General features: G+C 36.1%; 1 protein-coding gene and 1 long non-coding RNA gene across 4 annotated transcripts in view; both read left to right on the top strand.

Annotated features, from left to right (window-relative positions):
* Positions 1–33419: 33419 nt before the first annotated feature.
* Positions 33420–61253, top strand: LOC114313704 (ubiquitin-like domain-containing protein CIP73). 3 transcript variants are annotated; one of them, XM_082894575.1, is made up of 3 exons: positions 33420–34756; positions 34864–34947; positions 38830–39229. In XM_082894575.1, the coding sequence occupies exons 1-3, from the start codon at positions 34382–34384 to the stop codon at positions 38923–38925; spliced, it is 555 nt and encodes a 184-aa protein (XP_082750701.1). In that variant the 5' UTR covers positions 33420–34381; the 3' UTR covers positions 38926–39229. The 3 variants fall into 3 exon arrangements, with proteins under 3 accessions (XP_082750701.1, XP_082750702.1, XP_082750703.1); XM_082894576.1 differs by lacking the exon at positions 38830–39229 and adding an exon at positions 36557–38701 and having other exon boundaries at positions 33421–34756; XM_082894577.1 differs by lacking the exon at positions 38830–39229 and adding an exon at positions 60822–61253 and having other exon boundaries at positions 33423–34756.
* Positions 61254–65473: 4220 nt separating this feature from the next.
* The window catches only part of LOC145802097 (uncharacterized), an 11165-nt gene continuing 4549 nt past the window's right edge, over positions 65474–72089 (top strand). The window contains exon 1 of the long non-coding RNA XR_014344379.1: positions 65474–72089. This exon is cut by the window's right edge and continues 2305 nt beyond it. This is a non-coding gene — a long non-coding RNA (uncharacterized LOC145802097).

The following is a 72089-nucleotide window of genomic DNA, read 5'->3' as shown; positions in this document are numbered from 1 at the left end:
TTTTGCTCGGCCATGCGGTTAATGCTGTTGGTGAGCTCGATGATGTATTGTGGTGGATTGGTTGGGTGGGAGGGGTCTGTTTGGTGACCGGAGGCGTTGTGGTGAGAAGCCATGGACCTAGTCTTGACCATATACCTAGATGGGCAAAAAGGGAAGGTGATAGTGAGAAGGGAGGGCTCCGGCGGTAGTGAACACAACTACCGCGCGAATAAACCAGTAATTTCCCACAGACGGCGCCAACTGATAAGGTATTGATTCCCGGGTAGATGGGTCGAACCGGTCCAGGCTCTTCAGGCTCCGGCTCAAGAAGGAGACTCCGTCAGGTGACCTGCATGCAAGTTCAGGGGGGAACGGGGTAGTCCCCCAGTGAACCCTTCGGTGCGAGAATTAGTAGAGTAGAGTATGGAAAAACTGTATATAGAGAGATCGAGAGAGAGATAGCTTAACCTTCTTCTTCCCCTCTTATCCTTGCTTATATCCTTTAGTAATCATTTTTCCTGTCTCTTGTGACGTGCTTTTTTCCGCCGAAAGCCTGTGCCATAGCTCATCTTGTTTAGGGTGATGGAGGCTCTGTTCCGGCGGGGAGTGCTGTCGTAATAAATGCTGTGATGGGTTGCATTAATGGTGATGTGTTGTGATAATAACTCTGCAGATCTTTGTCTGCTGATGTGGCCCGTGTCCCACCTGCCGTGTGCCTAAATGCCATTGGCCCTTCATGTCTAGGTGGCCTCCAGCTGTTCTAGGCCTTGCCAACCGGGTTATGCCATTGGCCCCAAGCGATGGGTTCGGGGTGGTTTACTGTGGGCCGTATGCCTTGTGGGCCTATCCATGCCATAAGCTAATAAGATAAACAACAATGATTTAGACAACTAAAAAATACATCACTAATAGCACTAATGCATTGGAAATGGTAAAAAAAAGAAAAAAAAAAAAGAAACAAGGCATAGAAAGTGGGCAGGGCCCACTGCCACATCATTAGTGCTCCTTCTAGTGCTCTCAAGCATTTTTCTAAGATAAAATGCCATATCTAAATCATAATTATTACATTTTTTCTCTCACAAAAGTTAAAAAAACCAAAAACAAGAATAAAAAAAAGCTAAAATAGCTAAAAAAAACTAAAAAGTCATGCTATTTTATCTCTTTCCAAACAAAGACTAAATATTGTGGTTTCCTTCAAACCTACCTCGAATGTGGAAAAGAAGTTTTTAATTAAAGAGAGAAAAAATCATATAATACCAAACTTGATAATTTTCCATGGAAGGGAGAAAGCCATCCCAAAAAGAAAAAAGTCTTGCAAATTATAGCTATTGTTGGAAGAGTTTTAGAATTATGGTTTGATAATAGAATTATATTTTGAGTTTGTGAATTTTGAAGTTATAATTTGAAAAGAGAAAATTTGTTTGGTTATGAGTTTTGAAAATAATTTTGAATTGAGTTTTGAATTTTTGACGTGACATATGAAATGAGAAAAGTTGTTTCGTTATAAGTTTTGAAAAGAATTTTCAAAACTTAAAAGAAAAACTTATAACTTATAGCCAAACGCACAACTCAAAACTCTATTGAAAATTATATTCAAAACTCATAACCAAACCCTTTTTAAAATTCAATTCAAAAAAATATTTGTCATTTTGGTTTAAAACAATAATTTCTATATTTAAAAAATATTAAAAACAAATATTTTTTTCCCCAAGTAACAAGTGGCGATTGGCAATTGCAACAAAAATAAATAAATAAATAAATAAAAAAAACGAGTAGATAAAAAATTCAAAAATTGTCTGGTTTGCCAAACATGTTTTCAAAATATATTTGAAATTGATTTGGAATCATAATTTGAAAATTAAAACCAAACATAGCATTCAAATATAAGGGTGAAAAATTGATTAGAAACTCACACCAAGCACATAGGGAATCCTATGTGGATCTCCTTTGTCCGGTTATTTTAAATCATCTCTTTATTTTACAATCAGACTACAAAAACTCATCATTTTGTGGTGTATTATGTCCCTTTGGGTTCGTTTGGAAAGTGAGTTGGTTTTTTTATTTTTTTGGCTATTTTAACTTGGAATTAAAAAACCTAGTTTGGGATAATCTTTTAGTTTTTTTACTTTTTGGTGAGGTGTCCACATGTGAAATTACCCAACTGCCCTTGGGGTGAAAGTTGGCCACTGCTGGGCGGCTAAGCCTGACACGCCAGCCTAGTGTTTTCTTTCTTTTTTTTTCTTTTAAATTTTTTTTATTGTTTTCAATTTTTTTTTTTTTTTTGGGGGAAAAGGCTTTTGTGATGGCTTTTTTTTTTTAAATGACTTGGAAAATGAAAATTTCGGTTTTTTTTTTGGAAAAGGCTTTTTTATGTTTTTTAAATGACGTGGAAAATGCTAATTTTGGTTTTATTTTAATGTCTTTTTTTTTTGTTGTCTTTTTTTTTTGGGGGAGGGGGGGTTGGAAAAGGCATTTTTATGTTTTTTTTTTTTTTCCAAATGATGTGGAAAATGATAATTTCGGTTTTTTTTTTTCTTTCGAAAAGGCTTTTTTATGTTTTTTTTAAATGACGTGGAAAATGGTAATTTCGGTTTTTTTATTGTCTTTTTAAAATTTTTTTTTTTTTATTGGAAAAGGCTTTTTCATGTTTTTTTATTTTTATTTTAAATGACGTGAAAAATGGTAATTTCGGTTTCATTTTTGTCCCTTTTTTTTTTGGAAAAGGCTTTTTGATGTTTTTGGTTTAAAATGACGTGGAAAATGATAATTTTGGTTTTTTCTTTGGAAAAGGCTTTTTTATGTTTTGTTTTTTTAAATGACGTGAAAAATGATATTTTCGGTTTCATTTGTGTTTTTTTAAGAAAAATGCAAACATTTGAAAATATTTATGTCATCAATTGTAACCGTTTGTTGAAATTTTTTTAAAATTTTTGATAATAGGAATTATTTCTCGTGTAAACACATACATATTGTACATGACAATATACTTACATACAACCTCTTCTGCGTGGGTTACCCATGTTACAAGCCTACGAACATTAGGTGGACTATTATATATTTCTTAACATTCTGTTATTACGCATGTACACTAACTTGTCCCGTATGCGAAGTCGCACCAATGCTATATGCGGGTCCTTATCCCCAACCATTAAACCATCTTCGTCATGTTCAACTTATGGTATGGCATTTACTATTGCCATAGCCTCTTCCTCGTTCAAGATGGGGTTAATAGTTATTGGATTGCCTGTATTTCGACGTATATAATTATGTAACACCATTGACGCACCTACTAACTGAACTTGCACGTTTGCAAAATCATATCGAGGCATGTCTCTAATAAACCCCTATCGATTTTTTCAGGCGTCGAAAGTGCGTTCCACCACACTGCGTAATGATGAGTGAACTTTGTTAAATAATTCCCTGAGAGTGTTTGCTGTCCTTTGCCCTTCACTAATGTGGAATTGTTGTTGGTAGTAACGGCTGCCTTTGAAAGGTGCTAGGTAACGTACCCCGTTTGAATAGCCAACATCGATAAGATAATATTTGCCTGCAGACAGTACCAGAATTTCAAACAAACCACCAAATTGTGTTTAATTTTTAATTACGATGTTTTCCCAAATATTATGTACCCAACTATTTTCAATGCAATGTGTTACCTTCTTTAGAATGTGGAAATGGGACATTGTCATTTGTTAGTATCTTATTGAAGATGCGACTTGCAACGCCCCGAAAATAATTCAACATGAACCCCCAAATGAACAAACATTCACTATACAATGACAATAACTCTTCCATCTTCATATATATAATAAATGGGTTTAATACAAAATTCCACATGCAGTATACATTCACAACACAAAAGAATAAATGAATCTATAGCATGTGAAGCACCTAATCTCAAAATAATAAAATGCCCTTAAGGGCTTACATCTTTCAAGGCAATAGCCCGGTTACACAAAAGTGGTCTTTCGGACCCATACATGTTAGCCCTTGGTTTTACAAAAAGAAATCATAACAAAAGAAGAGCCATGTGCTCTTTACAATTATCCGCGCCCTCAACTTGGCGAGATCACCACATCCTTACCTGCACCAAAATCCCATAGGGGTGAGCAGAAAGCCCAGTAGAGAAACACCAAACAAAGTATATACATTTATGTTAGATGGCCAAAATTGAATGCAAGTGCAAATGCAATGCAATACTCTTTCAAAATATTATTCTTGTCTTTCTTGGGAAGCACCATGCATTTCATTTACAATTACAATCTCATCAATTTCCAAATTTAAACTTTTTAATCACAAGTGGCGGTAAATACGACACTAGTAATCCCTAGCCTGGTGTCTGCAAGTAGACTCTACGAGTATTACCAAACTGTCATTTTTACCGGTATTAATCGGAAGGCTCGACACCTATTCGCGTGGTTTTCTGGTCTTTCACCATGGACACTCAGGCCAACTTATCAAATTCATCTACACCCCCTAACCGGGCTTGCCACTGTATTTACCCCATGCACAGCTTCATAGTTCTCATTATAGTGTAATCCTTCTCAAAATAAATATGATGAGAATGTGCAATAATAATGATAAATCAAACGAGGACATGATGCAATACAAAATATCTCAAAACGTCTTTCCATTTCAAAACATTTCTACAACAAAATCAATTCACTACATTATTCATTACTTCCCCTCAACACTATTTCACAATGGCCATGCCATCAATTCATAGCAACAACAATCCCCCAACATGTTCAATTTATAACAAGGTATTCCCTTCAAGGTCACAAGTGATGCTTTTCAAACATCAACCCCCATGTTTCTTGATCTTTCACAAAACCAAGATGCATAACCATAATGTTAAGATCACATTTCATTTCTCAAGTATCATGTAAATTGCCATTTTGCAAAACATATGGTGAAAGTTTATTCTCTTATTATAGAACAACAAGATACCTCTAAGCATATTCACATCTTTCAAAATTTCCCAAAATTTCTAGGGTCTTTTTGTCAACAACAAAACAAACATCTCCATCTTTTGAAAAGGTTTTCTCTCATGACATCACCCCTCTCATTATGTGAGTTATACTTCTCATGAAAATAGTTAGAAAGAGAGAGAAGCCAAACCCACCTTTGAAACTCTAGCATTTATGAGACAAGACCAAACTCCCAACATCATTTATGAAAAACTCTTAAACCAACCAAACCAAACATATATATATATATATATAACTCATGGAAATTTTCCTACCTCAAGTTTGGTGGTGAAATGGAGTAGAAACCCTAAGATTCAAGAATGAGAGAGAGAGAGAGAGCTTTGATCTCCACCACCACAAGTGAATGTGTTGCTTTAGATCTTCAAGGTTGTGAGAGATGATGATTATCTAACCCAATGATGCAAGAATCAAAGATTTTTTGTGCTTTGGTTAGGGTTTTTAGAGAGAATGATGAGAAAAATGTCTTTTAGAGTGAGAGAGAGGGGTTAGAAAATGAGATATTTTTGGCCTAAAAATGATAAAAAATAGAGTTTTCAGACTGCTAGAGTGCTGCACGTGCGACACCCATCCCCGCACGTGCGGAGCGCCCCTTCCCGCACTTGCAGCCTTTATCCCTGCATGTGCAGGGGTCCTCGCGCACCTCAGCCCGCACCTGCTATTTAAGCAGTGTGCTCCCCAACCAAACACTCCTCTTCCTGCACGTGCGGCTTGGCCTCCTCCACGTGCGGCCCAACCCCGCACGTGCGGCCCTGGGCCCTCGCACGTGCAGCCCTGGCCCTGCAGCACAGAAAATTTTTGCTTCACTCCCGAGCACTTTGAACCTGACCCCACGCTCTCTAGAACTGATGAAAATCGACACTAAACAAAACACGAATAGGGACTCTATTTAGAGAACCATTTCCGGTCATTTCAATTCCAACGAAGATCAAAGGAGAAGGAAAGGAAAAGGGAAAAAGAACCCGGTCGTCACACGACTATCGTGCATACTTCCTTCCCATTCAAGCGAAATGAAAATGAAACACATGTCAAAACCGCACGCGGCCATGATAATTTGCATGTGACAATATTTCCTACCGAAATATGTTGCGGCATCTGGCCCCGTAACCTGTGTACTAACATGTGTTCTATCTATGGCTCCAATATAGTCCTGCCAACAATCCAATTGTTTTGTTACTCCTAGGGGTACATGTAATGGTTATTTTTCATACGCTGCATCCAATAAAATGTAATAATAAGAAGGCAAACATACTTAACTGAGTGAGGTTTTAAAATAGTACCTTGAACGGTAGGTATTTTCGTTTAGACCGCACGTATGGATGTATACGATACTGACTATATGTGGGCCTGCAATATACAACAGTGAACTCCTTCATCACCGTTAATATATTAAGCATGTGTCGGGACACAGTCTCCCCCGAATGTTGGAACCATTCTTGGATTTCCCGATTTTGCAACCCTCTCAATACATGGATAAACATTGCAACGCTTTCTTCAACAGTTAAGCCATGTGGACGTTGTGGTACTTGTAACCCCAAATTAGTTACTAATGTGTGACACAAAGCAGCAAAAACTTCCTTCAGCATGCACATATTTTCCTCAAATCGACCCACATGGCCTGCATATAGTTTGGTTATCCATGCATGCCCGGTCAAAATTGAAGTGCGACATGGTGTTTTAGACATGTGTTTTTTGTACCACTCTTGCACATACCGACATGCTTCTACAATTGTCCAATTGTTTCGTTGTTGCAGTTGTATGGCCATTTGGTTAAGCATTTCCGTTAAATCCTGATGGTTGCTTCCATCGCCAGGATTCATCACGTCGATTCAAGCAAAACCTACAATAGTGGGACGATTTCAATCAGTTTACATGTGATGCAATGGCTTAAAGGTAATAACAGTTTGAGCATAACATATTGCCCACATCGTTGGAAATATTTATGTTACATCACCATGGAATAGATGACGCTTATGTAGACACCTCATTTTTGACCGCCCTTAAGACTTGGGCGCTACTGATGGTTTACTTGGTGGTGAAAGATGTGCAGAGCAAAAGTTCGATTTCTTCGGCAAGAGGAGAGTCAAATCCCAACCTCACACCTCATTTTGGACCAAATCTATTTTGAATGGTTTTTAGACCTCAAAACCCTCTCTTTCAAAATATTTTTGAAATAAAGTTTCTACGATGCTCTGAGGCTCGCATTTTGTTAAATGATGCGCTTTTCGGTAAACCAAGCAAGGACAAAGTGGAAAATGAATGAAAGAGAGATGAAATCTTTGAAAAATCTTTCAAAACACCTTGTTTAGGGGTTTGGAGTTGAAGAAAAGAAGAGGAGAGGGAAGAAACCAAGTTGGGGGAAAAGTCGGGCATGGGTTGTTAAGAGAGAGACGAGCAGTCCTCGCTAAATCAGGCCTATCCTTTTGAATACTTGGATTTCAGATATGAGGCCACCACCGTTGGAAATCTTACTTTCGTGGCTTCATTTTTCACTTAATAATCTCCTAAAGCCGAGTCCGGATGGGGGAGATATGATTGGTTGAAGTTGGGCATCATTTTGGTTGGACCGAAACTGAGCAATCTTCACTAAAAGAGGGATATCTCTTAGCACACTTGTAATTTTGTAGTGAAGCTATCAAATTTGGAAAGAAGACTTCTGGGGCTACCGTTTAGGCTCAAGAATGACCTGAAAAGGAGTCCAGATGAAGGAATTAGGCTTGTTTCAAGTCAGGGACCAGGACTGATTTTTTCCATCGGCCTCTATGGAAGTGCATCGGCCACAATTGGACCTCATCGGCCATAGGTTGGCCAAAAGTGAACCTTATCGGCCACAAATGTTGGCCGATCGGCCAAAAATGTCTAGAAAGCCCAGAATTGACAGATATTTCTCCTCCAGCTGTTTCCAGCTTGTGCCACCTGTCCCAAATTAGATATTTCGACCAAACTTGATATTTTGCTATATATGAGAGCCTTATATATCATATTCAAGGGGTTAGAAAATTTCTAAAAAAGGCTTAGAAATTTGAGAGCTTCTCACTCTAGAATCCTCTCTCTATAGAAGTTTTGTGAGCAAAACTCTCTCCCTCCCTAGAACTCTCTCATTCTTCTCTTGTTTTAGGCTTAGAAGTGAGAATTTCCTACACTTTTGCAAAGAGACCCTTAACCAAAGTTGATCATCTTTGGGTTGAGGTAGCTTGGGACTTTGTTTGAGCTCCCAAAGGTTGATTTTGGCTCACATTTTGGCTGGTTTTGCTGTTGTGCTTCAAGGTGCTTCAAGGGTAAGGACTTCTCATTTTCAAGCTTGTTTTTGCACATTTGCTTTACCCTCATTTTTCCATTGTTTTGGACTATTTTGAGCCTGGTTTTGGACTGTCAAAAACTCTATTTTTAAGGTGTAAAAATGGTAGTTTAAGGCTTGGTGAGTTTGGGGGTTTTTCTCCCTTTTTGTTCCTTGGCTTGTGAGGCCTTTTGTGCAACTTCTCACCACCTTAAAATCCAATTTTTTTGGCCTTTTCACCACTGAAAATCAGAGGTATTTTAGTGTTGGAAACCATGTTTTGAGGCCCAAAATAGGAGGGGGTGGCCTCCCCTCCTTGCTTCTTGGTTGCATGCCTTGTTAACCTAATTATTGAGCATATTTTTCTAGAATGTGTTGGCTCATTCTTAGCTTATTTTTGGGCTTATTTTAGCATGGAATAACTCTTTTTTGGCCTGGTTTGGTCACCTCTTGTATGCTCCGTACACTTGTAGTGTAAACCTTGCTCACTAGCTTTGTATGCTTGCTATTTTAGCCTATAATTCTAGCATGATTTGGCTCTACTCCATACATGTTTTAGCATTATTTTGACATGCTTTAAGACTGTTTTGGGCTGCCTTGGTCATATGACTCATGTTTTGTATAGCTATAGTGCAAATGCCATGACTAGTCTTGAGTTTTGAGACCACTAGCATGCTATATTTGTGATGTATGCATGATATGGAAACATTTTGTATGAAATTTCAGAGCTTATATCTTTTCCATGCTTCCACTTAAATCACTCTTTAAGTGCTTTTGGGAGTTATGCCTTATATCGTTCTTGTGAGCCAATTTGTGCGCATGTTTGTCTGGCCTTTTGAGCTTCAATTCCAGCATGTTTAGGCCATTATTTTGATGTGATTAAGCTTTGTCTAGAGCTAGTTTAGTCCATTGAGCCTTGTATTGCATGGTTCTAGTGTTGTGTTCTTCACTAGTTTCAGTGTTTAAGCCTACTAGCATGTTGTACTTGAAGTGTTTGCATGTTAGAGTCTTGTTTATCATGCCATTTTAGCACTGAAAAATCTGCCAGCTCCCTCATTTCTTCATTTTTGATTTTTTTTGAGGATTGGTTAGTCTTGAGGTTCTGTTTAATGCTTGGGATTGAGGCTTATGCTTAAATGGCTTCAACCCTCTTTTGAGGGTTACTCTTAGTCAAAGGCATTGGTCTCTCCCATGCCCTAAACCATTCTCTTTGATAGACCTCTCTCTCATTAGAGGATTCTCATAGTTGGACAAGTTGATTAATGAATGGATTGGTAATGATAAAATGTGAAAACAAAATCAATCAAGCAAAATGTGCCAAGATAAGCATGTTGCATGTGTGCGTTGCATTGTGTTCAACTGGACGTTATGTTGAACACAAAGTGAATTGGTCTATTTCATACTTGAAGTGATGAAAATGGGCCAATCCCCTTTGTCTCCATTGCCTTTGATTATCCATGATAAGGTGATGGTCCAAGTGTCTTGTTTGTCATGCATTTATTGAGTTTGTGCAAGCTTGACTCTTTGGCCATCATGCATTGAGATGCATGATTGATGGCTCGAGAGTCGAGTACCACACTCCCTTGAGCTTGAGAAACGATAGGGAGGGTGGTTGTGCATACATACCTTGCAAATACATTGCCATGCCCTTGTTTGTGCTCTGTTGTAGCAAAAAGGAGAAATTGCAGGAATCAGTGGCCGACCGGCCATCAAATCTGCAGACCGGCCATCAAAAGCTGCCGATCGGCTATCAAAATTGGCCGATAGACATAAACTCTGGCCGATGGCCATTCCTCTTGGCCGACCACCCCTCAGTATGTTCATAAGGTAGGTCAGAAGCATCATTGAAGTTGGCATAATTTTCAGAGGTGCAGAAGTGTGCAAACAGAGGCAACATGAGGCATGGTAACGGATTTCCGAGCGAGGTGATCGAGCATGCATCTTCGAACTCTTAGAACTGAGCTAAGGCTTTGTAATTTGTAATTAGCTTTACTTGTTAGTTAACTTTTGAATTTGTAATTAAACTAGCTAATTTGTTAATTAGTTAACGTGTTGTAATAATTAGCTTAGTGTTAGCTAGTTATTTAATTAGTCTAATTAGATTATTAGATTAGTTAGAATAGTTTAGCATAGCTAGCTTAGCTGTCACGACCCAAATCCGCCCCTATAGGTTTAGCATCGTAACCGGCCAGTAATCCTTGGATTACCGAAGGCCTCTGAACAGATTAACAAGGTTAAGGGGCTAACGGAAGCAAATACATAAATATAGTTATCCAATGAGCTGTGCTGACTTATATGAAACAGAATATTTAAACTTTATATACATAACCGATAGTCAACCATACATTATACCCACACACATTACAGTATTTTAAGTACAACCAACAGAACAAATGAGTCTTATATATACAGAAACAACAGAACTAAAACACTGGACACTTCGGGAACCTCCACATGAGGCATAATGGTTGGTTGACAACAGAACACAGATCCAGACAAAAGCCTTCAGGCTCGGGCTCCAGAATGCTCACCTATACATATATATACACACAATGAGCTAAAGCCCAATGAATAATATTAAGGTAAATGGGTTAGTGAACGAAATCTGAATATATCATAAGCAAAAAACAGAACAGAGCATAATCATTTTCATATCAGAACATAATAATGGTACATCCCATAGAACACATCACAAAACGTCTTCCGACTAGAGTAATCGGTTCTGGATACCGATTAAACACATATCACCACAATGAAGTGGCTAACGAGATCTCGTAATTACTTGTATGTCATGGACCCGCATTTTCATGCCGTCCCCCATGACTTGGGACTATCTATGGATGCCATAATAGATTTCAAACTTGGGATGTTCGTTCACGTAAACAGATATCATTTCAGAAATCATAGCTTATCTATAGCGACCCCGGTCTTTTCCCATTTGATTATTGTATCCGGACTTAGGTTCCGTAGATTCTGTCATTGTATAATTGTTGTTGTCATTCATCATTTTCTTATTTTGAGTCTTGGGTTGTGTTGGGAAGATTTGGAGCAGGTTGGTTGAACTTAGGAACCAAGTCTAGTTGCCCAGATTTTGGCTTGTCCGCTCGAGCGGGGGGGTTTGGGCGCTCGAGCGGGGAATACACCCATCCAGTATGTCCTGTGTATTGTTGGTCGCTCGAGCGGGGAGTTGGGCGCTCGAGCGGGGACCTGTCTGCAAAAACTTCTGGGAGTGTGCATTCTACGCTCGAGCGGGAGTTTGGCCGCTCGAGCGGGAGTCTGTGAGTGGCGCTCGAGCGGGGGTTTCCACGCTCGAGCGGGGCGACTGGTATAAAAATCCGAGATCCGACTTTCTGGATGATTTTTCATCTCCTTTTTGATTTTAAAACCCTAGAACCGTCTTCTCCCTCTCCCTACACACCTTCTCACTTAGGTTTGATCTACTTAGAGTGTATTTCTACCCTAAGTTCTTTGTTAAAAAGATAGAGTGGGTCGAGGGCTTCCATTTAATCTGAACATTTAGTGATTTGGAGCACATTGGAATTTGGGTATTCATCTCCATCTTCTCTTTTGGGGCTATTTCTTCGAGGTAGGGATTTCCTACTCCATTTTATAAGTTTTGTTCTAAGTTTTGGTATTTTAATATGTTGGGGTTACTTTGATAATTTTGAGAAAAACCCTAGTTGTATTAATTAATTAATTTGTATAATTAATTTAAGGGAATTGGGTTAAATTCATGAAATTGGGGAATTTATTGATTAAATGGTGTAGTTGGATATTTTAAATCACTCACCTATTGAATAGTTGATATATTTATTTCCAAGTCTAGAAATATCTGTTTTGGGCTATCGGTGGAGGATAGTCGTGATTGTTGTAGACAATGCATGTGGATTAGGTATAACTGAAACTAATCACATTGATTAAGTCATCAATTTTGACTGTTGAATTAATACAGACATTATGTGTATTGGTTGAGTGTTGTATGTGTTATGTGTTTACATACATTGTTTTGTGTGGGAGGAGATAGGGGATGTACTCCACGGTTTAGGGGAAGATAGGGGATGGACCTCTAAACCGGATTTTGTTTGGGAGGAGATAGGGGATGGACTCCATTAGCATCACTTTTATGTGTGCTTATTTATATAGAAGTGTTTTTATTGATACAGCACTAAAATGTGTATCAATCTAGAAGTATGAAGTGTTTTGATTTGAGCTTGAGTCTCATTGTTTGTTGACATTGGAAGAATGTGAATATGATATATATAATTCACTGTTGTAAGTTTGGCCAGGTTCTGAGCCATATTGATAAAGTTGGAAAGTAAAACGTGTCTTAGACAATAGTGTCATGAGACTGTAAAATGAAGTAATTGATTATCTTGGTTAACCATCTGTTGAATACTATTGCTTTATTCATTGCTTATATGTGGTTTAGTATATTTCTACTGGGCTGTGGCTCACCCTTTATGGGAACATCATTTTCAGGTCCAGGTGATAAGCTACCTCCAAGGACATAGCTTGGAAGGACTTGGATTTTGAAGATCATTTTCAGTTATTTGCTTATATTTGTTAGTATATGTAAACACGCAAGCCTAGGGCTTATTCGTATTTGAGCTAGAACTCATACTTTTGTGTCCAAGTGTTGGCTTGGAAAGATGTAAGCCTGTAGGGCATTTAATTTGATGTTACATGTAATGCTTTGTTTAGTAAGACTCTGATGAATATTGTAATGAACTGTTTCCTTTTTAACATTGCATGTTGATGTTATATATATCTAATGGGTTTAATTTTCGAGGGCGTTACAACTTGGTATCAGAGCCTACCGGGTTTGAATACTTTGGGTACATGGGAAGTGATTAGTATCACATTGGGTTCGTCTCGTTTGATAGAGACTTAATGTAATGTTATATGCTTATGTGATAACATGTTTATGTGATTATGTGGGTATGGAATGTAGTTTCTAGGATGTTGATTGGACCTTTGAGTTTCTTGTAGTCTTGTTGGAAAGGCACTTGATCACTGCTGCTTCCAACCGGAACTATAGTAACGCATTGGGACTATCGTTATCCGGGAATGAAATTCGTAGGTGCTTATGTGATTATGTGCTTACGTGGAATGAATTATTGTTGTCCCATGCATTAGGACGCGAGTGTTTAGTTTCGGCACATTTATTAATGTGCTAATGTCTTTGTTTCCTTCATTAGGATGCCAGGACGAGGACGAGGACGCGGTAGGCGCGGTAGGCCGGGTAGGCAGGAGGTGCCTGTGCTAGAGGAGATTCCGGCAGCTCAGGAGGGAATTGGCCAGGCCAATGTGGCCGAGCCAGTAGGCTAGCAGGCTATGGGCGCTCTAGCCCGAGAGATAGCAGGGGCATTCAGGGAGTCAGTAGGCATTCTTAGAGCTGAGAATCAAGCTCGGGATGTTGCTGCAGATGCAGGACCTTCCTTTCTGAGGAGGGAGTTCTTCCGGTCTAATCCGGATGAATTTGTGGGTGATCCTAAAGAGCCTCTTAAGGCAGATGAATGGCTCGAACAGACAACGAAGACGTTTGAGATGCTTGGCATCGAAGACGATGGGTTGAAAGTGACCTTGGCATCTTTCCAGCTGAAGGGGGATGCGGGTCAGTGGTGGAAGTTCACTAAGGCTCGTATTGGAGGTACATGGGAGGCATTTGTGAATGCTTTCCAGGAGAAGTTCTTATCTCCAGCAGTCTCAGGGTAGCTTTTCTAGATCGACTTTTCCTGTGCCGAGTGCTAGTTCGGGGAAAGGTAGTCAGGGAGACATTACCTGTTTCAAGTGTGGCCAGCTGGGTCACAAGTCTCCAGTTTGTCCTCAGCGGGGAGGAGTGCAGAGAGCAGCATCATCTTCGGTTCGATCTCAGAGCCAGAGTCAGGGTAGAGGTCAGCCATTCAAACTCATAATCTTGAAGAAATTTCATGTTAAATGACTTAGTTACACAATCTAGAGGTTGTAATCTTACCTAGAGTCTTGAATTACTCTTGTTCTAGCACAATCTTGGTGAGTTCAAGTCAAAGCCTTCAATTTCTCCTTAATCTCTTCTTATCTCTCTCTAGAATTGCACTCTCTCTCTCTAAGATGAATTCTCAGATTTTTTCCACTCAAGGGAGATGAAAGAAATGAGCTCAAATGAGCTTAAGGGTTACATATAAGCTTATGGTGCTAAAACACATTAATTAAAATATTAGGCTAACCAAACATGACTTAATTACTCGTTCTGAATTAATTTTTAATAAAATATGCCATATGGGTCTAAAGATTTCAACTAACATATTGGTGTAGTCAATTTCGGTTTCGGATGCTGACAAGGCGTTCAATTTACATAATAAAGCGAAATTCTACACAGATATTTCTTAAGTAACATATAGTAAGCCAAATATCATGCAAATCACATAATAAACCCATAATTTATTTTATTCACTCATTAACATCCTTAATTACTGATTAGTGGCTAATTGTGGATCGGGGTTATTACATTAGCATACTCATTCGGACCCTCCGTCGAGAGGGCGCATTGTTGTAATAAACGTGCGTGTGTGTGATGCATGTCTTCCAACCCCCATTTCTTTCTCCCTTTTACTTATCTGCTTTTAGTGGTTAGTTTTAGGACATATTTCAATTAGCATCCTTATGCTTACATGTTTGCATCATTCATTTATCTTGCATGCACCGGGCTCGGCGCATCATACAAATTGCATTGTATTTCAATTCCTACTCGAATACATGTATCAACTGTTGCTTTCACATGACATCCTAGAATAGCCGAGCTTATCTTTGTTGCATTTTTGCATGTGTTGCATTAGGCATTCTTGACATAGCTAGGATCATGCATTGATTACTAACTAGCTTCTTTCTTTGGCTCGGAGTACACTGTGAGTGTTTATGCTTTAGCATCCTTGAATGCGTGTAAGTGTTGCCATGATTAGCATGCTTTCCATGAGGCTATTTGCTTAACTGATATAACTGCATGAATGCCTGTGGATGAAGGTTGGATTGCTTGAATTGGAACAATTCATCGAAATACGAGTTTTAAGCCCACTTGAGAGTGGCAAATCATGTTTTCTAAGCCCACTTGAGGGTGGTAAAATCTACGACTTAGCCTACTTGCTAGTGACAAACTTCAAACCATTTTCAAACAAGCAAGCATGAAATGTTTTGTTCCAACTTAGGCGATCTAGTTTATACTTGTATGCTGTGTGCATCGCATAGTAATTCTAGCTAATAACCGGAATAAGAACACATGTGTCTTCAAAAACAAAATACCATGTTAGTAAAGGCCGATCCTTTGATCAGGCGAGCGGGGGTGCTCATTGCATGACCTTCCCCTCTCGTACCCAAGTTCCCGAGCCGAGGCAACTTTGATGATGACGGACACGTGGCCTTAGGCACGAGTCAGGGTTTCCTAAATTTTCCAAAATAAAACATTTAGGTGGCGACTCTGTATCTGGAAAAACAGTCCATGTTTGGCACTTCTTTATTAAAAATCAATTTTCCAAAAACGATTTGTCGGATTTGGACTCTTTGGTGATTTATCAGTCTTGCATTGCACTTTGCGAGATTAGATTCAAAACCGTGACACGAGACCGAACTATAGTAGCTAAGAATAAAACGATTCGCGTCCTCGCGTGCGGAGAGCGGAGTTTCGGGCGATCTACAGCTTAACAATAAGGTACAATTACATGTAAAATGATATCAAATAAACAAACAGTGAACCTGATGGTAATTGGTAATACACAAACCAATAAAACATCAATTGCATTACCAACACAACCATAGAAACAAAAAAATAACATAACAATAAACCAAAAAAAAAAAAAAACAAGCAACACACGGCAGCCCGCTGTTGCGGATCTAAATCCCATAAAAAAATCAAACACAACCATCCTGTTCCACCAAAAAAAAAAACACGACCATCCTACGTAATCGTCGAAAAACCTACACAAACATGCAAATATTTCTTCACCAAACCCGAGAAAATATAAAATATATATATGAAAAATGCATGCATAACCATCCTGTTTATTACAAGTCTCACATGAACGTAAGTAAAAGTTTTTTAAACCAAGATAAGGGAACGCATCTTCAGCATCACACCGCTATATCAAATCCGGCGAGGCCCGAATAGGTTCGCAAACGGTGCTGTCACACTACATTGCAGCTGCTTTTGTGTGAGATAGCCTATAATGTGGTCGTTATCAGGCTGGCACATTATCACCTCCCGGTAATCTGCGTTATCCATCAATGTCGAGGCAAAATGGACTAGCAGCGTACTAAGAAGGGAATGAATGTTCCTCAGCCGTTGCATGCACTCTGAAATTGTATACAGTGATTCGTTACCTGTGAGGTGCCTGACTGTAACTTGTTGATTCTGCGTATGAACCATAATTGTCAGATTGTTCATGCTTTCTGCAATAATTGACGCTTCGCTTGTTGCCTTCTTCAACTTTCCACAACTTGTTGACGGAGTTTGTTTCCTTTTTTCATTAACAGGCAGAACTAGTTCGATTGAAGAATCCGAATCCACGTCCTGTGCTCGTGTGGGTATCAGATCAACAAATAGTTGCGCTTCGATATTGTCCACAGTATTGGATGAGACATCGGCAGCTTCAACAACTTTCTCTCTCGAGGTCCAATGGTGCTTACCAGTAGCTAATGCCCCTGTGAAGATCGTCTCCATCAACTCGCGATGTTCCAAAGTTTTTTTCCTAAACTTTGCACACGCCTTATTTGTCTGCAAAATTGGACATTGATAAAAAAAAGAAAACATTACATGCAATCTATGAAATTTTAACTAACAAAAAAAATGGGAAAATTAATTGCTAAAAGGCAAACATGAAATGAAACAAAGATACGGAAATTACATTGTACTTACTGATTCCATCTTGTCCCACCACTCATCAGACGCTTGAAACATACCAGTTTCGCTATCAAAGCCAATCCCTGACACTCCTCTGCTAGAATCCATCAATTTCCTCCCAGCATTCCATTCTTTTTTCAGACTCGTGTATTTATTCTTCAACTGTTTCAGGCCATGTTTTTTTCCTATTTTTTTTCCTCAAATTTCCTTGCCAACGACTTGTACCCAACTTGGCTTAGGACTAGGAATGGCTGATTTCCTTTTGTAATCTCATCGGCAATCAGCTATATGAATATTCGGATTGACTCACTATCCTAGGAGGCCTTGTGGTTTAACTGCTTGTGTGTCTTTTCCACACTGCTTGACTTCTCTGGAGCAATGTCTTTGTTTTTTGATTGGGTATGAGGAGAAGTACGTATCGAAGCCATTTGGACTAACCATGCTGCTAAGGCAACTAATTTACGGGTCAAATTATCACCATCACAAATTTGTTTGTCATATACATGCATATAAGACCATAGCAGAATAATTTGAATTGGTTGCCACATGAACAATGTACCATTGCAAAACAAACACGAAAATTGGATGTTAAATTTGACATTATATAACCATTGCACAATATGTAACATAGCAATACAAACACAACATTCATGCAGAATGAATATAAACATTGGAATAGAAACAGTACATGAAAGTAGTCATTAATGTGTATCCCCAACTAGTCATGGAACACAAGGCAAACTTAAAGTCATAACAGTCAACATCCTAACAGCATCCTCAGTTTCCTTACATACGCAACAACAAAATGACAACGACAATGCATAGCACATAGACAATGGTTTTAAGGTAAACGCAATGACTGTTGAATATGTATGACATCATCCCGCAATTGCATGACAATGTCATTTTCTAGATGAGGCATAGTCCGTGCTTTGTCGCCTTGGTTATTCGCACCAACCAATTAAATTGACACAGGGCTGACGAGTGAAAATGAAGAAGCTATTAGTCAATTGCTTCAGAATGAAATGTAGTTATAACCGTTAATGAATTGGGCACTCACCACAGGGCAGGGACATGCAAAGTATGCACGCCATGGATTTTTGGTTGACCTAGATATCTTCACAAGACATTGGCCATAGCCACAGGCACACATCCGATGTGGCCATGTACTGGAAGTTGCAGTAGAGGTATACGAATCCATGCTATGTTTTCTGACCGAGTTAAAGACTAATGATAACATGTATGTGCCACATTATTCATAGTTAAGGAAATTGTTATGTATAAATTGATGAATTTCCCCATTTGTTATTTAAAAATGGGGTTTTGCAACACGGAAAAGGTAAGATTTCATTTACAAATTGCTCCATACAATCATTTGAGCATTTTCCTATAAAACACAAATTGTGAAAATGATGACGTGTGAATTTGACTATTCCACACCCAAATGAATAAATAAAGTCTATCATTATTTTGAATTCGTAAAAGTATTTAAATCCTAATAAATTCAAGACATGTGTTTAACAGATACACACACACACACACACACATATATATGTCAAAGAAATTAGGTGGACCATATCTACTAACCCTTGAAATGAAAATAAAACTCGATTGCCAAAGCAAAATAAATAACAATGCACATCAATTTGAATCCAGTCTACAGAGATAGAGAGAGAGAGAGAGAGAGAGAGAGAGAGAGAGCATTCTTGTTGTAACGCCCTGAAATATCCCAACATAAATTAGATACATTAGCCAACATTCATTAAGGAACACGATAGATCTCCGACATTTTCATCATTAATCGATAAAGTGCGTACAAAAGTTCTACATGCAAATTATACATTCAACGGTATGAAAAACACATGAATCTATAGCATGTAGAGCATTACATCCCAAAAGTAAATAAAATGCCCCTAAGGGCTTACATATTCCAAGGCTTGAGCCCGGTTACACAAAAATTGTTTCACGAACCCATCTATTTAAGCCCTTGGCTAGCATATAATTTCACAACAAAAAATAGAGTCCTCTACTCTTGACAAAATATATCCATGCCCTCAACTCAGCGGGATCACCACATCTTTTCTTGCACCAAATCCCATAGGGGTGAGCATAAAGTCTAGTAGAGAATCCTTACAAAGTATATACAGTTATGCAAACTTCTAATGTTAAATGCAAATACAAATGCCATGCAATGCCATTTTAAAGAAAATTTCATTACATGCTCTTCTTGAAAATCACCATATTTCAATAATAGTTTGCAATCTCAACAATTTCTGAAACTTTCAATTTTAATCAATAGGGGCGGTAAATATGACTCAGGTAATCCCTAGGTTGGTGTCTGCAAGTAGGCTCAACAAGCACTACCAAAAACCACACTTTACCGGTTGCTAACCGGAAGGGAAGTGGTACCTCCTCCGCGCGTGTTTTCGGTCTCACCCCAGACACTCAGGCTAACTTATCAATTTATCTACACCTCCTAACCGGACTTACCAACGTATTTACCCCATAAACATTTCCATGATTTAGTTCCGCATCATTCATTTTTAATAAAATTTTCAATTCCTAATCCAATGTTTATGACATGCAGGATTTTAGAGAAGCCAATGCAGCCATTTAATGCTAGAAATGCCAATACTATCATGCCAAAAACTAAATACCAATCTTGTAATAATCAATTGAATGAGTATGCAATGCAATAATCATCATCATTATGTAACATTTCTCCATCATCGATCTTCCTCAACATTGATTTATTGTAATCAAACTTTCCACTCCACTTTCAACAATGGTCCCGTTTGGTGTAACTGTTAAAACAGCTTATAGATTATACCTTAACAGATTATAGATTATGACTTTAATCAGAAGTTGTTAATCTGTTTAGTGTAGCTGTTGGATTATAGATTTAAATTGCTGAGTAGTGTTTGTTAAATAAGCTGTGAAATAGCTTTTTTAATTAATTTTTATTTTTTGTTTGTCTACATTTCTCATAAAAAATAATAATAATCTATAGTCCATTTGAGTCTTTTTCTATTTTTAAAAAAATAAAAAATAAAAAAATTTAAGAGTATAACCATAAATTAACATGTCCACAGCAGAAGCTGATAATTAGAAGCATGGGGTGAGCAGCTTCTCAGAATCAGCCTTTTTGAGTTAAAATAAGCTGTTAGAATCAGAAGCTGTTTGAAATAAGTGTAACTAAATAGTCCAAAATAACTTTTTCAAAGCTAAAAGCCATAAGTTGGCTCTGAAAAACTGAAACAAACACCCCCAATATCAAGCATGATACTCACCATTTTGTTTTAATTCAACAGCACTAAATACTTTTCACATTTCACGAACTTCATCATTTCTACAATGGCAAAGATATATATATATATATATATATATTTCGTTCTTCCTTTATGACATATCAACAATTTTTACCTATTTCATAGGCTCTCATCTCATCTCAATAAAATTTTGGTCTTTAGCCAAGATTAGGCATCTCTTCACCTTTTTGAAGGAACTCACACACAAACGTCATTTCCCACATAATGGAGGTGAAACCCTCAAGGATCAACTTAGAAACATTTGACATTTTAAACCCTCTTTTGAAAAATCTCTACATTCTTGAGCCAAAATCAAAGTTTCAAAATAACTTCAAGAGAACTTTAAAATCAACATCAATCTTGCAAAACATGTATATATAACTCTAGGAAGTCCCTACCTCAAGTTTTGGAGAAGATGAGAGAAGAAACCCTAAAAATCAAAAGTTGTAGAAAGTTGATTTGCACCGTACAAAGTGAGGTTCTTGCTTTGCTCTCTAAGGTTTGTGAAAGATGATTGATCAAAACCCCATGGATTGTAAGAAATCAAGGTTCTTGGATGTTTGGTGGAGGTTTTTAGAGAGGAGTAACAAAATGCATTTTTAGAGTGAGAAGAAAATGTTAAAAAGTGATATATATTCAGCCCAAAAGAGGAAAAAAACAAAGGTTTTGGACTGCTCGCACCCCGCACATGCGGCCCTCAACCCCACATGTGCAGCCTTCCCATGTCGTACCTCCTCTAGCACCTGCATATATTGCAATGTGCTGCCCCAAACCTCCCCTGAATTCCGCACATGTAGCCCCTCTCCCGCATGTGCGGCCCTGGTTCTATAGCCCAGAATTTTCTCAACTCAATTCTAGGCACTTCGGACCCGACCTCGCACTCTTCAAAACAAGTGAAAATCAACACCGAACAAACAAGAATAAGAATTCATTTGAGAACAAAACTTCTAGACACTTCAAACCCAATGAAAACAAAAGGAGAACAGAGTGAATAATACACCCGATCATCACACTTGCTCTTCTCTAAAAATGGCCTTGAAGAAAAGTGATGTTACCGAAATTAATAGCATAGCCATGGTTTTTACAAATGCAGATCTTTCAGTTTGAATTGAAAGAAGTACATAGATAAACTTGTAATTGGTCATTTCATGTCAAAAACTCAATCTGAAAGGTAAACTTTGTTTAAAAGGCATGCGTTTCATGCGCAATTCCACGTAAAAACAGACAAAAGTGATTCTCTCAGCAATGAACAATCAGCGGTGCTTCAATTCAAGAATCAAGTAGCAAAAGGATGTCTTAACCTTTGTGAGCTAGCCTAAACTAATTTTTAAAATTCTCCAAGCTTACAAGTTGCAAATTGTAAAGGTAAAAATGAAGGACAAGAACAATCTTTTGCACAAATAGATGATCTAAAGAGTGTTTTACCAAACTCATTTGATTCTAAAATATATTTCCCAAACTCAAACATTTTTTTAAACTTAATTCACAAATTTAAACTAAAACAAATACATTTTGAAAATACAATTTCAATTAGGTGTTGTTTGGCAAGGCCTTTTGTGGCTATTTTAGCCACAAAAGACAAAACATGCTATTTTAACCACAACAAACAAAATATCACATCCAATCCATAATCATTACACTCTTCTCTCATAAAAAAAAGTCAAAAAAGTCCAAAAATCAAAAAATCATTCCCAAACCAAGCTTTTTAGCCCAGGCTAAAATAATCAAAAAAATAAAAAAGCCAAAAAACCAACCCGCTTCCCAAACGGAGACGTATATTGCAAAACTCTTCAAATTTACATCTTGAAAACACTTCAAGAAACACCCCAAGTATGACAAATAAGTTCAAAACAAGGCATGACTTTTTAAATCAAAAAGTTGGGTTCGTTAAATAACTCTCCTTTTATGTAGCCAATTTTTTTATCACATACCAACCAGCTTACTCCAGATTTGTTCAACCAAAGGAAAACACAATATGAAAGGATAACATTAATAAACACAATATGAAGGGAAAACACAATGTATCTAAGCCCAACTTCACCAAATTTACCATCCTAGGATAACATTCAATCAATAAGCTCCCTCTGTGCTCGTTGCTTATCAAGACCATCATTCCTGAGCTTTTTACCACACCCACATTATAGTCAAAAGAGTATCAGTTAATTCACACACACACACACACACACACACACATACACGCACAAAAAAACACAGGAATTGTAACATAGAGGAAGGAAACATGGAAGAAACACGAGACAACCTTTTTGTTCTTCTTCTGTATAGAGTAGAGCATAAAATTGTGTGGTAAACCTTTGAATAATGTCAACCCCAAACAATTTTTTATTTATTTATTTATTTTTTTTTATAACAAATGTTTGTTAAGGGTTGTTGCATTACATTAACAAAAAATTGTTAAGAACATTCATTTCAGTTTCTGTTAAGAACAATACAGTTTCTTAAATTATTTGTTTGGAGTTTATTACAGAAGAAAATATTTGGAGGCATGAAATCAGGGACTTCCTTTTCCTAGTTGTGTAGATTACTTTCCACAATAACTGAACGGCACTTCAAGATAATCAGGGCAAATCCCAAAATTGGTGCCAAGAATGAAAAGGATGAGGAAAATTTCAGATTTCTGGACAAAATATCAGATTCTTGAAGAAAATTTCAGAAATTTTTTTCCATCAGTAATCGTCCGACACTAATTTACGAAGAAAATCGAAAGTAATCGTTTACAAACAAAATTCTTTTTCCATCAATAATCATCCGAAACTACAATTTTGCATCAGTGAGCGTCCATCAGTTCATGTTTTTTGCGTCAGTTCCATCATACAACAGTGGGTTTCCCATATGCCAAACAAAAATTAACATAAACAAGTACAAAAAATTGAAGGAAAATTTTGAATCACCCAGAACAATGGCTTTCATAGATCAACCCACTAGATCGGGTTGAAGGACACAGTATTATGCGCGCGCGCGCACACACACACACAAAAAATTGAAAAACAACTAGTACTTGACGATCGGTCGTGTTTCAGACGCTGAGTTGCAGTGTCGCCGCAGATGTGCACTCCGGTGGCGTTGGCTTATGGCAAGCTTAGCTATTCTTCTTCCCTGTTCAGCAAATGGAATCGCCTCCTTCGCTTCACCGGCTATCGGTGCCCTAGGTGAGAAGAGTCTTGTGTGTGTGGTCAGAGGCGGTGCTGGTGTGAAACAGATTGACAGGGTAGTTTGGTAAATTCAGTCTGCCTTGAGTTGTTTGTAAGCACGTGAAGGCTTTTTGTCTGGCAGTGGCTAATTTAGCCTATTTTAAACGGTAGTGGCTAATTAAACCCCAAACTCGATTGCTAAACAGAGGCTTTGTATTAAAAGTTACGAACAATAAATTTATGAAGTATTTATCTAAATTGAAAGTTACAAATTATATTGTGATTATCTATTATTATTTTAAAAATTTAAAGAGCATATATGTTCTTTATTTTTTAGTATGTTAAAAATACCTTCTCAAATTTATTAAATATCACATCACAATATACATCTACCAAATAATCAAAGACCTTTCGGAATTCAAACACCTTTAAACATCATAATATGATTTTCTTTTTTAATAATTCCACTACTGTGCCTTGTTTAATATTTGTCTCCTCCACTACGTTTTCATAAACGGTGAGTGAGACATTTTGTGAGATTCGAATCAAGAAAAATCATGAAAATATATAAAGAAAATAAATATTTTTTTGATCTTCATTTAATTTTCAACGAAATCACCCTCTTATGATGATTTATAATTTTAAAATTTCCAGTCACATTAATATTGGTTGAGATTTTTTTGGCTATATATATATATATATATATATATTTATCAATCAAAGATGTATGCTATTGATAGTGAGTGAATCAATTGATTCTACTCTGAAATACGTTCTTAATGTTTCTTTTTTCTTCACACTAGTTTGCCTCCAAGGGATGCATCACTCCTTTAAGGGCAACACGACATTTTTTTCTGTCCTTTTTTATTTTATTTTATTTTTTCTTTCTTTTTATTAGCAAAAAAAGAACTTTTATTAATGAATCATTGTAGACACCCTATTTTGACCAGTCTTAAGACTTTGGCACTTTCTTCCGAACACCTGATAATGAAAATTGGAATGTGCTATATCATGAATTTCTCAACAGAAAGTAAGATTCAACTTTAATTCCAACCTGATACCCATTTTGTCCAAATTATTTTTGACTCGTTCGAAAACTTAATTTGTCCACCTATCTATTTTTCAAATATTTTTCTAGCCAAAAATCCATTGCATTGTTGAGGGAATTTTTTTTAAAGTCAAAAGTGGAGACATTATTTTTTATTTTCAAAAAAAGATGAAAACATTATTTCATCCTTGAAGGAATCTTGGCTTTTAAAAGATGAAGATATTTTGATTTATCTTGGATTTGTTTTCAAAAGAAGAAAAGGGGAGACAAAAACGTTGGAAGGAGATCTTTGATTTTTGTTTTCAAAAGAAGCAAATGGGAGACATAAACATTGGAAGGGACCTTTGATTTTCTTTTGGATTTTCAAAAGAAGAAAAGAGGAGACAAAAACATTGGAAGAGCATCTTTGATTTTTCTTTGAAGAAAATGGGAGATAAAAACATTGGAAGGGGATTTTCATTTTTCCTATAAATTCTCTCCATTCTCTTGAAGAAGAAGTTGGTTAGTTTTTGAAAAGAATGGTTAGTTTTTGAGAAGAGTGGGGGTTTTTTTTTTTTTTGAAAAAAGAGGGAATTTTCTTGAGAAAGAAAAGAGATTGTTTTTATATAATAATAAAAAAAAAAAACTCAATTGAAACAAAACAATTTGAGGGAAGAAATACCATCAAAACTCCATTGAAGCTAAGACTTGAAACTTTTCTTTGAGAATTCAAAGCAAACTCTAGAACCTTAAGGGTGCTGGGAAGAGAGTTTGGAAATTGAAGAATTGATCATTTCCTCCAAAAGAATTCCCAGATGAGTAAAACAGAGTAGTTCCCAAGCAATAAACAAGGCAATTTTTGACGGATGATTAAAGTTTCTTATTATTTTTTTTATTTTTATTTTATTATTGTTATTATTTTGTATATTCCCATGATTTGTTAGATTCAGTTTGTGTTATAATAATTTTCGACCTCATTTCTTTTATTTTTCTTTTATTTTTCTTTTATTCGGTGTTGTAATAATTCACTGCCCCTGCTTCTTTCTATCCCTTTCATTTACTAACTTTCCATATCTATAAATAGTATCATATTTTTTTTTCATCATATCCATGTTTTGCATTCATATTTCATGCATTAAAATTCGACTCATTTGTATCTGTGGGCTTAATCAATTTTTATGTGATTTTATGCGCTACCCCATATCTCGACATGATTTCCATGTCATGTATTAGTAGCCGAATATTTTAGTTTCATTTTTGTATATGTATTGCATTAAAATCTTGAATTTAGGATCATGCATATTTTACTAACTTTGTTTTGTAACTTTCCACAGGATATCAATAAATACTATGTGAGTGTTTATGCTTTAACATCCCACTTTTGTGTGTTTTTCTTATTATGTCTAGCATTTTACCATGCGGCTATTTGCTTTGTTGATATAACTCTATGATTGTCGGTGGATGAAAGTTGTGTTGCTTAATTTGGAACAATGCTGATTCCATGTTTGTGAACTTGATTCCCTTTGAGTTGCACATTTTCAAAAATCCTTTTTCAAAATACATGAGATCGTAACATTCCAAAATAACGTAGTCTATACTTGATTGCTTCACATAGGAATTTTTAGGATTATTTAATAATAAGAATATGACTATATATTGTCTATAAAATTCACATTCTGGTTTAGTAAAGGCTAATTTTTTGATCAGGTGAGTGGGAGTGCTCAATTAATGATCTTCCCTCCTCATACTTAAGGTTCCAAACCGAGACATCTCTGGTTACGACGAACCGTGGTCTTGGCATGAGTCACGGGTTTCCTAATTTTTTCAAAATATTAGGTGGCAGCTTTGAAATCTGGTGATACAGTCTATTTTTGGCAATGGTTTTGCACTCAAATGGATTTTCTATAAAAGTTGTCAAATTTGGACTCTCATTTATGTTTCACATTGCACTCGTGAAACTAGATCAAAGAAATCGAGGGTCCAAATTGTTTAACACGCTCGGGTAACCCTGAGCATGCGACAATCATCGAGACAATTACAACAACAATATATAACAATAAAGGAATCTAAATGCAAAAAGCATCATAGTGAAACATACCCATCCCAACTATGTTGGTATGAATTGAATGGCCAATCATATGCTAGCACAAAGTCTAGTTTGGTGAGAAACCAAACAAAAGACAATAGATAAGAGCCAACATAGCCTCCTAACAACAAAGAATACAACCAAGACACTCTAACACAATAGTAAATACACCAAAGTCAGTCCAACACCAAAGAGCAAATCAGTCAAACATTTTCTCCATCTTGGGTGACCAATGTAACAACAACATTGCTTGCCTCTAATTGTTTGTTCTCTCTCTCTCTCTCTCTCTCTCTCTCTCTCTCTCTCTCTCTCTCTCTCTCTCTCTCTCTCCAGCATTTCTCCTAAAATTTATCTATGCAGTTAGACTTGGATTTTATAAGCCTATGTTAGATTTCTTTTCAAAGAACACTGTACAAAAGAATAAACTATAATTTAATAAATTGTCAACCGATCCATTCTATGGACTCTTAAAGTAGACAACTCTTATTATAAGTTTGCATAGATCTTAGTCTATGGTTTAATTTTAACCATGCACTTCATAACAAATCATTTTGAATATGAGTTAAGAATATATGTTTGAAAATTTGTGTATGCCAATTTAAATTTAACAATTCAATGCAATTTTGTTTTTATTCATAATTTGTATTTTTAATTGTCTCTCAAGTATAAGATGTTTCTGCAATTTTTAATTTGTATTCATGAATCTTTTGGTAATATATATATATATATAGAGAATAAAAGACTGATTTAGTCCCTAAAGTATGCGTTCTTTTTCATTTTAGTTCCTTAAGTTTTAATTTTGTCGTTTTGGTCCTCAAAGTTGTCAATTTGAGTCAATTTGGTCCTAAATTTAACATCCGTTAACATAAATATGAATAAAAGATAGTTTTGGTCTCTAAAGTATGAATTTCTTGTCATTTTAGTCCCTCAAATTTTAAATTTTTTCATTTTGGTCCTCAAAATTGTTAAATTGAGCTAGGACCAAATGGACTCAAATTGATAACTTTGAGGACCAAAATGGCAAAATTTGAAACTTGAAAGACTAAAATGACAAGAAATGCATACTTTAGGAACCAAAACTGTCTTTTATTCATATTTCTATTAATAGACGTTAAACCTAGGATCAAATTGACTCAAATTGACAACTTTGATGACCAAAATAACAAATTTAAAACTTAAGGGGACTAAAATGACAAAGAGTACATACTTTAAGAATTAAAATTATCTTTTATCCTATATATATGATTTATTTGTTTTCCTGTTATATATTTGTATAATAGTTACTACTAACTATATATTACTGGAAGCACACCAAAACACCATAACCTTATGAATAAATAATAAAAAATGTTAGACATGTGAGAAGAGTATGAAAACTAAGCAAGTAAAAAGGTTAACAAATTTTTTTTTGATGATCGAGTGTCCGAATCAGCTTATGTGTATCTTGACTAATTTTGAGACTCACGCAAAGCGCCCCCTTCAAGTGAATAGGGCAAATTTCAGATAGAATTATAGAAATTATGTACACAGCTTTTACAAACCACATTTAGAAATTAAAACTACAATATCATTAAGTATATACATAAAAAGAAAATATGATGGAGAATGTAGCAACCATTATGGTTATCTCTCCAACCTTCTCATTCATATTGTAAGACAAAATATAAGAAGACCTTAGGCAATTGCTCAAGTAGTCATGGAGAGAGTATTTGAGTGAATGAGGTTTCAAGTTCAGGTCTATAGTAGTGTTTGGTAGATAAGCTGCAAAATAGCTTCTTTTTTTTTTTGTATAATTGTCCTTTTTGCCCTTATATGATATAAAAATGATTATTTTGTCATTTTTTTTTTCAATTAACATAATTAGTATCAATTTATATAAAAATTGATACATTTGATAAAAATGTAATGGCTTAATTAGTCTCAATTAATACTAAAATTATTAATTAGTATCAATTAATATTAATAATTTTTTTTCCTTGTTTCTTTTATTTATTTTTTCTTTTCTTAATTGATACATATTCTTTTTTTTTTCCCTTGCTTCTTTCTTCTCTTAATTAATATTAATAATTAGTATCAATTAATATTAATATTAATACTTATTATTTTTTTTTTCTTTTCTTAATTAGTCTCAATGATATAAAAATGTAATTTTTTTTTTCAATTAAAAATTGATACTTTTTTTTTTCTTTTATTATTAATGGCTTAATTTTTTTTCTTAATAATTTTCTTTTCTTAAAAATTGATACATTTCCTTGTTTCTTTTAATAATACTAAAAATGTAATGGCTTAATTAGTCTCAATTAATACTAAAATGTAATGGCTTAATTAGTTTCAAATTATATTCATTTTAGTTTATAAATACATGAATATTAATTGATATTTTTTTAATTTATTAAAAATTGTTACAAATAGCAATTAATATTTTTTTAATTTTTTATTACAAAATTGTTACAAAATATACCAATTTATTAATATTTTATAATTTAATTTATTATCAATTAATGGCTTAATTAGTATCAATTAATACTAAAATTATTAATTAGTATAAATTAATATAAAACTTATTTCATTAATGGCTTAATAAAAAAAACAATTTTTAGTATTAATTAATATAAAATTTATTATTATTATTATTATTAAAAAACACTGACAACCCTTCTTCTCCGGCAACCCCGACAGTGGGCACAGTGGCGACAGGGCGCTAGGGTTTGAGATCGCGACGGCAGAAGGGAGATCGCGATGGCATGGAAGGGATCTGCTGCGATCGATCATGACGGAGGACGGGGCGCTAGTGTTTCAGATCGCGACGCTGGAGAGACATCTACTGCGATCGCGATGGGTGTGGTTAGGGTTGTTGATCGCGAGCTCTGGTTCGTCACTGTTCGATCGTTACGTCGTCGATGGCGAGCTCTGGTTCATCAATGGCGAGCTAGGGATTTGCCCTTCTGGTTCGTGAGAGTGAAAGAGAGAGAGAGAACCAGAAATCACCCCGTCACTGGAAATCCCCTTCGCAGGAAATCGCCTCTTTGGCTCATGTGAGGGACAAAAAATGAGTGTGTTTTGGTTTATATACATAGCACACTTGTAATAATTTGAAATTGTGAGGGGCATTTTAGTCATTTTACCCCTCACATCTCAACTGCGCACTTAAGCTGATTTTTGACTTATAAATTAAGTTTCTCCTCCCCCACTCAAAGAATAAGTTGATTTTTGACTTACAAAAGGTATAATTCGTATTGTAAAGCTGAACCAAACACATCAAAATAACTTAAATTAAGCTAAAAGTTAACATAAGTTGGAAATAAGCCCTACTAAACAGGGCTTATGTAATAAGGTTAACTTGCATTATAATCTAATATACTAACCATTATTTTGTGTCCTAAAAAACAAATGAAACAAATTTTAAATCATTAAAATGTAAGTACCTCTAATTTCAATGACAATCATGTACTACTATCTGATTTTAATTCAAATTCAAATGGGAAAAAAACAGATGAAAAAATTTGAAATTTCTAACTTCAATAAAGAACATGTACTATTATTTAATTTTAATTCAAATTCAAATGAGAAAGAAATTTAAAATCATTGAAAATGTAATTATCTTTAACTTTAATGAGGAACATGCACTACTATCAATTTTTAATTTAAAGGTAAATTACAAATACACCCCCTGAGATTTGTTTAGAGTACAGATTGCTCCTTGTGGTTTGAAAAATTACAAATATCCCCTTATTAGAATTTTTTATTTAACAGAATTAACTAAAATAATGAAATTCATAATTTCTCTCCTATACAATAATAAAATTACTTAAATTATTAATTGAAACATATTTCTAACATTATTAAAAACGGTTAATTGACTTGATGATGTATTAATAAAATATGCGATTTGTTATAAAATTAGATATCTCAGGGGGTGGAATGTAGTTTCCAAAATCACAGGGAACGATTCGTATTTTAATCAAACCTTAAGGAGTGTATTTATAATTTACCCTTAATTTAAATTCAAATGGCTAGAACACAACATTCATATGCACCGCGCGTACCCATTTACTATTACTATTAAAATTATAATTATGTTATGAATGATGCGGTGTAAACATTACAAAATAATCAAAATGATGGCAAAAAATGATTTGATCCATTAAAACCTAAGAATTTTGGTGTGTTTGCAGAAAAGGAAAATGCTCCGTAGCTCGAGAAAGTGAGGCGCGAATGGCGCGAATGGTACGGAAAATATTATCTTATCGGTAAGAGAATCAAAAAACATCCTAAAACGACGTCGTTTTGGAATTTTGAGCCACTCGAGCCACGGAAAATTCAAGCTACGAATCGAAACCGTTGCAGAAAATCCTAGCTTCGATGTTAAGATTTGATTTGAAGAATTCCAAAACGAGGTAGTTTCGGGTCAATTTAAATAGATTATCACATACAAAATTCACAACTTTGTCAAAATCCAGATTTTAATAATGAATTTGGCTCTATATGTGGGTCAAATTGGTCAGGTTGGATTGGTTTTTACTAGTGAATCGATTGTTTGTACAATCCTAGTACTAGTAAAAGAGACCCGTGCAATGAATGCTTAGTTATTATTGTGGTAAATTTGGATTATAAGACTATGTTTGATTCATAAGATTAATAGTAAAAGTATTAATAATTTCATCAAATTAATGTGGTATTCACTATTCAATTGGATTAGTAGGATAAATTATTTCCTTATCTATTATTTGATTTTTGCATTGGATAAGAAAACATATGAATATAAGATTATAACTATATTTATCTTCTTTTCCAATCTTACCCTCCATCAATGTTTTTTCACAATCTTTATTTTATCAAAATTTCTTCATAAACGTGGTTTTGAAAAAAATTATAAATAAATAAATAAAAGCAAAATAAAAATACAAAATACAAAGGCCATGTTTGGTTTGTTTTTTAATTTTTTTTAAAAAATATAAACTAATTTGATAAAATAAATATCAAAAAATATTTTTAAATTTTTAAAAATTATTTTTAGCCTTCTAAAATATAAAATTATATAAAAATAATAAGTGCTTTAATTTTTAGTCAAGGGTAAAAGAGTCTTTTTATTTTATTTCTCAGCTCAGAATATATAATTCCATCTCTATCCTATTACTAATAATCCTACAAATTTGTTGGATTAATTATTTATTGGATTAATAATCCAGAAACAAAATTTTAAAACGAACACAAGATTATTGAGCTCATGGATTAATAATTTCATTCACATACTGTTATTCTGTCAATCAAATATACCCTAAAAGTATAATAATTTTGGAGCTGATGGTAATTTTTTTTGAGCTATCTAACATTTGTGATTATAAATTAATATTTTAACCTTGTTTTAATACACTTTTTTACATCAATTTTAATATTAAGCAATACTCAATAACACTATTTAACATTTACCTTTATATTATAGCTTTTAATAAGGGGGTGGCTTTTTTACATACGAGCACGATGGAAACTTTTAAGGGAAAACAAAGGATTTTAAAATATTTTTTTTAACAAAAATAGATTCTCTAAATGAAAATTAAGAATCCCTTCTAATCCGGTTTTAAAATCATAATCGTGAATCTGCAGTACAACAACAGAACATTGGACTTCCTGGTGCAGAACGTAACTCTGCACTTACTGTGAGTTCTATGATTTCTTTGATCTAGACGGTATCGTTGTTAGTTCGGAAAGTTTATTAATGTAGAAAAAACTTGGTAGGATTGTAAGACAGCTGATTGATGGTTCTCTTTCCATCACTGATTCACTGTTGAAGGGTTTTACTCTATATATGCTATGATCACTTCTTTGGTCCTAATCTGAAGTAACAATATTCCCTCCGTACTAATTAATTTGCTCCTGTTTTCTCTTTGGAATGTCCCAAACTAGTTGTTCAGCGTGAAAATTTGAGAAAAATTTGTAACTTCCCTGAATGATAGTTTAAAAATATCAATATCTGCATTTTAAAAGGGTAATATGTGAAAACTTGAAACTTCTATTTGAGTATGAATACATTAACGGTCCATTTGGTATATGACTGATGGAAAGGAGGGAAGTAAAAGAGGAGGGACAGAGAGTATGTCTCTTGTTGTTAACTAGGAAAAGGGAAAGGAGAAAGGGATACTCCTGTCGAGGCCTGCCTTATCCTTTTCATTCAAAAGTGTGTGAAAGGAGAAGCGAAAGGGCTCTTTTTTTCACTTTTATGAATTTATCCTTTGAACACCACCTTCCAATTTAATTTTAAGGGTACAATAGTAAAATCCAGCAATACCTTTTCATTTGTTTTTCATTTTCTTTCACGTTCAACCAAACAAGAGTAGGGAGAGGTAGATTCCTTTGCCTTGCATACCTTTTACATCCTTCCTATCTTCTCTTCCACTTTTCCATATTCATGCTGAACATTCATGTGTCATTTGGTGTGTCTGGACGCAAGACGTGTGTCCTTGATGTAGGACATGCATGTCCTTGACGTGTCCCCCAACGTGTGAAAAAATGACAATAAAAAATGTTATGCCACATGACATGTTGTTCGACACATATCCCAACGTGTCCAAGCACCAGTGTCTGACATGTGTCGGACATGGTGACTAAAATGGAGTGTTTGTGTGTCATAGGTAGTGACTAATTGAAACCACAAGCATCGCATAATTTAAGACATCAATATATATATATATATATATTTTGTTTTCTAAATTAGACTTTTGTGTTGCAAACAAAAGCGTTTTACAAATTTGTGGTTTCTTTTTAATATTGGTTCACCTTCACAATTCAAGCTTTTGTATTTCTTGTGGCCATGGGTTCTGACTTATGTGTGTGGGATATCATCACCCCATGTGAGGGGTGATTGTCCATGTGCTGCAAGAGTGCAAAGCCAACAAAGGTGAGCTGGCCATGTGAAGCCAACACACAAGAGAGCTGGCCATATGCAAGGCCAGCCTCTCCATCTCCATTGATTTGGTGTATAAATGGAGGCTAAGGGGAGAGAGTGCAAAGTGTAGAGCAAGCCACAGAGAGTGAAATATGTGAGGCGGAGAGACCGTCTCCCTCGGTGTGAGCGAGGGAGACGGGAGAGTGGGTGAGTGAGGAGAGTGTGAGCTCTTCCTCTATTGTAATCTTTCTGTAATATTTCCATTGTTATAGTGATAACCGGCTACTCTCCCGTGGACGTAGGCATTGAGGCCGAATCACGTTAAATCTTGTGTCTCGTTGAGTGTGGGTGTGTTTTTCTGCATGAAATATTTTCTATAAGGTCTTGGGCGGGATCCCAAATCCCAACAATGTGCATGGAAACCACTCCCTTCTCACCACATGGTTGTGTGCTTGCATGTGTGCATGCATTTAAATAGAGTAAATCATCATCTATATACATCTGCAATTCTCGCATAGTTCATCTACTCTGCATTTGATCTGTCTTCAGTTTCAAATTAAGTGTCTTTGATCAAGGAATCTCCATTTGAATGATTAACGGTCCATATTGTAATGTGTACTGATTTCTACATAGTATATGAAAATAATATTGTATATATGAAGATAATGTAGTAGATTGATCAATATCAAGCTTTTATTATTATATAGTGTAACTTTATACACTCTTCAGTTATACTCTTTAAAACTAATTGAGCATGTTACAAAGAAAGATTCATAAAAAATTAAAAATAAATAAATAAATAATTTGTTAAGCACATGAAACTTGTTTGTATTTCACGAAACATTCCATCAGGTGATGGGACAGAAATTGGTCAAGGGTTTTCTACGCAGATTCATGGCGGACTTGATCAGTTGCTGAGGTCTATATTCCCTGGAGAGCATATCCATGTTGGTGACATTAACTTCCATGGAATGGGTACAAGTTCTGCTGCAGTTCACGCAGGAGCAACTCAGAGTGCTGCCACTAAGATGGCTGCACCAAGAGAGGGTGATGAAGGACTGTTCTTGTCTAATTTACTTCGTCAGATCATGCCCATCATATCTGAAAGCACAGCAAGTGGGTCAAGTATTCCATCATCTGAGGGAGCAGGTGATATTGAGGATAGAACTACACAAGCATCCTCAACACAAGTGAGTTTCCTTTATTATCAAAGTTTCCCCAGTGTTAAAGATGAAATTTGCGATATTTATAAAATGGCTGTGTAGCCTTTCTAACTGAACATTTTACATATGTACAGGCTCAGGACAACTCAAACAGAGGGGCCTCATCAAGTAGTCGACATGGCAATCCACCATCCTCTCCAAGCTCCAAACGTCAAAGGGTAATTGCTTCTTTCTTTTAGTATGTCACACTGCGCACACATATTCAATTAGAGGTCCTGTGGTTTTCCCTCGATTCTCGCAGAAATGCCGACATTTGTTTGGTGCTTGCTTGTTTTTTTTCCCATACCAATATGACATGCTTACAACCTTAGGCACAAGTGGTAATTTTTCACATAGTTCAAAGTCTTCCATGTTTGTTATCTGGACAAGTTTGTCTTATCATCCTTGCTCTCACAAAAATTTCTCTGCTAATAACCACCCATTCTAGAATTATTTAATAGCTATCTGCAACCCCCCTCTAATTATATGATTGAGCATATGCATTTATGTATGTGGATTACCTAAAAAATTTCTTAGAAAACGAAATCCTGGTCTTGCCTGAGTGAAGTTATTTTGGGGGCAGCCAGCAAAGTTTATTAGCAAAAAATGGACTAAGGCCTGTGATGTTGAATCTAATCCCTGCAGCAAAGGTTGATAACCAAAAATGGACCTCTATGCAAGTGTTAGAGTGGGGCATGGTTTGTTACTTCAACCCCTGTAAGCATGAATCTAATTTAAAATTTCCTAATGCTCTGTTTGTTTGTTGGAAACTCTGGAGGGAAATGGCAAAAGGTTATTCCAAGAGAATATAGTCAGGGGGAATAAAGATATTTTTCTGATAAGTTAATGGAGTGAAATAAAGATTTTTGGTATTTTCCTACTTTTGGGGATGCTTTAGTAAAAGTACTAGTATTGTTAATATTTCAATTGGGGAATAAAGATATTTTTCTGATAAGTTAACGGAGGGAAATAAAGATTTTTGGTATTTTCCTACTTTTGGGGATGCTTTGGTAAAACTACTAGTATTGTTAATATTTCAATTTCCTAAAATACTTATAATTAAACTAAAATTAGTTGAGTAAATTAAACAACTGAGCCTTGTCCCGACTATTTGTGGTTGACTACATGAATCTTATTCCATTTCAATCAATGAAGGGCAGAAATATTCTCTGGATTTATGATCATAAGGGTTCTATCAAAGTTTTTCACTGTTTGTCAGCTACCTAACCCAAACCTTCTCTATCTGGCCTTGGGACCAGCTACATAAAAATAAAACATTATACACACGCATGTAGACTTAGTTGGGTAAGTTAATTGTTGGAAAATCTCTTTTTCTTTGAGATTGTACAAATGGAAGTGGCTGGCATTGCACTAAAATTTTCAAAAGTTTTATTTCTCCTTGTCAATATCAAATATCAAATAAGGGAGGCATATGCTTGAAAGGGGCTGTGAATACGTTGATCAGTCATTTTTCTTAGTTTTGAGCTTGTTGATGTCTTGGAGAGAAGCTGGGGTGAGAATTTTTTGAAATGTTGTTTGGTGTTGGTCGGTTGGTGGAATTTTGAATCTGCTAAATTGGGGTAGGAGGATGGTTGGAAGTGGCTAGAGTTTCAAAGTTTTTTTGAAAGCTTTGCTGCTCGGTCAGGTTGTAGAGTCCTAGATCTTTCCTAGAGGTTGTGTTGTTGTAGCAGTGGCCAGATAACCCCTCAATAGTCATATAGACAGACTGGGGACTGTGACACTAAAAATCATCATGCGCTGAGGTGGCAACTTATTTGCAATGTGCAGAGGTGCAAGAGACGCAGGATGGCCAATCTTGGGTGAACAATTGGTGGTCCTCGTTTGGGTGTTGCTTTATGCCAACAGCTGGTCCCAAGGAGGTCTGATGCAGCTTTTAATGCCATAGGTGAGAGGTGTTGAGGTGGTCTTGCAATTAAATGATGATACAACGTCAAAGAGTTTTCTTATATTTGCAACCCTGTCAAACAACTTAGAATTACTATGCCCTTATTTTAACCTCTGCATTTTTTGCCTTTCGACTCCACAAAATTTTAGTAGTGGGATGTCTGGAGTCTTCTTGTAAGAACCCACATTTTATGTCTTAATCATGTTCATGAGCATCTGTATGATTATGGTTTGTTAAGCTTGCATGTGCGTGTTCGTGACTTGTCCTGCTTAAGTGGGTAAGATCCATGCCTTGATTTGATACCTTTGTGATTTGTCTAAGTGTTATGTGCTTGCCTAAGTTATGATTAGCCGACGTTATGCCAAGATCAATCCAAGCCGAGGTCATCCTCAGTCTAGAAGTATCTTGGAACCCCTTGTTGACCTCCGTTCTCGCCTTGCCGCATTAGCCGAGATGTTACCTTGCACCCAAGTGATCTCGCCCTGGAGTGGTATGACCTAGGCCGAGGTGTGGCGCATCTAGGCCAAGATGTGGCACAGCTTAGTCAAGTGTCGTCCTTCCTAGCCGGGTCATTGTCGCCTTAGTTGCCGAAGTCCTTTTGTTAGCCGATGTCACCCCTTGCCGGAGTGCCATTCCGTGTAGCTTGCTAGGTACGCCTTGTTATTAGCCGATGTCATTGCCTCGTCAGAGAGCCCATACCGCTTTACTTGATGAACACCCTTCCACCATGCTTTGTCTGGTCTGTCAGCCACCTTTTTCAGGGAAACCCAACCAGTCGCCGCCACGTGTCTTAGCAGAGGGTTAACCCCAAAACCAGATAAAGAAAACTATCATTTGGTATCATAACCTTGCCTTGTAGAGAGAGAAACTCTAGGAGGAAGAAGGAGTTTTAGAGTGAGAAAGTAAGTCTTCAAGCTTGATTCCTTGAGATCAAACCGTTAGATTCGTGTTCTAAGGTTAGATTCTTGATCTGCTCACGATGTTCTTTATGTTCATGTTATTGCATTGCATGATCGGATATGATTTGTAAGCCATGCATTGTTTTGAAATTCGGTTTTAGAAAGAGAAAACGACATTCATGTGTTCTTCAAGAGAAAGTCTTGTTTTGATCCGAAAGTTTGCATAAAGAATCATGTTTTTGTGTTTATTTCCGCAAGAGTTCCAAGTACGGGTACCCAGGCCCATGTTTTCAAACTCGTAGCATGAAAATCCCAGATTTGTGATAGCAGATTGTGATTGAACATTCATATTTTCATGTTTGCACACTCATGTTCTTCATGTTCATCAGCAGAGGGAAACCCAGAGTTTCCCGACCTCTTTTGCTTGCATGTGGCCCTCGGGAACACACCTCGGCAAGGAGGTGTGGAACCTCGGCCTAGACCTGGTTAGTGCCCAGCATGTTTTCCGAAATCATTTGCATATATAAGAGACTTGTTTGAAGGTGCATTCAATAGGCTTTGCCCTGTGATTGTAGGACTTGGACCTTGCTTGACCCCGACGTTTGAAGAATTATGTGAGTGGTATTTTTGATAAAGCTATGTTACACTTGTTTTGATAAATCTTGTTTTGCCTTGTCTTGAAAAGTATTTGATTTAGCATGAATGATTATCCCTATTTGTATACCAAACACTATCTTGTTTTGATGACATTTCTTGAAAGTCCTTAGCTGCAGGGGACTATAATGCAACTGCACTCTTGTCTTGACAGTCCTTAGTGCTAGAGGACTCTAAACTTTCGCAGCACAGCTTGTCTTGAAAGTCCTTAGTTGCAGGGGACTATAATGCAACTGCACTCTTGTCTTGACAGTCCCTAGTGCTAGAGGACTCTAAACTTTCGCAGCACAGCTTGTCTTGACAGTCCTTAGTGCTAGAGGACTCTAAACTTTCGCAGCACAGCTTGTCTTGAAAGTCCTTAGTTGCAGGGGACTATAATGCAACTGCACTCTTGTCTTGATATGTCATCACCCCTTGAAATAAGTAGATGTTATTAACATCCAAGGAACTTGAAAGCCGGCAAATGAACTTGGCTTTTCCCTTGATTGTATAGTATACTATGTATTGTTTGTAAGAAATCTTGGATATCAATCATGCAGAACCTTTATTTCTAATATCATTCACTGAGTATCCAAGCTCACCCTCTCTATATATATATGTAGGTGATGAACAAGAAGGCATTGAGGCCTAGGCATGATGCCGATGTGTTTTGGGCGCATTGCCGACATGTTTTGGATTTGCGTTTTGCATCGTCTTGAAGATTATGCTTCTCGGCTTATGTTTTCTCTTGTTTGTTTTGGAATATGTCGGCTTGAGAAGCCTTTTGGTCAGGATGTATTTTGTATCTCATTTTGTTGTATCTGTAATTGTAAGACTAGTAAAGATGTTTGATGTATGACATTCCATTGGACTTATGCACGGCTCTCATGGACAACTCGGTTTATATGTATAATTTTGCTTCCGCTCTTGTAAGCCCCATATTTCATACTCTGATTGTGTGTGATTTTTGTAAGACGGCCTTCGGTAACCTCGGGTTACTGGCCATCACGGCACCAAACTACTAGGGGCGGTTTGGGGGCGTGACAGAATGGTATCAGAGCACAAGATCCTTGTAGTACGTTAATCACACACCTTGAGTCCTAGAGAGCCTAGGATTTCCCTTAGAATGATGTTAGGAGTTGCATCATATTGCTTGCTACTTGACTATGTGTGCATCATTTTGGCATGGACGTCTGTTACTTATATATGTGTTATCTGTTTAGTTGTTTTAAAGTCTCATCTTGCATTCCCCCTAGCATCATGAGGAGAGGTAGACCCCCAGTTGGCCGAGATCGTTCAGAAGATAGATTGGAGAGATTGGAAAGGTTAGTCGAAGGCTTGGTTCGTGAGCAGAGACAACCTAGGCCACAGGATACTGGTACGACTTCCACGCAGGCCGAGCAGACGAATGGCCGTTGTACAGCTCCACCCCCTCCAGTGCCACCAGTGCCTCTACAGCAGGCTTTGTATGGGAACGACACGATAACCCTAATCAGAGAGTTCAAGAAAATGAAACCGCCGAGATTTCAAGGAGGCATAGAACCAATGAAAGCCGAGGCATGGGTTTTAGAGATGGAGAAGTTGTTTGAAGTTTTCCCCAGTACAGACGCTCAGAAGGTATCTCTGGCAGCATTCACGTTGGACGACGATGCTCGTAGGTGGTGGATGATGGTCCGAGAAAGCAATCCGGGTTTGACTTGGGCAAAATTTTTGGAGTTGTTCTACAACAAACATTTTCCCCTTAGCGTCCGAGACCGAAAGACCACGGAGTTCCAGAATCTGACACAGGGGAACAAGACAGTGGCAGAGTATGATCGTGCCTTTACTGAATTGGCGAGGTATGCGCCTCACATGGTGGATGACGACTACCGGAAAGCGAGAAAGTTCGAAAGTGGGTTGCGTGGACCGATACAAGATCGGGTCAATATGCTCAATATGCCGACATATGCCGGAGTACTAGACAAGGCTATCTTAGCTGAAGCTAACTTGAACCGATACCAGAGTTCGGGCGAGGGTCAGAGGAAGAGACAGAATTATGACAATCGCCGAGTTCCGTTCAATGCCAAGAAGAGGGTGAATGTGGACAGTTCCAGCAATTCAAATCAGGATGGTAATGCGCCGTTGTGTACGAGTTGTGGGAAGCTACATTTTGGGGTCTGCCGTTGGGCGACAGGGGCTTGCTATGAGTGTGGCGAGATAGGCCATCGCGTGAAAGACTGCCCGAAAGCAAGGACCGATGATGGGAAGAGGAATGGAAGCACCTCGGGCTCTGCACAGAAGAATAACATCGGGGGGATACAGGCGAGGCAGGGCAGAGTTTTCGCACTAGTGCCAGGAGACGCCCAGAATGCTGAAGTAGTGGTGTCAGGTACCATTTCAATTTGTACTCAAGATGCATACGTATTGATTGATTCGGGTTCTACGCATTCATTTGTATCTACCTTATTCGCCGAGAAGTTGGATAGGGAATTAGAACCCCTTGATTATGTATTATCTGTGTCTACTCCATCTGGGAGAAACATGATTGTTGCATCCATTTATAGGGCGTGTGTTGTTATGATTGAGGGTGTAGAGTTGTTAGTCGATTTGATGCCCTTGAGCATGACTCATTTCGATGTCATACTGGGGATGGATTGGTTAGTAGCGAATCATGCATCCACTAATTGTGTTACTAAGATCGTTATATTGAAGACCCCAGATCTAGCCGAGGTCATTTTCCAGGGTAAAGGAGTAGTACCCCCGCCTTACTTAATCTCATCCATGAAAGCCTACAAGTTGGTTCGGAAGGGATGTCAAGGTTATTTGTGCAGTATACTAAGTAATTTGAATGGAAGTGTTGAATTGACCGACATACCCGTTGCTGAAGAATTCCCCGACGTCTTTCCAAATGAGCTGCCTGGCCACCTTGTCGATAGAGAAATAGAGTTCACTGTGGACGTCTTGCCAGGAACACAACCTATCTCCAAAACGCCCTACAGAATGGCCCCAGCCGAACTTAGAGAGCTGAAATTGCAACTACAAGAATTGTTGGATAAGGGATTTGTCAGGCCGAGCACTTCACCATGGGGGGCACCCGTTCTGTTTGTGAAGAAAAAGGATGGCACACTTCGTCTTTGCATCGACTACAGAGAACTTAATAAGGTGACCATTAAGAACAAGTATCCCTTGCCAAGGATTGATGACTTGCTTGATCAACTACGAGGAGCACGAGTCTTTTCCAAGATTGACCTCAGATCGGGCTACCACCAGTTGAAGGTTAAAGCCGAGGATATCGAGAAGACTGCTTTTCGGACAAGATATGGCCACTACGAATTTTTGGTGATGCCCTTTGGAGTGACCAATGCCCCAGCAGCATTCATGGACTTGATGAACAGAGTCTTTAAGCCGTATCTAGACGAGTTCGTAGTTGTTTTCATCGACGACATACTGATCTATTCCAAGAGTACGAGTGAACACGAGAATCATCTGAGGCTTGCCCTGCAAATCTTGAGAGATAAGAAGTTGTACGCCAAGTTGAGTAAATGTGAGTTTTGGCTTTCCAGCATTTCATTCTTAGGGCATGTGATCAATGAAGATGGTATATCAGTTGACCCCAGTAAGATTGAAGCCATTGTGAATTGGCCAGCGCCGACCAACGTGACCGAGGTTCGTAGTTTTCTTGGTTTGGCAGGGTATTACAGAAAGTTTGTGAAGGACTTCTCGAGGATTGCAGTACCACTGACACAACTAACTAAGAAGGGAGCAGCTTACGAATGGACTAATGATAGAGAATCAGCCTTTCAGGAGTTGAAGGCGAGGTTAGTTACAGCGCCAGTCCTCGTACTACCATCAACTAATGAGGAATTCCAGATCTACAGTGATGCTTCACATAAGGGTTTGGGTTGCGTGTTAATGCAGGAAGGTAAAGTCATAGCATACGCGTCTCGTCAGTTGAAGCCCAATGAAGAGAATTATCCTACCCACGATTTGGAGTTAGCTGCCGTAGTCTTTGCTTTGAAGATATGGCGTCATTACTTGTATGGAACATCTTGTCAAGTTTTCACCGACCACAAGAGTCTGAAGTATTTGTTCACACAGAAAGAGCTAAATATGAGGCAGAGAAGATGGCTCGAACTGTTGAAGGACTATGACATGAAGATTCAGTACCACCCAGGTAAGGCAAATTCCGTAGCCGACGCATTAAGCAGGAAACTAGTTGGAAGTTTGGCGTGTCTGGCAACGATCTCAGCGGAACCGACCATCGTTCAGGAGGTGAAGACCAGGCAGATGGAAGATAAGTCCCTAAAAAGGATAATTGATGAATTCGTCTCCAAGCCGAGGCCAGGGTACACAGTGGAAAACCAGGTGCTTAAGTTTGAAGGAAGATTGTGTGTAGCCGACCTGCCAGAGTTGAAAAGGAAGATTTTACAAGAGGCCCACAGCTCCAAGTTTGCCATTCATCCAGGGAGCACCAAGATGTATCAAGACGTAAAACGGACCTTTTGGTGGCCAAACATGAAAAGAGAGATAGCAGAGTTTGTATATCAGTGTCTGTGTTGTCAGCAAGTGAAGACAGAGCACCAGAGACCGGCAGGACTTCTTCAACCTTTGTCAATTCCTGAGTGGAAATGGGAACACATCTCCATGGATTTCGTAGTAGGTTTGCCGAGGACGCAAAAAGGTATGAACTCGATTTGGGTTATAGTTGACAGATTCACTAAGTCAGCACACTTTTTACCTGTCAAGACTACGTTCAATGCCGACCGACTTGCCGAACTGTACATAAATGAAATCGTTAAGCTTCATGGCGTGCCGATGTCCATTGTTTCAGACCGAGATCCGAAGTTCGTTTCTAGATTTTGGCAAAGTCTACAAGGGGCCCTGGGAACCGAGTTGAGATTTAGTACAGCCTTTCATCCCCAGACCGACGGACAAACGGAAAGAATGATCCAGACACTCGAGGACATGCTCAGACTATGCGTGTTGGACTTCCAGGGGAGTTGGGAATCGCACCTGCCATTAGTGGAGTTCGCGTACAACAACAGTTATCAAGCCAGCATAGGCATGGCGCCGTATGAAGCTTTGTATGGAAGGAAGTGTAGATCGCCGATATGTTGGACTGAAGTAGGAGACAAAGCTCTAATTGGCCCTGAGATGGTTCAAATGACAACTGAAAAGATTAAACTCATTCAGCAGAGGATTAAAACCGCACAAAGTCGACAGAAGAGTTATGCCGACCAGAGAAGGAGGGAGTTAGAATTTGAAGTTGGGAATCATGTATTTTTGAAGGTCTCGCCGATGACAGGAGTCTCGAGATTTGGGAGGAAGGGTAAACTTCCACCCCGATACATTGGGCCATTTGAAATTCTCGAGAGAGTTAACACCGTTGCTTACAGACTTGCTTTGCCACCAGATTTGAGTCAAGTCCACAGCGTGTTCCATGTTTCGATGTTGAGGAAATATATCCGAGACCCACTGCATGTAATAGATTATTCCGGGATTGCAGTTAATGAAGATCTAGGCTACGAAGAGAAACTGATGAGGATTATTGGCAGACAAGTGAGACAGTTGAGAAACAAGTCGATATCGATGGTAAAGGTCGAATGGGTGAAGCATTATGGCAAGGAGGCCACGTGGGAAAAAGAAGAAGAAATGAAAATTTGTTATCCGGAGTTATTCGTAGGACAAGGTAACCTAAGTTTGGGGACCAAACTTCTTTAAGGAGGGTAGACTGTAAGAACCCACATTTTATGTCTTAATCATGTTCATGAGCATCTGTATGATTATGGTTTGTTAAGCTTGCATGTGCGTGTTCGTGACTTGTCCTGCTTAAGTGGGTAAGATCCATGCCTTGATTTGATACCTTTGTGATTTGTCTAAGTGTTATGTGCTTGCCTAAGTTATGATTAGCCGACGTTATGCCAAGATCAATCCAAGCCGAGGTCATCCTCAGTCTAGAAGTATCTTGGAACCCCTTGTTGACCTCCGTTCTCGCCTTGCCGCATTAGCCGAGATGTTACCTTGCACCCAAGTGATCTCGCCCTGGAGTGGTATGACCTAGGCCGAGGTGTGGCGCATCTAGGCCAAGATGTGGCACAGCTTAGTCAAGTGTCGTCCTTCCTAGCCGGGTCATTGTCGCCTTAGTTGCCGAAGTCCTTTTGTTAGCCGATGTCACCCCTTGCCGGAGTGCCATTCCGTGTAGCTTGCTAGGTACGCCTTGTTATTAGCCGATGTCATTGCCTCGTCAGAGAGCCCATACCGCTTTACTTGATGAACACCCTTCCACCATGCTTTGTCTGGTCTGTCAGCCACCTTTTTCAGGGAAACCCAACCAGTCGCCGCCACGTGTCTTAGCAGAGGGTTAACCCCAAAACCAGATAAAGAAAACTATCATTTGGTATCATAACCTTGCCTTGTAGAGAGAGAAACTCTAGGAGGAAGAAGGAGTTTTAGAGTGAGAAAGTAAGTCTTCAAGCTTGATTCCTTGAGATCAAACCGTTAGATTCGTGTTCTAAGGTTAGATTCTTGATCTGCTCACGATGTTCTTTATGTTCATGTTATTGCATTGCATGATCGGATATGATTTGTAAGCCATGCATTGTTTTGAAATTCGGTTTTAGAAAGAGAAAACGACATTCATGTGTTCTTCAAGAGAAAGTCTTGTTTTGATCCGAAAGTTTGCATAAAGAATCATGTTTTTGTGTTTATTTCCGCAAGAGTTCCAAGTACGGGTACCCAGGCCCATGTTTTCAAACTCGTAGCATGAAAATCCCAGATTTGTGATAGCAGATTGTGATTGAACATTCATATTTTCATGTTTGCACACTCATGTTCTTCATGTTCATCAGCAGAGGGAAACCCAGAGTTTCCCGACCTCTTTTGCTTGCATGTGGCTCTCGGGAACACACCTCGGCAAGGAGGTGTGGAACCTCGGCCTAGACCTGGTTAGTGCCCAGCATGTTTTCCGAAATCATTTGCATATATAAGAGACTTGTTTGAAGGTGCATTCAATAGGCTTTGCCCTGTGATTGTAGGACTTGGACCTTGCTTGACCCCGACGTTTGAAGAATTATGTGAGTGGTATTTTTGATAAAGCTATGTTACACTTGTTTTGATAAATCTTGTTTTGCCTTGTCTTGAAAAGTATTTGATTTAGCATGAATGATTATCCCTATTTGTATACCAAACACTATCTTGTTTTGATGACATTTCTTGAAAGTCCTTAGCTGCAGGGGACTATAATGCAACTGCACTCTTGTCTTGACAGTCCTTAGTGCTAGAGGACTCTAAACTTTCGCAGCACAGCTTGTCTTGAAAGTCCTTAGTTGCAGGGGACTATAATGCAACTGCACTCTTGTCTTGACAGTCCCTAGTGCTAGAGGACTCTAAACTTTCGCAGCACAGCTTGTCTTGACAGTCCTTAGTGCTAGAGGACTCTAAACTTTCGCAGCACAACTTGTCTTGAAAGTCCTTAGTTGCAGGGGACTATAATGCAACTGCACTCTTGTCTTGATATGTCATCACCCCTTGAAATAAGTAGATGTTATTAACATCCAAGGAACTTGAAAGCCGGCAAATGAACTTGGCTTTTCCCTTGATTGTATAGTATACTATGTATTGTTTGTAAGAAATCTTGGATATCAATCATGCAGAACCTTTATTTCTAATATCATTCACTGAGTATCCAAGCTCACCCTCTCTATATATATATGTAGGTGATGAACAAGAAGGCATTGAGGCCTAGGCGTAATGCCGATGTGTTTTGGGCGCATTGCCGACATGTTTTGGATTTGTGTTTTGCATCGTCTTGAAGATTATGCTTCTCGGCTTATGTTTTCTCTTGTTTGTTTTGGAATATGTCGGCTTGAGAAGCCTTTTGGTCAGGATGTATTTTGTATCTCATTTTGTTGTATCTGTAATTGTAAGACTAGTAAAGATGTTTGATGTATGACATTCCATTGGACTTATGCACGGCTCTCATGGACAACTCGGTTTATATGTATAATTTTGCTTCCGCTCTTGTAAGCCCCATATTTCATACTCTGATTGTGTGTGATTTTTGTAAGACGGCCTTCGGTAACCTCGGGTTACTGGCCATCACGGCACCAAACTACTAGGGGCAGTTTGGGGGCGTGACACTTCTGGTGGATAGAGCTAAAACGGTGGGAATAGCGGGTGGTTTTGTGGTGGGTAAGGATTGTGTTTCTTTATATTATTTATAGTTTACAAATGATACCATGTTTTTCTCTTTTGGTGACGAGTCTAAAATGGTAAATTTGATTTATTTGTTAGGAGTGTTTGTGTTGGTTTCTGGGTGGAAGATAAATATAAATAAGAGTTCCATTTAGAATTTAATTTCGCAACGTAAAGATTACAAAGTCTGGATAGGCTTTTTGGTTGTGCCTGGATCCAATGAAGTATCTAGTGCTTCCTTTGGGAGGTAATTCAAAGTCAAATTTTTATGGCTCTTGTTTTGGATCAAAGATATTTTTTTTTTGATCGGCAAAAAGAAAAACTTTATTGATGATAGAACCATACAAAGTGTGAAAGATACATCAATAAAGAGGAGCTTGGAGCTAAACAAAGCTCCAACCTCCTAGTTGGTGAGAAACCAACAAAGAAAACAAAACCAGAAGGAGTAACAAGATCTAAACAAAATATAATGCACCAATCCCCAGCAGTCCAGCAGCTTTAGCAATGGAAAGCAGCTAACCCCATCACAAGTTATACCCCAACAGAAGATGATGCACCTGAACCAAACAACAATATACCAGAGAGGCAGCACACCAACAATATATACAGATGATGCTCCAGAAAGAGTAGAGAAGCTCCAAAAAACCCCAACAGTGTAGGCTTCCCAAACAGATCATGATGCACAAGAACAGAACAACACTCTAAACCAAATGCACCAGAACAGAACAACAATCAAAACCAGAGAGGCAGCACAACAACATCTCATTCGCATCAGCAAAAAACAGCAGCAGTTCACAGTTATAACCCTCAGTGCATGATGCAGAATTTCACATTTTGCAAATTAAACACCAAATCATCAATTGAATAACAAAAAGGACTATAGGCTCTGAACCACAATGCAATCCGTGTTTTGATAAGTTCACACAACTTTTCGAAGTCCAACTGTGAATCATTAAAAATGATTTCATTCCTCTGCTTCCATAAAGACCAAAGCACTGCCAGTGGAATTATCCTCCAGAGTACCTTCAATCTGTTATTGCATCTAAAACCAGTCCACCATTGAATAAGACCAAACACTGACCCCAGCTGCACCCAAGATACACCCCACCACCCAATAATATTAGACCAAACTCTCCAACTAAACGGACAGCACAGCAGCACATGAAAGGCAGTTTCCCTTTCATTCCTGCAAAATATACAATTAGCATCAGAATTGGCACTTAGGACTCCAATTCTTTGCAAATAAGTAGAAGTCTTGATCCTTCCTTTCCACGCTAGCCAAGCAAAAAATGGCACTTTCGGAGGTGCAGCATTCTTCCAGATGAGATCCACCACTTTTGCAGGCATAGTAGATGGTAGCTCACTCCACTTGTAGGCAGAAGAAACAGTAAAGGTACCAGACTTGTCTGCAGCCCAATACAACCCATCTAACACACCATTCCTGAGCTCTGGGGCAGTTTGTAGCAACTCCTTCATCCTCCTCAACTCTTCAAGTTCCCATTGAAACAATGCTCTTCTGAAAACCAAATCCCACTCCTCATTTCCATTGCTCCTGCTCTTAACCACTGCCACTGATACACCTTTATGCATAGACACGGAGAATAATCTAGGAAATAAATTCTTTAAACAGGCACTACCAACCCACAGATCCAGCCAAAATCTTATGAGCCTCCCATCCCCAATATTGATCTTTGAGTTGGCTTTAAAAAACTCCAGCAACTCTGGGCACTTAACAGCAACCCTCAAAATATCCCTCCATACCATAGAATACCTGGAATTTGCATCTTGATCTGGCCACCGAGACCTACCATACTGTGGGTACTTGCTAAGAATTACTTGTTTCCAAATAGAGCCAGATTCACTCCCAAATCTCCACTACCATTTGAGAAGAAGACATTCATTCATGATTCTCACCTTTCCAGTACCAAGACCCCCGTTACTTTTGCGTTGAGTGATTTCCTCCCACTTTACCATGTGAATTTTCCTTCTAAGTTCATCACCCCCCCTCCCCAAAAAAAGAAAAAGAAATCTGGATTGGATTCTATCAATCTCTTTGGCTACCCCTTCAAGCATTCTAAACAAAGATAAGTAAAAAACTGATAGTGAAGATAGCACAGACTTGATCATTGTCAACCGACCAGCGAAGGAAAGGAACCTTCGCTTCCAAGAAGCAAGTTTTGATTTGAAATTATCAATGATAGGTTGCCAAGACCTTCTTCTCCTTGGATTATCCCCCAATGGCATCCCTAAATACTTCAAAGGTAACCTATGATGCAAGCAGTTCAATATGGCAACAAAATCTTTGGTAAGCTCTTCATTAATTCCAACACCACACACTACACTCTTATGATAATTTATCTTCAACCCAGACAAAATTTCAAAACACCTCAATATTCTTTTGATATTAAGCACCTCCTCCCTTCTTGCCTCACAAAACAAAATTGTGTCATCAGCAAATTATAGGTGAGTAATAGTAAGATCATTTGAACCAACTGATGCACCCTTGATCAATCCAGCTTGGACAGCTCTATGTAACAGAATATTAAGGCCCTCAGCTACAATGTTAAAGAGAAAAAGGGATAAGGGATCACCTTGTCTAAGTCCCCTTTGAGGACTAAACTTAGCTGTAGGTGACCCATTCACCAGAATAGAGACTTTGGCAGTTGAGACACATTCCTTCATCCATTTGATCCAAATCCAAAGTTTGATAACATGGAGAAGAGGAACTCCCAATTAATTGAATCATATGGTTTCTCGAAATCGAGCTTTAAGATAAGACCTTTCTTTTCCTTCTTCTTCCAATCACCAACAATCTCATTAGCAACCAAGATGCCATCAAGAATACTTCTACCCCTTATAAAAGCTGATTGAGAATCACTAATGATCTTGGGTAAAACAACTTTGAGTCTGCTGGATAAAGCTTTGGATAACACTTTGTACAATGATCCAATAAGACTGATAGGCCTAAAATCACTGAGAGAAGAAGAATTTTCATTCTTAGGAAGCAAGGCTACAAAGGAGCTATTAATACCAAGGACCAACTTTGAGTTGGTATGGAACTCACTCATGAATTGCATCACATCCCCTTTAATTATTTGCCAACACTTCTGGAGCATCATAAGGTTAAAACCATCAGGGCCAGGGGCCTTGTTCCCATCACAATTATTAAGAGCTGCCACAACTTCAGATTTTGTGAACTCAGCTTCGAAAGCAACTCGCGCCTCTTTATCCCCAATAGATTTAAAAGGACCAAATAAGCTTGGCCTATTAAACCATGATTCTATAAACTGCCTCTGAAAGCGGTTAATCACTTCGGTTCTATTTTGGATAAAAGATATGATTGATGAAAAAAGCTTTGATTTTGAAAGGACATAGATCCGTTTAGGTTTAATCAGTTTTGGCAAGCATTCTCATTTATTATTTATCTTTGTTTAAAGTTTCAGTGATTGTGGAGAATAGCTTGAAAGAAAAAAATAGTGCTAAGGGAGTTTTTATGCGATTAAACACTTGATTAGTTGGGATGGTTTTCCATGGAAACGCGATTCCCTATGGCATGTTGTCATTAAGAGTATGGGCTTCAAGTTAATGGTTGAGAACTCTTGGGTGGGTTGTTTGGGGAATTACTGATCTCTGTGGAACTGCATTTCTCAAAATTTTGCATGTTTTTCCCAATACACTCGACTTGATGTGGGAAATGGAGAGTGTTCATTTGCTAATTTGGGTCCTTGTTTGTATTGTTTATCTCAATTCTATGATGCCTCGATTGCTTCTGTGGTTTTATCTCCTTCTTTGATATAGTGGAATTTTCGTTTCTTAAGGAATCTTAAAGACCGTGAGGCTAACGAATTTGCTTCTCTAGTTGAAAGTACGACACGTGAAATGGCATGAGCACATGGAAATACCAATGCGGCAATTTAAACAAACAAACAAAAAAAAAAAATACAGCACATGATGCGTGCATGACACACTAAATATAGGGTTTTGTATTTTTATTAAATATCATATATATGAATATTATGTTCAAAGTTAATTAACATAACCAATTTTTAAAGTTTAAAGAATGATGGATTAATAGTTAGAAATCTACTTTATTTTTCTTTTTTCATTAGATTCTGAAGTTTTTTTTTTTTTTTTTTTTTTTTTTTTTGAACTTGTAATGAGTTCCATGTGTGTTTAAGGATGGACACGTGTGTCCAAGTACAAAAAATTTAGAAAAAATAAAACGACACGTTTAGACATGTGTTCAACAAATGACAATCAATGTCCAATTGATTGTCGGGAAGTGTCAGATACCTTAATAGTGTCTGTGCTTCTTAACTTATTTAATATCTATTTGTGAGGGGGTTTTTTGGTTACTCAAGTTAGTGATAAAGGGTGTGGTCTCTTCATTTGGGTTCTCTCTTCCCTTTTTTTTCTTTTTTTTTTTGTGTGGTAAATCTTGTGGTAATTCAGATGTTCTCATCTTTGTCTCTCATAACTTGATTTGGAAAGCAAATATGCCACTTAAGGTTAAAGTATTTGCTTGGACTATGGCTCATAAGAAACTTAATACTAATGACATGATTCAAAAGGAGGCCGAATTGTTGTTTACATTTGCATCCTCAATTGTGTGTATGTAAGACGGAGAGGAAAATAGTTATTATTTTTACGTTGTTCAGTGGCTTTGGCCCAATGGTGGAGGAGGGTATATTTATGCAGCAAAGGTGGAATGGGTGATACATTCTTCTTGTATTGATTTGCTTTGTATTGAATTAATGGGTTTTGGTTCTAATCCTAAAGCTTAGGTTCTTTGGTGCTGTGTAATTTGTGATTATATGGTTAATTTTGGTTGCAAAGCAACTCAAAGAGTGTTTGAAGACAAATTGGAAGACATAGGGGGCTTATTGGGTAAAATTTGCTACTTTTTGGAGTTTTGTGTAATATATAATTTTGTAGTTTTTTTTTTAATTATTTTTTTAATTTTTTTATTTCTCTTACTTGGTAGATTTCTCGGATGCCTTGTCTTTTTCATCTCTTTTTCACCCTAATCTTTTTAATAAAAAAAATTCTTTGTTACTAATAAAAAAAAGAGGTGCCACATGATGTTCAGACAAGCCAGAAGCATATGGTTGTGGAACTAAAGGATACCTTGGTGGAGGGGTATCTAGAAGTAGGATGGATTGTATCAAATTCAATTTTAATATGGGGTATAGCTTGGGCAATACGAGATTTGTGATGGGAGGAGGGATACATGGTAAGGGTCCATCGGATTGGGTCTCTAATGGGGTGGGTAGAAGTTTGGGTGTAGAGGGTACTTAGGGAAGCCTGTGATTGAGAAAGGAAAGAGGCACATTGATGATATTGAAGGCACCAAAATCATATATGGGCATTGAACAAGGTTGGAAACATGTGGTTGGGACAGCCCAAGACGAAGTGTTGTCACACCCCAAATCCGGGCATGACTGGCAGTGGCCCACAGGGACTTAGCCCAAGGCACACGTAAGCCTAAACATGAACCCAAAACCACAAAGAATAAATGTGATGATAGCCCAGAAATAAATAAATCAACACTCAATCCAGTAACATACCACAAGTGAAAAACAAGTCATAAGCAACTTCCTAAAAATATATATATATATATATATATATATACTAAATGGGACACAAACCGCCCACAAAATAAAATAATTCTAAATAAAATCCAACCACAATGTATGCACAAAACTCGACAAAGCAACCTAAAACAAATTAAATAAATGCCCTAAAGGTCCATGCAATTGAGTCCCCGCTACGCCATGAGTCTACTCTAAGTCCTTCTAACAGCTGGAAATGGTAAACAACTAAGTCAGCTGATAGCTCAGTGAGTAGCAACATGGATAGTAAATACAATTTTGAAAATACGGTTCAATTCCAAAATAAGATATATATCACAGAAACTAGATTGGCATACAATTTGGTAAATACAATATGTTTAAAAAAGAAGGTTCCACAGTTCAACACTTAAAATACTCATGTCTCGCAAGAACATGATAAACGACATTTTTCACTTAAAATAGATTATAACATGAACACCAATAATTTTCTAGGTACCAATAAAAACAAATAATATGCCACACAATTCTCAAGGCTATAAGCTCCATTGGATCCAATACCGAACTAAGAGTCATTCTCAAGGTGGCACCTGGGCCTTTTCTCAAAGACGATCCGATTAAAGGTCACCTAGCTTTTTTTTAAGGTCTTTTCCTTACAATCGTTGAGCACTAGAGTCATCACGACCTAACCCAGATCTGTTCCCTAGTGGCCAGAGTCACCACATACAGTGGAATAATTTCCCTGGACTAAATACACATATGGTCCCAATAATCAATACACACCAGTTTCGCAAAACATGGTAGTTCATCATTATAAACATGAGACCAAAACAAATAGTTTACAGTATGCGAAGTTCACACATGTTTCAGAAATAATTTGATTCAATTGATAATATAATAATTTATCAAAACAGTTTAGTCATGAAACAACAATTTAATTTTCCAACAGTTCAGGGTAGGGGAACATTTATAAAAATATGTAGCATGATACTATTCACCTGAAAACGAAATAATATAATTCTCAAATAGAGTATGAAAGTCCAACTAGTGCCTTGAATAAAGTATTAAAACTATACGTCACTATTAATTCAAACATACTAAAAGGAATAATAAACTAAGTACCCCCAAACTAAAACGCACTAACACGACTCAACCCAACTCACCATTACTCTTAAATATTACCTAAGTTTATGTTCTTCAAGGTATAAAATCACCCAAGACATGGGTTCCGATCGAAACTTAACTAAAAATAACTTTAAGATAAAACAGAGTTTTAAACAAGTTTTCTCAATCTATTCGCTAACTTTGAAAATTACAAAACCCACTCCACGCTATTCAAAAAATTCTAAAACCCTCCAGATAGCAACTAATATATCCTAAGTTTCAAACCCAATTGGTTTCACTTGATTTGCTTATCAAAATAATTATCTACAATTTATTATATCCAAACAGGTTGTTTTCTGCAGCACTTTAAAGAAATTGACGGTTCTCTTAATATACACGAGCAATCAATGCAAGGACAAAAATGTACGAAACTAGACTCGTAACCGGTTCTAATGACATTAATTTGATAATTTTGGATTTATACCCAAAGAGAACAACACTCCCGAATTTACTGTTTCGGACTGGTTTCCTGGACAGATTTAAACACATCAGTTTATATGGATTTTGACACCCAAAAATTATGAAAAAATTTAGATATGCAATTCAATATGTAATTAATCTACTGTAAAAATTTTAGATTAAAATTCATCCGTTTGATATGTTTTCTTGATTTTTAAAATTTGTGATTCTGTGCAGAATTTTTGGACTAAAAATTACACCTAATCTTTACACAAATTTAGCTCCTCAAGTTTCTTAATAGGATATCTATATACACAATACATAAACCTACAACCTCTCCATCAATGAACTAAATAATCATAGAGTAAGGATAAAGAACAAAACCTTAAGGAGGAAGAAAGATAAAGACCTAGTACACACCAAAAAATCCATCCTTCTATGCAACCCCTTTTTTTTTTCCTTCTTCTTTTCTCTCAATCTCTCTCTCTCCCCGTGGCTGCCTTCTGCTGCTACTATAGAATATATTAGGCAACCTAGGGTTATGTATCTAAACAAAAGGCTCTAGTTTATTATCTCTTTATATTATTTTATTTTCTAACCCATTAATTTAAATAAAATATAACTAGTAATATAACAAAATATACTTACAAACTTACCCTCTATTTTTTTTTAAAAAAATAATAAATCTTGCCTCTAAATTAAATACTTTCACCATAAATTTATTTTAGGTTTAAAAATTAATTAAAAGACCTTCCAAATATTTAATTTGCACTTTAGGATTTACCACCAAAATATTTGAGATTGTAATATTATTATTATTATTTAATTATTTACTTGATTTGTATATTCGGGTTCTCACAGTTTTGTGCTAAGGGTAAGGAGCACACACTTGTACAAAGGTATGTATTCATGTCAGGCATTGGCATTCGTTAGACACTGCATGACCCATTCAGTTGTGTCCTATTAGTTATAAACTAAGAAGCACAAATACAAACGACATTTTCTTAAAATTAAGATATACGGGCGTGATGAGAATATGACAAAAAAATATATTTATACATATGTTTTAATTGTTAATTGGTATTCACAAACAACTAAAATTAATGAAAAATTAAAACTCTTGAAGTGTCCATAGTAGAACTTAAATGCTTTTTCATGTAGAATGAGTTTTAATTTTTCATTGTTTTTAAAGTTATACTATGGACACTTCATGTAAGTTGATGTATACATGTTTGACACTATTGGACATAGACACGCCCCGAACACACCAAGATGTGTCAGATGCCATGTAGAGTGTCAAATTTAGTTATTTCTTTTTTGTTTGGATACACCGAAGGATGTAAATGTTAAAGAGTCTAGCCATGATCAAGCTTAGTCATGATCATTCCTCCTCATCATCAGCACCTGCAACTGCTACATCTACATCATTGCTTCAGTTAAACAGTTACAGATCAGTTAGATAATTAACAGAGTAGTTAGTTAGTTACAGAATAAACTAGAGGTATTTAGTTTGTTATGCATTGGTTAGCTTGAACCAGAGTTAGTTTGTGTAGTTTATAAATATCTTCATTTCTGTAAACTGTATATTCATTCATTCTGAAAATAACAAATATTTTTACTTTCTGCAAAATATCTGTTATGGTATTAGAGCCACTTATCTCTTGCGAGCATTAGTTCTTGAGGATTCATCAATGGCATCTTCCCTGCCGTCTCTGAATCTGTCCTCTTCTGCTGTATCTTCTTCCTCATCTTCCATACCTCCAAATCTTGCACTACTCATTACAAATCTGAATGCCTTCGTCACTGTCAAACTTGATGCCACAAACTTTATTATCTGGAAGAATCAAGTTCACAATATTCTGAAAGCTACTCAGCTTCTCAGTTTTGTTGATGGTACACAGGTATGTCCATCATCCACTATTGTTGATGCACACAATCATGAGGTTCAGAATCCAGATTAAACAAATTGGATGTTGATAGACTATCATCTTCTCAGTTGCTTAACTGCAACTCTCTCACCATCTATCTTCACATCTGTGTTACATTGTTCCACAAGTCATGAAGTATGGAGTGTTCTTCTCAAACGTTTCACCTCTTTGTCGCGATCACATATTCACCAGTTGAAGAATAAACTTAGTCAAATTGTAAAGAAAGGCCACACAATGGATACTTATTTGACTCAGATCAAGTCCATTGCTGATCAATTGGCTTTAGCTGCATCACCTGTTGATGATGAAGATCTGATTCTCCTAATTCTTAATGGATTGCCTGATGAATATAATGCATTCAAAACAGCAATCAGAACTAGAGTTGAAACTATTTCCATTGGAGAGCTCTGTTCCCTATTAAATTCTGAGTCCATTCATGTTGAAGCTGCATCTAAGCAAGCTCTTGCTTCAGAACTACCTTTTGCTTATCATGTTTCAAGCACTTCTTCTAGAGGTGGCTTTAGAGGTGGTTCTTACAGAGGTCGAGGAGGAGGAAGATCTGGTAGCAGGTTCTTTAAAGGAACTTCTAGTTCTAGCAATGCTATACTTCGAGGAAAAGGCAGATCTTCAACTTCAGGCCAAGGTCACACAGGCCAAGGTTACACAGGATCTCAAGGTCACACAGGATCTCAGTTCTATCATTCAAATTCTACTGCACCCTCTGCTGCTTCTCATCCTCATTCTTCTCAAGTGATTTGTCAGATCTGTGGAAAATTGAATCACTCAGCATTAGAGTGTTGGTACAGATTGGACACATCTTCTTTCCACTCTTCAAGGCCTCAAACTCATCAAGCCTATATTACCAATACAAATCAGTTTGCTACTAGTTCTCCTGCTAACAGTTCTTCCACCACTACCAACTGGTTTCTTGATTCAGCAGCTACTAGTCATATCACAAATGACTTAAACAATGGCCCTGTTTGGTAGAGCTGTGGAAAAGTGCTTATAACTTATGCCTAAACAGTTTATAGCTTATAACTTTCAGCTTAAGCTGATTTCCAGCTTATTCTTAAAGCATCTCCTGCCCCATTCAAAGAATAAGCTGTTTTCTGACTTCCACAAAGCTATAAGTTATAAGCTATAAGCTAAACTAAACACATCAAAATAGCTTAAATTAAGCTGAAAGCTGAAATAAGCTGAAATTAAGCTGTACCAAACAGGGCCAATCTCTCTTCCTATCAACCATATCATGGCCATGATCAGGTTACTGTTGGTGATGGAACTGTCTTACCTATTCATCACACTGGTCAAGGTCTTCTCCCTACTCCTTTTCCTTTCCATCTCTCAAACATGCTTCATGTACCTTCCATTTCTTCCAACTTAATTTCTGTTCATCAGCTTATTTCTGATAATCATTGCACTATTACTTTTGACAAAGATATGTTCATTATACAGGACAAGAGTACCAAGAAGTTGCTATATAAAGGCTTTCATTCCCATGGTCTTTATCATCTCCCTAGTGCTGCTCCATCTTCTGCATCTGCATCACCAGCTTGTTTCCAGTCCATTGTTAATTCTTCTCATTGGCATTTTAGATTAGGCCATCCTTCTTCAAGGAAACTTTAGCACATTATTACACATCATTTGTTCCCTTCTTCATCTGTAAATGTTCCATCTAATATTGATAATAAAATGTGCTCTCATTGTTGTGTTTCCAAAAGTCATAGACTCCCTTTTAGCTTGTCTAATTCTACAGTTAATAAGCCATTAGCTCTTATTCACTCTGATGTATGGGGACCATTTACTTCATCTGTTTCTTCCTACAAATATTATGTGTTATTCATTGATGACTATAGCAAGTTCACATGGTTGTTTCCTCTCAATTATAAAAGTGAAGTTTTTCATAAGTTTTTGGAATTTAAAGCATTTGTTGAAACACAATTCTCTACTCAATTACAAGTGTTAAGAAGTGACAATGGTGGTGAATATCTTAGCACTAAGTTTCATGATTTCTTAAAGCATCATGGTATCCAACATCAGTTAAGTTGTCCTCACACACCTGCTCAAAATGGAGTAGCAGAAAGGAAGCATAGACATCTCATAGAGACTACTATTGCCCTTATGCATCACTTTGCCTTGCCTCTTGCTTATTGGTTTGATGCCCTTGCCACATCTGTTTATCTCATTAATAGACTTCCTACAGCTAAGATCAATTTTCTTACTCCTTTTGAAAGGTTGTACCATCATGCTCCTGATTACACATTGCTCAGAACTTTTGGTTGCAGATGTTATCCATGGCTTAAACCTTATGTTTCCAATAAACTTCAACCTAGGTCTGTGCCTTGTGTGTTTCTTGGTTACATTCCATCTACCAAGGGCTATAGATGTCTTGATCCTACTACTGGACAGGTTCATGTTTCCAGACATGTTGTTTTTGATGAAGATGTTTTTCCTTTTGCCTCTTCTCCATCAGTTAAGCCTGCTTCTCCATCTTTGCACCAGCTGACCTCATTTTTCTGGTCTGCTCCATCTACAGTTTTTCTTGTTTCAAATCAGTCACAGTCTCACACTTCAGCACAGTCCCAAATACCAAGTCCTGCTTCAACTCAGTCCCCACAGTCACCAAATTCACCACAGTCTCAGATCTCACCACATTTACCAAGTCCAATTGTTTTTGGTCAATTTGACTCTGTTCCAGCCACTGCTGCTCCTCTTGGCAGTATGCCTACTGTTTCTGCTCCAACTGCTGGTTTGTCACAGTCTGCTGATGCTGGTTTGTCTAAATCTGCTGCTATTCTGTCTCAGTCTACTGGTTTGCTTCCTTCTTCTTCTATCTCTAAGCCTCAAATTCCCATCTCTTCCTTATCTGTTCTTTTACCTCCTATTTCTTCCTCTCATACTATCCACTCCAATTCTCCTCCTAACATTCATCCCATGATCACTAGATCTAAATCTCTGCACCAGTGCTTTCTCACCTCTTCTGAGTATATTGAGCCTCAATCCTATCAGGAGGCCTCTCAATCCAGTGCATGGACTACGACCATGAAGGAGGAATACACTGCCTTGATCAAACAAGGTACTTGGACTTTGGTCCATCTTCCTCCCAACAAAAAGGCTATTGGGTGTAAATGGGTTTTTCGCCTTAAGAAAAATTCTAATGGGACTATTGCTCGGCATAAAGCCCGATTGGTTGCAAAAGGCTTTCTTCAAACTGAGGGTATTGATTACTTTGACACATTTAGTCCCGTTGCCAAGCAACCTACTATCCGCATTCTCCTCTGTTTGGCTCTTCATTTTCAATGGTCTATTAAACAGCTGGACATTTCAAATGCTTTTCTTCATGGTATCTTAGAGGAGGAAGTGTATATGCATCAACCTATTGGGTTTGTTGATCCCACCAAACCTTCCCTAGTTTGCAAACTCAATAAAGCCTTGTATGGCCTCAAGCAAGCACCTAGGGCCTGGTTCTCCACTTTTCCTCTTTTCTTCTTACTCAAGGGTTTAAGGCTAGTCATTGTGATTCCTCTCTGTTTGTTAAAAAGACTTCTCACTCTATCACTGTACTTTTAATCTATGTTGATGACATTTTACTTACAGGAAGTGATTCTTCCTATATTTCCACACTCATTACTCAGATGCATTCTACCTTTTCTATGAAGGAATTGGGGCTGATCAATTATTTTTTGGGAATCTCTGTTACTACTTCTTCCTCAGGATATTTTTTATCTCAAAGAAAGTATGCTACTGAAATTTTGGTTAAAGCTGGTATGACAAACTGCAAAGCTTCTCCTTCCCCTTTGCCTCTCAAAACTTGTACTGATTCTGTTGATGATTTACCCTTTTCTCAGCCTTCTCTCTATCGAAGTCTTGTTGGTGCCTTACAATATCTTACTATTACGCGTCCTGACCTAGCTTTTGCTGTTAATCATGCATGTCAATTTCTTCAATCCCCTCTTACCAGTCATTTTGGTTTGGTAAAAAGAATTCTCAGATATCTGAAAGGCACTCTTCATCAAGGTCTACATTTTGCTCCTGGTCCTCTTACCTTACATGCCTTTTCCGACTCAGATTGGGCAGGCTGTTCCCTTGACCGCCGCTCAACCATTGGTTATTGTGTGTTTTTAGGTCCTAATTTGATTTCTTGGTCCGCTAAGAAGCAACCTACCGTATCTAGATCTTCCACTGAGGCTGAGTATAGAGCTCTTGCTCAAACTGCTGCTGAATTAAGCTGGCTTGGCATGCTACTGTCAGATCTTCATATTACAGTTCCAGCTCCCATCCTGTGGTGTGATAATCTCTCTGCAATCTCCTTATCCAGCAACCCTGTGTTTCATGCCCGATCTAAACATATTGAAGTTGATTATCATTATGTTCGAGAAAGAGTTGCAGCCAAGAAACTGCTTATTCATCATGTTTCTTCCATGGATCAGCTTGCGGATTTGTTCACCAAACCTTTCCCCTCTTCTCGGTTTTTGTATCTGCAGAACAAGCTTCTGGGATCTTTCATCCCTCTCAGCTTGCGGGGGCCTGTTAGAGTCTAGCCATGATCAAGCTTAGTCATGATCATTCCTCCTCATCATCAGCACCTGCAACTGCTACATCTACATCATTGCTTCAGTTAAACAGTTACAGATCAGTTAGATAATTAACAGAGTAGTTAGTTAGTTACAGAATAAACTAGAGGTAGTTAGTTTGTTATGCATTGGTTAGCTTGAACCAGAGTTAGTTTGTGTAGTTTATAAATATCTTCATTTCTGTAAACTGTATATTCATTCATTCTGAAAATAACAAATATTTTTACTTTCTGCAAAATATCTGTTAGTAAAACACACAAGAAGTTGGAAACCAATTGTTAAATTCTAAATAATATGGATTTATACCTATTTAACCTGTTGCGTCTATGCTTTTTGACTTTTAGGATTTAAACGAGATTTCTAAAGCTTAGAACTTTTGATTTATTTATTAATATAGTTTATCTAAAATAGATATTAGGACTTTTTGTTCAAACTTCTTTGTCAATATGTAGAATTTGTAAAAATGATTTGCTGCTGTTTTGATATAATTAATTATAGATGTATTTGTAATATAAAAAAAATGAAGAAATTGTTGTTTTTTTCATCTATATATGCAAAATATGTATTTGTTTATAGTTGTCTTAATTTTTTGAAAATAGTCTTGTCAATGTTTCTATATTGTGTTGTATCCACTCTTTTCATCACCACCAGAAAATGCAGACAACATCAGCTTATGATTTTGAATGCCAGTGTTAACCATTGCACCATCACCACCAGCCAAAAAACAAAACAAAAATGCACTTTTTAAGTGCCAGCTGCTATGGATTTTCATTCTTCTGAAATTAAATTTTCTACTTGATTAATGCAGAGGGAATGATTTATCTCCAGAATCACACAGTAATGTTTTGAGACACATGACCGATGCAATGAGACTTTCGGTCAAGTGTTGTTGGCATCATTATTTAAAGTTCCCAATACTAGAATTCCAGTGGAAGCTATGGTTGTGGATGTGTGAAGCAGATACTAGATAATAACTCTACAAAGAGATGAAGAACCCTAGACCAAGAGTGTCTTTTTCCTTTTCTTTTTTTTTTTTGGCTTTAGTATTGTGCTCTTTTGCTTTAGTTTATGCAAATTTTTGTTCATTATATTTAATTAATTTATTACTATTGATGTATGGTCTCAGTACCCTCGTAATACTGTGTATGTCCCGGCTAAATTATTTTTTAAAGCTCAACAAAAACTTTGTAGATCTTGGCCTATATTTGAAAATACAAAATCTGAAAGTATAAGTGGTTGACATTGGCCTGGCAAGCATAGAGAAATTGAGGCTAGTCATCAATGGTTTTTGTAATGGGGAAAGTGGCCTAGATGTGAGAAAGGGAGTGGGGGTGGAAGGTGGTGGCGACCCAACGCAGATGAAGGTGGGTGATGGGGAATCTGAGTGGTAGCAAATGAAGAATGGTTGTGGGTGGTGGAGTGGTGATGTTAGGTAAATTTTAGTGCACCCCACATCCCTCTCTACCTATCGGCCACCTCCCTTCCCACTACCCTTAGCCTTCTCCTTTCCAACCAGTCCCAACTAGGGTTGAAAACGAGGCAAGCTAAGCCAAGTAGTAAATTGTTTAAGTTTGGTTTGTTTATGTAATGAGTTTATTTCGAACGAATTTTTAACAAGCCGAAGTGACTTGATTTTTTATAGTACATATAATCTTATCAAACCGAGTAATAGTTTATTCAAATTTGGCTTAAAGATTTAACGAGCTTAAAATTGTGATCAAGTTTGGTTTGTTTAATAGTTTTACCCTGAGCAATGGTAGAGGGCCCAAATTCTGTGGCTCAAATGTGGCTCAAATGGCCAAAACGACGTCGTTTTGAGTACAAAACAACATCAAAATGGCCAAAACGACGTCGTTTTGGCCATTTGAGCCACATTTGAGCCACAGAATTAGGGCCCCCAAACATTTTTCGTTTTACCCTCGACATTGCTAGTGGCATTTTAACATGTTGCTAATTATTCTGTCTCCTTTTTGTCGTACTGACACTCACATTCGCCCCTACCCTCCCCCAAAACAGCAACACCCCTCCTTTTTCCAAAATCATAAATCTATGCAAAAGATAAATTTGAATAGGTGGTAGAAGAAAATAAAAAGCTAAATAAGAAAAAATGAGAAGGGTGTGGAGTGGGTGCACCACGTGGTGTTCAGAAGAAGAAAAAAGGATGGGGGTGATAGTCTGATGTTGTGGTGGAGGAGATGGTAGGGGTTGGATGTGAGTTAAGCTTTGGAGGGTTAGAATGGAAATAATTTTTTTGAAATTATTAGAGTCAACGAGGTCTTCAAGCATTTGAAATATACTGAGATTATAAATGACATAATGTTCTGAATAGAAAATGATGAGTCTCTCATAAAAACAAAAGTTATTCAAGTTTATTTTTTCAAAAAGTCCTACTCCAACAGCTTGACGACTCATTTACTTAAAATTATTGGTCATGCATTACTTAAAAATGAAAAATTTAAAAATAGATATACTTTTAGTTTTGTGAGTGCAAATGACAAGTAAGAATTCATCTATATTTTAGAGAAGTGTAATTTACTCTCCTTTATCAAGTTATAATTTTATAATGATTATATTTTTATATCACATTTAATTTATTATGCATATTAGAAACATACACTAGTATTGGAACTCATTAAATTAATGTAATGATGGCAATGCATATGATCCATTAAATATGATATAAAAATGTGATTATTATAATATTATTGTTTATCTAATCCCCTCCGAGTCAATAATTATATCAATCGTCTTATCTCAACAATTAAATATATCCTAACTATATGTTTTATTTAAACGGACTGGATAAGAAGGATTATAACTCATTGAACTATTAATCATGAGATACATAGGCCTATTTTGGCAACATGATTTGTAGCCACTTTTTTTGGTTAGTAGCAAAAGTCAAAAGTTGACTTTTGACTTTGGTTAGAAAGGATGTGTATCCACATTATTTATTTATTTATTTATTATTATTCAAGTATCCCATGTTTTTTTTTTTTATGGAATTAGATGTCTAAAAATGACTATCTTATTGAATCCAATGTTTGATTGGGTTATTATGAAAAACGATAAATACTTAAAAGACTATTTTACCATTTTCAATTATTTAGTAAGTAATAGTAATATTAAACGCGTCTTTAATAGTTTAATTCTTTTTGGATAGATTAAATTTTATTTTATTTTTTTAAAATTAAATAATTTTTAATTAAATAAATAAAATATCAATAAAATATATGTTATTTTTTTAAATAAAATTTTAATAAATTTATTTTTAAAAATAATAATAAAATTAAATAAAACATCAATAAAAATTGGGGCACTTTTTCATAAATCCCTTTTCACCTACTTATGTTCATTTAGTCCACATTATTTTTTTATGGGAGATTTATTAAAAAATCATTTTTCAAATGTTTGTATCCCAATTAGTTCATAAGATATTCTTGTATTCCAATAAGTCCTATTATTTGAACATTTGATCTACCAAATTCAAATTCTCATATTTAAAGTATTTTATGAACATTTCTACCCTTATGATGTGAACATTCATATTTTACAATGTAAATATTCACATTGACAGTGCGAACGTTCACATTGACAGTGCGAACATTCACATTGACATGTTAACATTGATATTGATGGTATGAACATTCACATTGAAGGTTTGAACATTCACATCACGGATCATTCACATTGTAAATGTGAATATTATTAGAGGTATTTTGGTAACTATATTACTCATAAGACTTATTGGAATATAAAAAATGGGGCATTTTTTCATAAATCCCTTTTCACCTTCATATGTACTATTTAGTCTATATTATTTTCTTATGTTACAAGAAGTCCTATGAGTGATATAATTACCAAAATACCCTTAATAACATTCACATTTACAATGTGAATGGTCCAAAATACCCCTAATAACATTCACATTTACAGTGTAAATGTTCCGTGATGTGATTGTTCACACCGTCAATGTGAATGTTCACATTCATGTCAATGTGAATATTCACATTGTAAAATATGAATTTTCCCATCACAAAATTGGTAACCATTCAAAAATATTTGTAGGGATAGAAATGTTCATAAAATACTTTAAATATGAGAATTAGGATTTGGTAGATCAAATGTTCAAATAATATGACTTATTGGAATATAAGAATATCTTATGGACTAATTGGAATACAAATACTTGAAAAAGGATTTTCTGATAAATCTCTCATAAAAATTTACCATTTAAATATAATACATAATTAAATCAAATATTTGGAGGACACATATGTCATTTTATCTTTTAATCTCATGGGATAGTTATCACACCAATTCTATCCTATACCCCCTAGGATACAATAGTCCAACATATGTTGGATTGATAGTCCAACCAGACTCCAACCCGACTCCGGACCATTCTATTTGAATTAAAAAATTATCTCTGTAATGACTTAGATATTTTTTTTTTTTCTTTTTCTTGTATTTATAAATAATCTATTAGAAGCCTCTCACCTGATCAATAAAGACTCCTACAGATATGTCGATAAATTATTTGTTTATTAAGGGAGTGGATTGGCCTCTACCTGCCAATGAAAACAATGTACTATTAAAGACAAGTGATGGGAGCAAAAGGCATAAATGGAAGATATAAACATTAAACAGGACAGCAACAGAAAAGGCGTAAATGGAAGGCGTAAGTTGCACGCTTAAGAAAAGTCCTTTTTTTTATTACGGTGCAAGTAGGGCCACATGCTCATCATTCTTGGCATGTTTCCTAAACCCATCATTTACTTCAACGCCTTGCTCAAACCCACTACAATGCAGAGCATTCATATGTATCTGAAAGCTTCATTTCACAGAAATCCAACTCATTTCCCACTATCTAGCCCCTAATAAGGAATATGCCTAATCCTTCATTGCGTGATTTTTAGTTGATTGCTGTATAAATTTTGTGTGAAAATAGTTCGGTTTTGTATTTTTAAAAATAATTCTTGATCTCCGAAAATTATGAAATTTCTATATGTTGTTCCTGTATGAGTTTAGCACGTTGGATAAAAATTTCAGAATTAAATGATGAGTATTTATTTTATGAAAATTCACGGACTGATTGCTGTTCAGTTTAATTTATAGCAGAATTATGTTATTCAATTTTGAATGTTTAGATCGTGATTTGAATAAATTTGGTGGGACTATTTTGGTATATAATTGGACCATGTTTAACTTATGGGTGAGACCCATGATTTAGATTTAATTTAAATTGAGTCTGTTTAATGACTCATATTTAACTCTTCGGTCCTTTTTAATTAGGTGATTGGTAGTAACATCCTTAGGAATTGTTATTATTTATTATATAAGGTTATAATAAATATTTGATAGTTGATTTTATGGTGTGTATTATATGGCAAAAATTATCTATGTTTAAATATTAGAATAGAGATAAGATATTTGGTCAACATAATAATGGTTTTGGGATATAGAATAATATAGGATGATGATTATGTTTTTTTTTTTTTTTTGGGTGGAGGATGAATGATGATAAGAGAAAATGGGCAGCATGGGTTCGGTGGATAATGGCGGACAATTATTTTAAAAAAATAAAGAGAGAGTGGTCGGGGGCAGCAGATGAGAAAAAGAGATGGGGTGATGAATTTGATATAATAGACACTAGGCTATGAGGCTCCGAGAGGGGGGTGACTGTTGGGGAGTCAAATAAATGTTCAAAAATACATTAGCTCTCTCTCTTCCCCTTTTGTTGCTCAATTTTTAAGCTTAGAGTGGGAGTCTTTAGAGTGAGATTTTGCAAAAGTGTTGTAAATGAAAGTCGTAGAGCTCGTCGTGATCTTCGCAATGGTGGTCTCGGATCCATGATCGGGTGGTGTTTACATTTTCGGATTAGTTTTTCTTCATATTTGAAGTAGGGACTTTCTTCATATTTTTACATTAAAGTCATGTTAGGGTTATTTGAGAAAATATATCATTATAAGAGGTATTGCATATATATATATATTTTCAGATTTATGTTTGGTAATTTTTGGAAGAAAAATTATGTTGAAATGTTAAGAATGTTGACATTTTGAGATTGATTTGGAAAAATCATTTTGTGTTGATAACTTTGCGAAGAAATCCGAAAATAAAATTTAATAGTTGTATGATTGTATTTACATCATATTATGATTAGATGATTTATTTTGAGAAATATAAAGTTGAATTTTTTTTATCTTTGATTTGGAATTTATTTTTAAGAAAAATAAATTAATGTTGAGGAATATGGAGTAAATGCTTAAGTAGGAATTATAGAGTTGTTTTGGGATTAAAAACTCTAAAAGTGTTATATTCATGATATTTTATAAAAGATGATATGTTGATAATTAAGTTGTGTTCATTTTTATGAAAATAAAAATGTGAAATGTGGACTTTCGAACTCATAATCTTGAAAATGTTACTATTGGACATATTTCATAATTTTTGATGTAAATATCATGTTGGTTAAATAATCTTAGAAAAAGTTGTGAAATTATTATTGGTAGAGAATTTGGTAAAAATATCACCTCCTTAAATAGCTTGGCATAAAAAAATGGTTATGTTGAAATATAGTTATATATATGTTTTTGCAAGATCTAGATGATTTTCGAAATCATCATTTGATTTGTTTTGAAAATTGATTGTTGATTCAAGAAGATGAGATATATATATATATATATATATTTTGAAAGTGGGTTTACTTTCTTGTTCCTTTTAAAATAGAAATTAAGGATTTTGAACTATGAGGATTGAAGATGGATTTTTTGGTGACTTTCTTTCAATAAATAAAGATGAGTGATTTTGGTGAGAAAATTTAAAAATTGGGGGTTTTTAAGAAAGATAATGTCATATTTATTTTGTGTGCCAAAATAAATGACGTTTGGAAAATTGTTTTTTGTTTACATATAAATAATGGCTTTCATGGAATATGAGAAATGTTGAGGTTTTGGAAATTGTTGTTCAAAATGTTGATATAGTCTTGAAATGACTAAATGGTTGAGATTATTCTAAGTGTGGGAATTTTGTTGTCCCATGAATGAATTTGAATAAAAGTATTTATATTCATCTTGAGAAATTATATTGAAATGAGAAATGAGAATTTTGATCACAATGGGAATATTGTGTGGAGGTATTGAAAGTGGAAGAAATATTGCATTGTATTATTAATCATTGCATTAGCATATCAATTCATTTGATAATGATGAACTTTGGAATTTGATTTGAAAACTTTACATGGAGAAAGGAATATTGGGAAACAAGTTTTCATGAAATGATTTTGGGGTAAATGCGATGGTAAGTCTTGAAAGGTGGTGTAGATGATAGGTGTCGAGCCTTCCAGTTAATACTGGTAAAAATGACAAATTGGTAGTACTTGTATAGTCTACTTGCAGACACCAGCCTAGGGATTGAAAGGTGGTGTAGATGATAGGTGTTGAGCCTTCCAGTTAATACTGGTAAAAATGACAAATTGGTAATACTTGTATAGTCTACTTGCAGACACCAGCCTAGGGATTACCTGAGTCGTATTTACCATCTTGAAATTTTATTGAAATTGTTGGATTAATGTGTTTTCAAAATAGTATTGTGTGTAAGATTTTCAAAAGATGAGAAATATTTTGAGCATGACATGGCATATGCATTCATCTCATAAGACCGTATAAAATGGATTTGATGAATTGTTTAATTATTTGATTCAATTGATAATGAGATAATTGAATGAATTGAAAATGATGTCCTGTTGCTATTGAAACATGTTTATTTATTTAAGTTAACTTGTTGTGATTAATTAAATAAATTGGATTTAAGAGATTATGTAATAAAATCATATGGTTTTGACATGATATGATTTCACGTATATGTATGAGTATTTTGATACCCACATTATCTTCTAATGTTTTAATATGAGATTGCTTGGTGAGCTACTGGTTGCTCACCCCCTGCCTGTACATGTGTACAGGTAATGCTTTTCAGATTTGAAGATCAAACAATGGTTTTTACCATTTTATAAGTGTAATATGGTGATGGATTGTACTACTTCATTTGTTGTTTGGCTGAGTGCTATTTTTTTTTAAAGAGTAATGTCCTCTCTTTTATTGTAAGCCTCAAGACATTTCTTTTATTTGTATATAAATGTCATTGTTGTATAACAAGAGGGAATATGTATATTTAATTATTCATCATTTCATCCAAGGATGAAATGTTATTTGTAAATGGACTTAATTAATGAATATTGGTAAGGTTATCCGAGTAATAAAATACAGGGCGTTATAATCTCAGTACGCCCAACTTAAATTTTAAATTCCTATTATACCTAATATGAATTTACTAGTAAAGACATTACATATTAAATATTAAAATATTTTTTTTTTCTTATGGTACACCCTAATCAATTATATGTCTTATTATTCAAATCTCTTCATCTTCTTCTCCAAGTTTCAATTATTTTATTTTCTTCTTATTTTTCACTCCAAAATTTCAATCCACTTCACCAAAACGCACCATTATTATCAACATTATTATTTTTTATTGTATAATTAGTTGTACTTAAAAAACCTATAGCTTTCAATGAACATTTGATTATATATATATATATATATATATATGTATGTATATCTCAGTATATATACACAGTCTTCATTTATCAAACTCAAGCTTCAAATTTCATTTATTTTGACTTATATACATCAACCCTAAATTTGTGTTTTTGTTTCTTGTTTTACTAAAATCATGAATTTTGTTTGTTCTAATCATGTGGATTAACAGTCCAATCACGCAATTAGTGTAAAATTGTAATCTTTTGGTGTATTATTATGCAAACTAGGTTAAATATAAAGAACTTATATGTATATATATCTGTGTATATATATATCAAAATCAAGCTTTAATTTTGACTGATTTCGGCTAATTTGTATTACGTTGGTTATCTGAAAAAAATAATGTGTATTAGATTAATAACAAAACAAGTCACTAATCCTAGGCTCAAAAGAAAAGTTTTTCAAAACTAATTTGAATTATTTAATTTATTTTATTTGGGTGTACTTCAAAAGGGTAATTTGGGGAGAAAAAAAAGTGTATTGAAAATAAATTGTAACCCTAAATAATTTAATAGGGTGTATTAAAAAATTAGGCTTACTTAAATAATTTTTGGGTGTAAATAAAATTCTCCCAGATTCCTAATCCGGTTTATCAATTTATAACTAAACAATAGATTCCATAATCCAATGGACATGAGTCCAATCCTTTCCTCCAATCCCTCCAAACAAATACACCATGAAAGCATAGAATTCTCTCCATAAAGCCCACTGAATCCTAAACACTCAGCTACTAACAATGCACAGTTGACAAATAGTAAAAGGTCATTTTAATGCGTAAATTACACTTGACTCCATTCAACTATTTACTATTGCCTTTTATCATTTTATCCACCTCAACCATAAATGATAACAACTAACTTCCCTCGTCTACTATTTTTATTTTGTATCCTTATGACTAAAATAATCTTTCATCAATTGGATAAATTATACTTTACCCCCCTTAAACTATCACCCAATATTATTATGAATATGGATCTTTTTTTTTCTTTTTTTTTTTCATTTTATCACTAAATTAATTTTTAATTCGTTAAAAAAGAAAAATAAAAATAAAAGTTGAAAACCAAACCAAACAAAGAAAAAAAATTTATGAAGAAATCTATAAAAAAAATTAACTAAAGGCAAAAAAAAAAAAAATACTAGTTTTTTGTTTTTTCGTCTTTAGTGATTTTTTCAAAAAATTATTCACAAATATTTAACTTTTTGGTGCATCTAAAAATTTAAATTTTCCGACTAAAATATAAAAAAATTTACTAAAAATAAATAAAATAAAAACTTAAAAATTGTATTTTAAATTAAAAATCAAACATCTTTTTAGTTGAGGGTATAAAGTGTTATTGAGTGATAGTTTAAGAGGTTAAAGTGTAATTTGCTTCTATAATTAAAAGGGTATTTTCATCGGGTGGCAGTGATAGCCCCCACAATTTTTCTAAGTATCCCGCCCATTGATATTTTTTGAGTGTTGCTATTAGCACCCTATCAATTATTTTGGAGCCCCATTTTTTTGGACCCCTACATATGAATTATAAAACCCTTAAAATTTCTTTTCTCCTCCCAAATAATATCAAAATTATTCTTGTGAAAACATTCCGCCCATTCAAATGCACACCCCCACACCCCAAAAAGCCTCTTTCCCAGAATCCTAACAAAACCCACGATGGTGGAATCTCCCAAAACCATTGGAAAAAATTTCTGGTGATAAGAAGTTTTTTCTTTGCTTCATTATAAGGTTTGTCAATCTGTTTGTTTTTTTTTTCTATCACTTTTTTCGTACGCACAACACAATCCACTTTCATACTTCTCTAGTAGGTTTTCTATCATTCATCAATGGCCTCACTGTACTTGTATGCTCTTTATGTAAGCAAAATTGGGCAAGATTTCACCCACCAGTCGACTCCTCAGTCAATCGACCGGTCGACCACCCAAGGGTGGTCCGACCTCATTTGTTTGCCTGCTTCTGTTGCTGCTTAGGTTATTTGTTTCCGAACAAATAAGAAGTGTTCAATTACCTGTTCCTGAACAAATAAACAACGTTCGGCCCTATGTTCTTGAATTTTGATCATATGTTCGGGAGTTTAGTCTTGAAAGAATGATGAACCATTTTTATTATTTTTGCCATTTTTTTTCAAAGAACTTACCCTTACAAAGCCAATCTCATCTGAGCTAAGAATGCCATCAAAGCTATAAACCTCTTCTGAGCTTTTATTGTTGTACTCCTCTCGTCTCATGGAGAGTTGTGGTTGGCAAAAAAACTTCCACTCATTGTCATTGCTGAAGAAGTGTATGTAATCAAATGGTTGCCTCCGTTGTCGCCGGAATATTGCTGCGAAAGGGTTTTCAAGGTTCTGAAGGTAGGATTTGGGAAAGATAGATTGGTGGTGATGGAGGCGGATGCTTTCATAAACCTTAACTCATGATGTAGTGAGTGTGTGGCTTAATTGTAAGATGAGGTGTCCCAAAATTATTGATGTCTTTTGCAGTAATTTCATTTGAGGTTATTATTGTAATAAATAAATAATAATAAAAAGCTAAAAACTAGGTGGTCCAAAACAATTGATTGGGTGCTAATAGTAGCATCCCATCAATTATAATGACAATTTCAGTAATAACAATTTTAATGTCAATTAAAATTATTATAATGGACACAAATTGAAATGAAACATTCACTCTCATGAAAACAGTACTCATAATTGAACACCCAATCTTATCAAACCAAATTGAACACCTAACCCCCATGGTCTATCATTCTTATTGATTCTCATTGTGTTCTTGAGTACCTACATCCTCCATAATCCATCTTTTTCTTGACAAATTTTGTAGACTCAACCAAACATACCTGTATTTTGGACATTTTTATGAAATCTTGTTATGATTTTTGGTCAATTTTCTTAGGTTAGGTTAATGATGATTTATGCTTTTGAGCTTCATGAAGAGATGTATTGTGAGTTACAGCATCTTGATTGATGGTCTATGCAAAAGAGGACTCATAGAGGAAGCTTCTCTTGCCTTTCATTGTGCTTTAAACTAACATTTATTGCCTAGTGTCGTAGCATATAGTATTCTTATTCGTGGTTATTGCAAGGTTGAAAGAAAACCAAACATATATATGCATATATATAGATAAAAAAATACAGAGTACTGAGTACATACAAACACACACCCAAAGGGTTAATGATTTTTGGAGATGGAGATGAAATCACAGACTTGTTTTTTCTTTTTATTTTTTTCTTTTTGTATATACAGAGGCAACCACCCTCAGAAACTTCCTATCTCTTTGTGAAGAAGCCTTATTTTCATTATCTGGGTTTCAATCTCTCAAGATTTTCTTTTCCTTTTCCTCACTCTCATTTGTTTATGGGCTCAGTGTTGATGAGATACTGGGGGAAAAATCAGTATGGATTTGTAATGACAGTTTAGGTGGGTGTATAATATTTTGGATGAGAGATAGTTTTGGTATTATATGCGGATCCTTAAAA

Source organism: Camellia sinensis, chromosome 11, assembly GCF_055761805.1.
Source record: "Camellia sinensis isolate YWXY chromosome 11, ASM5576180v1, whole genome shotgun sequence".
NCBI classification, from domain to species: domain Eukaryota; kingdom Viridiplantae; phylum Streptophyta; class Magnoliopsida; order Ericales; family Theaceae; genus Camellia; species Camellia sinensis.
Note: the sequence above shows the minus strand (reverse complement) of the source record. Positions and strands in the feature narration are given on the sequence as shown.

What these genes read in the sequence shown, in the direction of transcription:
- LOC114313704 (XM_082894575.1), top strand. Translation starts at nt 34,382, where the DNA reads ATGAAACTTGTTTGTATTTCACGAAACATTCCATCAGGTGATGGGACA. An exon ending in CACAAGCATCCTCAACACAA is followed by an intron (nt 34,757 to 34,863) that starts GTGAGTTTCCTT and finishes ACATATGTACAG; the next exon opens with GCTCAGGACAACTCAAACAG. An exon ending in CAAGCTCCAAACGTCAAAGG is followed by an intron (nt 34,948 to 38,829) that starts GTAATTGCTTCT and finishes ATATATATGTAG; the next exon opens with GTGATGAACAAGAAGGCATT.